General features: G+C 44.9%; 1 protein-coding gene across 1 annotated transcript; it reads left to right on the forward strand.

Annotated features, from left to right (window-relative positions):
• Positions 1 to 7876: 7876 nt before the first annotated feature.
• C5H15orf40 (chromosome 5 C15orf40 homolog) lies at positions 7877 to 40937 on the forward strand. Its single transcript, XM_077263638.1, has 4 exons — positions 7877 to 8287; positions 10319 to 10445; positions 12904 to 13031; positions 40537 to 40937. Exons 1-4 carry the CDS (start codon positions 8177 to 8179, stop codon positions 40630 to 40632), a joined length of 462 nt encoding a protein of 153 aa, XP_077119753.1. The 5' UTR covers positions 7877 to 8176; the 3' UTR covers positions 40633 to 40937.
• Positions 40938 to 72089: the final 31152 nt, after the last annotated feature.

Here is a 72089-nt window from a genome sequence, read left to right on the forward strand (position 1 = left end):
AACAATCCCCAACCCTGAGCAGCCGCCCGGCAAACAGACCCACGTGAATGACATTACCCGCCTTCACTGTGCAGGCCCCGACACCAGCATGCAGACCCACGCATGTAACATCACCCCCTTCTCCATGCGCACCCAGCCCTACTCAACTGACATCAATTATCCTTTTCACCATGGAGCCCCACGTGAGCAACATCACTCCCTTCACCACGCAGCCCCCAGCGACTGACATTATCTCCTTGCCCAAATAGCCAGCCCAGCATGCAGCCTCATGAAAGTGACAGTACCACCTTCCCAACGCAGGCCCAAGTAAGTAATGCTTCCCCTCACAGCTGCCCAGCATGCAACATTATCACCCTCCCTGTGCAACCCCACAATATCCTCCTCATCATCATCCTTCTCTGCACAGCTCCTCCTCATCCCCTTCTCCGCACAGCTCCTCCTCATCCCCTTCTCATCAACCACTTCTCTGCACAGCTCCTCATCATCCTTCTCCGCACATCTCCTCCTCTTCATCATACTTCTCCGCACAGCTCCTCCTCCTCTACTTCGCTGCACAGCTCCTCCTCATCCCCTTCTCATCGTCCACTTCTTTACACAGCTCCTCATCATCATCCTTCTCCGCACAGCTCCTCATCTTTCTCAGCACACCTCCTCATCATCCTTATCCGCACAGCTCCTCCTCATCATCCTTCTCCACATCTCCTCCTCCGCACAGCTCCTCCTCATTATCCTTCTCCACACAGCTCAACATTATCACTCTCCACACAGCTCATCATCCTCCGCACAGCTCCTCCTCCTCAGCCTTCTCCACACAGCTCCTCATCATCCCCCTCCACACAGCCCCTCATCATCCCCCTCCACAGCCCCTCATCATCATCATCCCCCTCCACACAGCCCCTCATCATCCCCCTCCACACAGCCCATCATCATCCCCCTCCACACAGCCCATCATCATCCCCCCTCCACACAGCCCCTCATCATCCCCCCTCCACACAGCCCCTCATCATCCCCCCTCCACACAGCCCCTCATCATCCCCCCTCCACACAGCCCCTCATCATCATCCCCCTCCACACAGCCCCTCATCATCATCCCCCCTCCACACAGCCCCTCATCATTATCCTCCCTCTACACAGCCCCTCATCATTATCCCCTCCACACAGCCCATCAACATCCTCCCCTCTACACAGCCCTCATCATCATTCCCCCTTCTCCACAGCCCCTCACCATCATCCCTTCTCCACAGCCCATCACCATCATCCCTTCTCCACAGCCCATCATCATCCCTGTCATGATTCTCAATGGCAGGGAATTTGTCAACATAACACGGGCAAAAACAGGACGAGCTCTAGGGTGATGGAACCTGAGCTGACCGCGATCCTGAACCTCAACACTCAACTAACAGTAGCCAGGGGACGTTCCTGGGGGGCCCCTAGACGTCTCGCGCCAGCCGGAGATCTAGCTTCCCCTATCAGAAGAATATCAGACCTCACTTGCCTCCAGAGAAATATTCCCACAGAGATAGCAGCCTCCCACATATAATGACGGTGAAATGAGAGGAAGGCACAAACGTAGTTATGAAAACAGATTCAGCAAAATGAGGCCCGCTTAAGCTAGATAGCAGAGGATACAAAAGGTGAACTGCGCGGTCAGCTGAAAAACCCTTCAAAATACCATCCTGAAATTACTTGAACTCATGTGCCAACTCATGGTACATGAGTGGTAATTTCAGCCCACTAGAGCAACCAGCAGCAGAGAATTACATATCTGCAAGCTGGACTAAAAAAACATGAAAGCAATCATGAAACAGGGAAATACAGACTTAGCTTGTCTTGAAGGCCTAGGAGCAGGTAACAGAGACACACACTGATACATTGATAGCCGGCAAGGGAATGACAGGAAAGCCAGGTTAAATAGGAAACACCCAGCCACTGATGGACAGGTGGAAACCAGAGACCGCAACCCACCAAAGTCACCCAGTACCAGTTGTAACCACCAGAGGGAGCCCAAAAACAGAATCCACAACAGTACCCCCCCCTTGAGGAGGGGTCACCGAACCCTCACGAGAACCCCCAGGGCGATCAGGATGAGCTCCATGGAAGGCGCGGACCAAATCAGTTGCATGAACATCAGAGGCGACCACCCAGGAATTATCCTCCTGACCATAACCCTTCCACTTAACCAAATACTGGAGTTTACGTCTGGAAACACGAGAATCCAAGATCTTCTCAACAACATACTCCAATTCTCCCTCCACCAGCACCGGAGCAGGAGGCTCAACCGAAGGAACAAAGGGCACCTCATACCTCTGCAATAACGACCGATGGAACACATTATGAATAGCAAACGATGCTGGGAGATCCAAACGAAAAGATACAGGGTTAAGAATCTCCAAGATCTTATAAGGACCGATGAACCGAGGCTTAAACTTGGGAGAAGAGACCTTCATAGGGACAAAACGAGAAGACAACCACACCAAGTCCCCAACACGAAGTCGGGGACCCACGCGGCGACGACGATTAGCAAACTGCTGAGCCTTCTCCTGAGACAACTTCAAATTGTCCACCACCTGATTCCAAATCTGATGTAACCTATCCACCACCACGTCCACTCCAGGACAATCCGAAGGCTCCACCTGACCAGAGGAAAAACGACGATGAAACCCCGAATTACAAAAGAAAGGAGAAACCAAAGTAGCAGAACTAGCCCGATTATTAAGGGCAAATTCGGCCAGTGGCAAAAAGGCAACCCAGTCATCTTGATCAGCAGAAACAAAACACCTTAAATAAGTTTCCAAGGTCTGATTAGTTCGCTCCGTCTGGCCATTCGTCTGAGGATGGAATGCAGACGAGAAAGACAAATTAATGCCCATCTTAGCACAAAACGTCCGCCAAAATCTAGACACAAACTGGGATCCCCTGTCCGAAACGATATTCTCCGGAATCCCATGCAAACGAACCACGTTCTGAAAAAACAAAGGGACCAACTCAGAGGAGGAAGGCAACTTAGGCAAGGGTACCAAATGAACCATCTTAGAAAAGCGGTCACACACAACCCAGATAACGGACATTTTCTGTGAGACAGGGAGATCTGAAATAAAATCCATGGAAATGTGCGTCCAAGGCCTCTTCGGGATAGGCAAGGATAACAACAACCCACTGGCCCGAGAACAGCAAGGCTTAGCCCGAGCACACACTTCACAAGACTGCACAAAGGTGCGCACATCCCTTGACAAGGAAGGCCACCAAAAAGACCTGGCCACCAAGTCTCTAGTACCAAATATTCCAGGATGACCAGCCAACACAGAAGAATGGACCTCGGAGATGACTCTACTGGTCCAATCATCCGGAACAAACAGTCTTTCTGGTGGACACCGATCAGGTTTATCCACCTGAAACTCCTGCAATGCACGTCGCAAGTCTGGGGAGACGGCGGACAATATTACCCCATCCCTAAGGATGCCAGTAGGCCCAGAGTCTCCAGGAGAGTCAGGCACAAAACTCCTGGAAAGAGCATCTGCCTTCACATTCTTTGAACCTGGCAAGTATGAAACCACAAAATTGAAACGAGAAAAAAAACAACGACCAACGAGCCTGTCTAGGATTCAAACGTCTGGCAGACTCAAGGTAAATCAGATTTTTGTGATCAGTCAAGACCACCACACGATGTCTAGCACCCTCAAGCCAATGACGCCACTCCTCAAATGCCCACTTCATGGCCAAAAGCTCCCGATTACCCACATCATAATTGCGGTCGGCGGGCGAGAATTTTCTAGAAAAGAACGCACATGGCTTCATCACCGAGCCATCGGAACTTCTCTGTGACGAAACCGCCCCCGCTCCAATCTCGGAAGCATCAACCTCAACTTGAAAAGGAAGTGAAACATCTGGTTGACATAACACAGGAGCAGAAGAAAACCGGCGCTTAAGTTCCTGAAAGGCCTCCACAGCCGCAGGAGACCAATTAGCAACATCAGCACCCTTTTTAGTCAAATCAGTCAAAGGTTTAACAACACTGGAAAAATTAGAAATGAACCGACGATAAAAATTAGCAAAACCCAAGAACTTCTGAAGACTCTTAACAGATGTAGGCTGTGTCCAGTCACAAATCGCCTGAACCTTGACGGGATCCATCTCAATAGTAGAAGGAGAAAAAATGTACCCCAAAAAAGAAATCTTCTGTACTCTGAAAAGACACTTTGAGCCCTTCACAAACAGAGAATTGGCCCGCAGGACTTGAAACACCTTCCTGACCTGTAGAACATGAGACTCCCAGTCATCAGAAAACACCAAAATATCATCCAAATACACAATCATAAACTTATCCAGATATTCACGGAAAATATTGTGCATAAAGGACTGAAAGACTGAAGGAGCATTAGAGAGTCCAAAAGGCATTACCAAATACTCAAAATGACCCTCAGGCGTATTAAATGCGGTTTTCCACTCATCACCCTGCTTTATCCGCACAAGATTATACGCACCGCGAAGATCTATCTTAGTGAACCACCTAGCCCCCTTAATGCGAGCAAACAAATCAGTCTATAATGGCAATGGATACTGATATTTGACTGTAATCTTATTCAGAAGGCGATAATCTATACAAGGCCTCAGGGAACCATCTTTTTTAGCCACGAAAAAAAAACCTGCTCCCAGAGGGGACGAAGATGGACGAATATGTCCCTTTTCCAAGGACTCCTTAATATAATTCCGCATAGCAGTATGCTCTGGCACTGACAGATTAAATAAACAACCCTTAGGGAACTTACTGCCAGGAATTAATTCTATAGCACAGTCACAATCCCTATGAGGAGGGAGCGAATTGAGCTTAGGCTCCTCAAAAACATCCCGATAGTCAGACAAAAACGCAGGGACCTCAGAAGGAGTAGATGAAGCAATTGAAATCAGAGGTGCATCATCATGAACCCCCTGACATCCCCAGCTTAACACAGACATTGTTTTCCAATCCAGGACTGGATTATGAGTTTGTAACCATGGCAGACCAAGCACTAGTACATCATGTAAATTATACAGTACAAGGAAGCGAATCACCTCCTGATGAACGGGAGTCATGCGCATGGTCACTTGTGTTCAGTACTGCGGTTTATTCATAGCCAATGGTGTAGAGTCAATTCCCTTCAAAGGAATAGGAACTTCCAGAGGCTCCAGACTAAAACCGCAGCGTTTGGCAAAAGACCAATCCATAAGACTCAGGGCAGCGCCCGAGTCCACATAGGCATCGACGGAAATGGATGACAGTGAACAAATCAGAGTTACAGACAAAATGAACTTAGACTGCAGAGTACTAACGGCAAAAGATTTATCAACCTTTTTTGTGCGTTTAGAGCATGCTGATATAACATGAGCTGAATCACCACAATAAAAACACAATCCATTTTTCCGCCTATAATTTTGCCGTTCACTTCTGGACTGAATTCTATCACATTGCATAGTCTCAGGTGCCTGTTCAGAAGACACCGCCAACTGGTGCACAGGTTTGCGCTCCCGTAAACGCCGATCAATCTGAATGGCCATAGTCATAGACTCATTCAGACCTGTAGGCGCAGGGAACCCCACCATAATATCCTTAATGGCCTCAGAAAGACCATCTCTGAAGTTTGCAGCCAGGGCGCACTCATTCCACTGAGTAAGCACCGACCATTTCCGAAATTTTTGACAATATACTTCCGCTTCATCATGCCCCTGAGAGAGGGCCAATAAAGCCTTTTCAGCCTGAATCTCCAGGTTAGGTTCCTCATAGAGCAATCCCAGTGCCAGAAAAAACGCATCCACACTGAGCAATGCAGGATCCCCTGGTGCCAATACAAATGCCCAATTCTGAGGGTCGCCCCGCAGGAAAGATATTACAATCTTGACCTGCTGAGCAGGGTCTCCAGAGGAGCGAGATTTCAAAGAAAGAAACAATTTGCAATTGTTCCTGAAATTCAGGAAGGTAGATCTATCTCCAGAAAAAAACTCTGGAATAGGAATTCTAGGTTCAGACATAGGAGTGTGAACAACAAAATCCTGTATATTTTGAACTTTTACAGCAAGATTATTCAGGCTGGAAGCCAAACTCTGGACATCCATGTTAAACAGCTAAGGTCAGAGCCATTCAAGGGTTAAGAGGAGGTAAGAAGCAGCTAGACAGCAATTAAGGGCTAGGCAGCAAAACTTGAGGGGGAAAAAAAAAAAAAAAAATTTCCCTTCAACACTTCTTTTTCTCCTGCTTCAGCCCAAACAATTAACACTTTGTGGGCCGGCTATACTGTCATGATTCCCAATGGCAGGGAATTTGTCAACATAACACGGGCAAAAACAGGACGAGCTCTAGGGTGATGGAACCTGAGCTGACCGCGATCCTGAACCTCAACACTCAACTAACAGTAGCCGGGGGACGTTCCTGGGGGGCCCCTAGACGTCTCGCGCCAGCCGGAGATCTAGCTTCCCCTATCAGAAGAATATCAGACCTCACTTGCCTCCAGAGAAATATTCCCACAGAGATAGCAGCCTCCCACATATAATGACGGTGAAATGAGAGGAAGGCACAAACGTAGTTATGAAAACAGATTCAGCAAAATGAGGCCCGCTTAAGCTAGATAGCAGAGGATACAAAAGGTGAACTGCGCGGTCAGCTTAAAAACCCTTCAAAATACCATCCTGAAATTACTTGAACTCATGTGCCAACTCATGGTACATGAGTGGTAATTTCAGCCCACTAGAGCAACCAGCAGCAGAGAATTACATATCTGCAAGCTGGACTAAAAAAACATGAAAGCAATCATGAAACAGGGAAATACAGACTTAGCTTGTCTTGAAGGCCTAGGAGCAGGTAACAGAGACACACACTGATACATTGATAGCCGGCAAGGGAATGACAGGAAAGCCAGGTTAAATAGGAAACACCCAGCCACTGATGGACAGGTGGAAACCAGAGACCGCAACCCACCAAAGTCACCCAGTACCAGTTGTAACCACCAGAGGGAGCCCAAAAACAGAATCCACAACACATCCCCCCTTCTCCACAGCCCCTCAACATCATCTTCTCCACTGCCCCTCATCATCCCTTCTCCACTGCCCCTCATCATCCCTTCTCCACTGCCCCCATCATCCCTTCTTCACTGCCTCTCATCATCATCCCTTCTCCACTGCCCCTCATCAACATAATCCCTTCTCCACAGCCCCTCATCATCATCCCTTCTTCACAGCCCTCATCATCATCCCCTTTTCCACAGCCCATCATCAACCCCGTCACCACAGCCCTTCATCATCATCCCCTGCCAGCCTTCTCCACAGCCCCTCATCATCATCCCCCCTTCTCCGTACAGCCCATCATTTCCCACCATACACGTGGGCTGTGTTATACACTACGTGGGCTGTGTTATACACTGTGTGTGTAAGCTGTTATATACTACGTGAGCTGTGTTATATGCTACGTGGGCTGTTATAAACTACGTTGCTGTGTTATATTCTATGTGGGCTGTTATAGACTCAGTGGGCTGTGCTATATACTACGTGGCTGTGCTATATACTCCGTGGGCTGTTATATACTACGTGGCTGTGCTATATACTATGTGGCTGTGCTATATACTACGTGGCTGTGCTATATACTACGTGGCTGTGCTATATACTACATGGCCGGCAGCGAACAATCAGCGACAGGCGCAGTCCGGCCGCGAATTGTCGCGGGATTTGAACCACGCTTCGGTAATTGGTCGCGGCCGGCCGAATCCTGTGTATTCAATGTATTATTCTAAAATCTTCATAAATAAACTACATACATATTCTAGAATACCCGATGCGTTAGAATGGGGCTACCATCTAGTATATTAATATCATCCAAGCTTCTTTGCCCCAAAAACATATCCTCAGACCGCTCACACTAGTCCTGTGGCCTCGTTCGTTCCCATCTCCACACAGCTTCTTGGTGCGGCTCCTCGGTTCTCAGGATCTCCTGCACACATCTCACCACATCTCCAGCAGCCTCAGCATAGCACAACGTAACGCCGCTATTCTGGTGGAGTAGTGAGCACGTGTCCGCACTCGCCCTGGAGGGAAGGAAGCCCCGCCCCTTCATGTGACATCAGCCCCTCACAGAGCAACTGCAAGCTAGACTCTACCCTCTGAGTAAGGAGGGACAGCGCCCCCCAGTGTTCGGGTCCGGGACTCGAGCCGATCCATGCTGTTACTGGTGCGCTCACTGCGCTGCACGGCTCTCGGTGTGACCGCTCCTCTCAGAGCCGCGGCTGCCCCAGCTCACACCATGCCGCCCAGGAAGGAAAGCAAAGAGGTGACTCTGCGGCCGGGCCTGCTCCGGGAACAGCGGCTACTAGAGCCCCGCTCCTCCCCGACTCAGGCCGCGCGTCTATGTGTTCCTTATTATTTATATAGGAGGGAATATTGTGTAATAAAGGGGAACCTCTATGAGAGAGCCTGCCCCTCTGTACGAGGCTGGGCCCCTCAGAGAGTCACCCCCTCTGTAAGAGACTGGACCCCTCTATGAGTCGAGAGAGTGAGCCCCTCTATGAGAGAGTCAGCCCCCTCCTGTAAGAGACTGGACCCCTCTATGAGAGAGTCAGCCCCCTCCTGTAAGAGACTGGACCCCTCTATGAGAGAGTCAGCCCCCTCCTGTAAGAGACTGGACCCCTCTATGAGAGAGTCTGCTCCCTCTGTAGGAGACTGGGCCCCTCTGTAGGAGACTGGGCCCCTCTATGAGAGAGTCAGCCCCCTCCTGTAAGAGACTGGACCCCTCTATGAGAGAGTCTGCCCCCTCGGTAGGAGACTGGGCCCCTCTATGAGAGTCAGCCCCCTCGGTAGCAGACTGGTCCCCTCTATGAGAGAGTCAGCCCCTCTATCGCTTATATATATATATCGCTTATATGCAGTCATGTGAGCGCATGCTCACACCAAGAATACTGGGGCATTGTGACGGCACCCCGCACTCCTTCACAACTCAGCAAGATGTGGTCATTTAGTCATTGCAGACTTTTGTCCCAAGTCCAGACAATCCCTTTAAACAGTAAAAGACCGCACTTTTATGACACAGGCGGAATCTGTGCTGTCATTTTTGTTCCACAGCCCCCGTGATTTGTCAAGTTTAATCTATGATTTGGACTAAAACAGACATTCAGTCTGCAAAAAATGAGGCCATGAGAGCAGCCCCATAAGACGATAATGGATACAGGTTCTGTTTTTGAAAAACATGGATGTCTGCAAGTCATATTTTACCATATGTGAGAAAATGAGTACTAAAGGGGTTGTCCACTTCTTAGAGTCCATTTATGTGTTCGTGCTCCGGGGCGGCCTGTGAGGGGTCTTCATGTGGTGCTCTGCTTAGGGATTCACCAGTATGGCTTCTGACAGATCACTAATCTCTCAGTGACCTGCCCACTAGTTTACATAATGAATATTATATATATTGTGAAAAAAAAATCACCTGCAGCAGTCAGGCATCGGCGGGGCCCCTGTTCTGCAGCCTGATCGCACGAGTACTGTGCATTTAAATTGTTTTATTTGATATAAGTAAATTCATTAAAAAAATGCCTTCTCCAAGATGGCGCCACAGGCACCTGCGCAGTAGCAGCTATCGGCAATTACAAATAATGAAGTTGATCTGAGTTGGCCATTTATATTCACAGCTATTTTATATCCCTCATCTGTTATAATCGTCCTAAAATAAAGCCTTTCTATTCCCCATAATGAAGATGCCCAGTGGCTCTGTATATGCTGATTACATGCTGCAGTCATTGTGATTGGCGGACAGATTGGAGCTGGGATTTAACCTCACATTCAGCATGGTGCTGCTTTTGCAGAACATTAATATTTATCAAGCAGTTCACAGTTTGTAATGATTCAGTGGAAATCTGCTATGACCAGCTGCGTTACAATCATGCCCCGATCTGGCCGCCACGTGGAACCCCAACCTTTTACACACCCCAGATCAGTTTTGGGAATATTTCTATCCTATCATTTGTCATACATATACATTTGAATAATATTGGTCAGATGTGAGTGTGTCAAGGCTCCCTCGTCTCTCCTGTGTTTAGAGAGCGGGATTATTTTGATCATTTAGGGGGGGTTAGAGATATTGGGGTGCATGTTTGTGCGTCCTACAGTTCATTATTGATCAGCTGAATAAGGCTAAGTGAATTTTATGACTTGCAATTACTGGTAAAGTGTTGGAGACATATAGGGGCGCTCTATGATGAACAATTAGCATATAAGGGGCCCATACACTGTTCTTACATGTCGGCCCTCTGGTTATTTTCTATTGTATCTGTAAGACTGAAGTTCCTCACACTGATGTAATTGTACCTTACAGAGAAAAGGTCAGAAGAAGGAATCGGCACAGATCGGCCATCCTACTGGTCCAGTGGTAGTAGACAAAAGTGGCTTTGTTTTAATATTTGTACATGCCAAACCAGGCTCTAAACTAAATGCTGTAACAGGTAATACCTTACGTTTCTGATACTTGATAATGCTTTCTGGATTAGGCCACAGTTGTTGGCATACATGGTAGCGTGGCTTTAGTAAAACTGGAAACTTACTAATTACCAAAATGATTCTAAGTTATTCAGTGTTCTAGGGATGTGGTGCTTGGTTGTAGCTTGGACACGTCTTTGCTGATGGAAGTCACCTGTGTAAAGAATCACTATAAAGCACGTTTGTCGCCAGATTTCACTAGATCCAATAGTGTAATTACTTTGAAAATCCTTTCCTTTATGAAAGTTTTCATGAAATTAGCCTTTTATGTTGCTTCTGTGTTACACAGTGGATTTTCAAGGCAGAAAATACCCTAAGGCTAAGTGCAGAATTGGCGCAGAAATTTCCACGGCAATTCAGCAACTCCTGCGGCGGGTATATCGCATGCGGAATTGGCATGCGTATTCCCGCTAAACACTAGTGTTGTGCAAGAGTTTTTAACTTGCAGAATGCTAGCGTTTTCCTAGCGATCTGTAGCCACATGCAGAAAGTAAGCGGATCAATGCATTCCTATGTGTGCGGAATCCCCGTGATTCCGCACAAGGAATGAACATGCTGCGTTTTTTTTTTCGTTTTTTTTCCGGAATGCGATTCCGCCGCGGAAAAAAACGCAACATGTGCACAAAAATTGCAGATTGCATTCTAATAAAGGGATGCTTAATGTATGCGTTTTTTTCGCGTTTTTATAGCGAAAAAACACGAAAAATCCTGAACGTGTGCACACAGCTTAAGAGTATATGCAAACAACATCTTTTTCATGTGGATTCCACCTGGAATTCATCTGAAAAAGTGTTGCAGAACCCCCACAGTAATAGAACTCAATGCACAATTATGTAAAAATGTGCTCGTCTAGTTTTGTCACTACCTTTTTTTTTTTTTTTTTTTTTTATACGCCTCCGTTATAGGTCACAGCAAAAGACTAAAATGGTTAAAAAAAAAAGTAAATGTAATGCTCATTTGCTAAATTAGCAACTGGACAAATGTATGACCTTATATTCTCAAGGGGAAGAAAAAAAACACAAGAATTTGAAAATCCACGGAAATGTCAAGTAAAACCTCAACATCCTTCCCTAGAAAACCGAAGATTTTGAAGCAACAGAAGCAGAGTACTGATTAATAACGTAATGATTTAGTGATGAGCGAGTATACTCGTTACTCGAGTTTCTCTGAGCATGCTCGGGTGGCCTCCGAGTATTTTGGCATGCTCGGAGATTTAGTTTTCGTCGCCTCAGCTGCATGATTTGCGACTGCTAGACAGCTTAAATACATGTGGGGATTCCCTAACAAACAGGCAATCCCCACATGTATTCAAGCTGTCTAGCAGCCGCAAATCATGCAGCTGCGTCGACACAAACTAAATCTCCGAGCATGCCAAAATACTCGGAGGCCACCCAAGCATGCTCAGAGAAACTCGAGTAATGAGCATACTCGCTCATCACTAGTAATGATATGTACCAGACTAAGCACATACAGAGACCTTCTATCCTGGCAATCACAGATCCTTCATTATTTAACACGTCCTCCCATCCACATTGATTGAAAAACCCTGATCATTTACTATTAACTGCTTCAGAGTTTGGAAAGCATTATGTCATTAAAAGAAGTAGCATGCATATTCCTGGTACTTGGACCATACATGTCAGATGAGTGGTGAAATGAGCCAAAGTCACAGAAAGCCAGGTGAGAGTAGGTGCACATTTTGGAAGAGTTTTTCTTTTAGATCAGAGAATTAAATTATTTGCATGCATTCTTGCACCATTTTTGTTATTTTTGTCGTTGTCTTGTTAAAACCAACTTACTGGTGAGGGCTGTCTCTAGCACCAGCACACAACTAGGTGTAATTGTCCTAATAAAACACCTATGTCCGGTTTAAGATGCTTTTATGTTTTCATAATTTTGGTGAGTTTTCCCCAATTTGTTTTTTTTAAGGTTGGGAGACTCATCAATAAATATTATAAGCCATAATCTTATGTAGAACTAGAAACTTCAGGCTAATATTTCCTATCACCCTATTCTAAAAGGGGTGTTCTCAGGTTTGAAAGTTATCTCATATGCAACGGTATAGGGTATAAGTTTCCAGTCGCTGGAGTCTGACTCCTGTGGCCCCCGACTATCCTGAGAACGGAGGCTCTGAATAACTGTGGCTGAATGGAGCGTACTGCTGCGCTCTTCACTCATAATGAGAGCACTGGAGATTGCCGAGCTCAGCTGATCTTTGGCATTCCCATTAGGATGAATGAAGCCCTTCTATTCTCAAGATTCCTGGGGCTCCCGACGGTCGGACCCACAGCGATCGGAAAGTTATCCCCTATCCACAACTTTCAAAGTTGAGAATACCAATTGAATACGTCATCCTCATTTGCATTCACAGATAAAATCTGCATACTTTGTTAATTCATTGACCATGTTATATCTGTACTATAGATGTGACAACAGAGGCTGTTGGAGTTGCTATTGCGGCTCCTCCATCTGATGGAGAAGCAAATGCTGAATTATGCCGCTATCTGTCAAAGGTCCTGGAAATAAAGAAAAGTGAAGTAAATTTGGATAAGGTAAGTGTTTTGTATTTTTGTTAACCCTTTACCAATATGAGTCATACAGTTATGTTATATGCTGGCTTTCTAAAGCGGGCACAGAAACTGAGCCCACGTCTTTGTCGGTAGATGATAGCTGTGATATCATTTAACAGCTGTTAACCTGTTAAGTGCCATTGTCATATCTGACACTGGCATTTAAAACACACTGTAAATTCTATGCACCTACTGGCGCCCCCTTGACGCCATTGTGGGACGCCGATGGGTTGCCATGATGGCCGAGGTCTGCTGAAGAACCTGTCGGCTGAAGAGCCTGCCATGAATGGTACTCTTCTGACTGCCACCTTCTTGCTGCTTATAGGAGACTGATTTTTTTTTTATACATACATCGCTGTATATGTTACAAGTGATTGGATGATTGCAGGTTAAAGTCACCTTAGGAGAATAACAAATGCAGTGACACATGGGGGCAACATTTGTGTTAAAAATCTGAAAAAAATAATTTGTGTATATATATATATATATATATATATATATATATATATATATATATATATATATATATATATATATATATATATATATATATATATATATAATATATATATTGTAGCGTTTCACCCACTACGGGTCTTGGGGATACTCACTTGGCAGCAGGATAAACACTTCAGGCACGATATCTCACACATATCAGTCCATATGGTTTATTCAAACTCCGCATAAACCAGACAGGGTACAGTCCATTTCATTACAGCCATGAAACATTAGACAGTTCACGTAGCAGATAGGCTTCTCTGCTGTATATTATAATCCCGTTGTCCGGGGTTACCTCTCAGAAGTTCCACTCCTTTGACTGACTTCAGGTCAGTCCCAGGTCCTCAATACAGACCGTCCAGGTCTACGGTCTCCAGGTGCTTCCAGGACGACTCCACTCCCAGGAGTCTCCAACACCAAATGTCCGTGCTATGTCCAGCACGCAGGCTCTCCATCCTGGAATGGTCTCTGTGTGCTTCCAGGACTTCTCCACTTGGAACCGTCCAACACAGAGGCCATTCTGCAGTGTCCTACCAGGACACACGGAAGTGTGTCCACCCTGATAGACACTCACACACTCACTCAATCTCTCTCACCATGTGCTACACACACCTCCTTTACATAGGTGTAACCACACCCAGGTACCTGTCACATGGCTAGTCAGGTGAGCGTGACATCACCACAGGTCCTTACACACAAAACCATCTTACGTGTTCAGACACGCCTCTTTGGCTGGGCTGGGTTTGTAGGTGACTGAACCCACCCATCTCTCCAATCACCTGGAAGCCTTCCCAATGTAAACAAACCCCTCAGCAGTAGATCTGCTTGAGCAAAACTTACCCAGGCTTCCATCACAGGGCCACCCACCTCTGCGATACATACCATCCATCATTCACATGACCAGTCGCTATGCTACAATATATACACTCACCGGCCACTTTATTAGGTACACCATGCTAGTAACGGGTTGGACCCCCTTTTGCCTTCAGAACTGCCTCAATTCTTCGTGGCATAGATTCAACAAGGTGCTGGAAGCATTCCTCAGAGATTTTGGTCCATATTGACATGATGGCATCACACAGTTGCCACAGATTTGTCGGCTGCACATCCCAAAGATGCTCTATACAAGGCAGGATGGATCCATGCTTTCATGTTGTTTACGCCAAATTCTGACCCTACCATCCGAATGTCGCAGCAGAAATCGAGACTCATCAGACCAAGCAACGTTTTTCCAATCTTCTACTGTCCAATTTCGATGAGCTTGTACAAATTGTAGCCTCAGTTTCCTGTTCTTAGCTGAAAGGAGTGGTACCCGGTGTGGTCTTCTGCTGCTGTAGCCCATCTGCCTCAAAGTTCGACGCACTGTGCGTTCAGAGATGCTCTTAGGCCTACCTTGGTTGTAACGGGTGGCGATTTGAGTCACTGTTGCCTTTCTATCAGCTCGAACCAGTCTGCCCATTCTCCTCTGACCTCTGGCATCAACAAGGCATTTCCGCCCACAGAACTGCCGCTCACTGGATTTTTTTTCTTTTTCGGACCATTCTCTGTAAACCCTAGAGATGGTTGTGCGTGAAAATCCCAGTAGATCAGCAGTTTCTGAAATACTCAGACCAGCCCTTCTGGCACCAACAACCATGCCACGTTCAAAGGCACTCAAATCACCTTTCTTCCCCATACTGATGCTCGGTTTGAACTGCAGGAGATTGTCTTGACCATGTCTACATGCCTAAATGCACTGAGTTGCCGCCATGTGATTGGCTGATTAGAAATTAAGTGTTAACAAGAAGTTGGACAGGTGTACCTAATAAATTGGCTGGTGAGTGTATATTATATATATATATATATATATATATATATATATATATATATATATATATATATATATATATATATACACACAGATACAGCTCTGGCAAAAATGAAGAGCCCACTGTAAAATGTTCAGTTTGTCTGATTTTTCTCTTTATAGGTATATTTTTGAGTAAAATGTAAATTGTTTTTTATTCTATAAACTACTGACAACATGTCTCCGAAGTTCCAAGCAATAAATGTTGTATTTATTTTCTGAAAATGAGAAATGGTCAAAATAACAAAAAAATTCATTGCTTGCAGACCTCAAGTAATGCAAAAAAAATAAGTTCATAATCATTTATAAACAACAATACTAATGTTTTACTTCAGGAAGAGTTCAGAAATCAATATTTTATTGAATAACCATGATTTTTAGTCACAGCTTTCATACGTCTTGGCATGCTTTCCACCAGTCTTTCACACTGCTTTTGGGTGACCTTATGCCACTCCTGGTACAAAAATTAAAGCAGTTCTTCTTTGTTTGATGGCTTGTGACTATCCATTTTCCTCTTGATTACATTCCAGAGGTTTTCAATGGCGTTCAGGTCTGGACGTTCAGGAAGGAAATGGAGGCGGCGCACGGAGGCCCTGAGTGATGGCTGGGAGGCGTTTGTGTCAGGGGGGAAAAGACGTGCCCCCTGACTAATTCAGGAATGAGGGGCACATTAAAAGCGATTATTTCAGCGTTTGCAGGGACTCGAGCTAAAAGAGCCACCTTGACAGAATGCATCATTAGTTCTGCACAAGGTGGCTCTTTTAGTTAAAAACGCTGGGGGGGGGGGGGGGGGGTGGTGACAGGTTCCCTTTAAGCAGGGCAGAAGTATAGCTGACAAGGATGCAAGCCTCCCTCGGCTATAAAAAGCCCTCCCCTGTTCAAAGGGAGGCCACAGCATTAACTGACAGTAACCCCTCTCAACGGGGGGGGGGGCACTTGACCCCCAGGCCTCCCCGGATGTTTGCCATGAAATGCTCCAACCAGATGGTCAGCATGCACCAAGTGAGCAAGAACCCACGAGCGATCCTCCGACCCACACCCTTTCCAGTGGCACCAGATACTTCAAAGAGCGGCACTCCAGCCAAGAATCCACAATGTGCCCAACCTCATATTCCCTGTGACCTTCCACCAACACCGAAGGGGTGCCGACCCAGAATCTTCCTTGACTGACCCCAATGGTGAGGCTGGAAGCCAAACCTTCTCCCCAACCTGAAACATGTGACCCGGAGTTCTCTTTCTATCAGCGAACAACTTATACTTCCCTTGAGCCCTGGAAATATTACGCCGTACCTCAGCCCACAGATCCCTTAACCGCTGAACAGATCCCTCCGCCCCGGGACAACCGGAATCCAATCGTGAGAGTTCCCCAAAATGAGGATTAAAGCCATAATTGGCCAGAAATTGGGACATACTAGTAGACTGAGATAGCCGGTTGTTAAAGGCGAATTCAGCCAAAGGTAGAGCGTCGTACCAGTCATCTTGCCTAACAGAGGTTAAACACCTAAGAATCTGTTCCAAGGATTGATTGGTGCGTTCTGTCTGCCCATTACTCTCCGGGTGATATGCGGAAGAGAAAGACAAAGAAATACCCAGTTTCTTACAGAAAGCCCTCCAAAATGTAGCCACAAACTGCACACATCTGTCAGACACAATATTCAGGGTGTACCCCATGCAAATGGACCACATGCTGAACAATCGGGACAAAGTCTCAGCTGAGGGTAAAGGAACAAAATGAGCTTGCTTAGAAAACCTGTCCACCACCACCCATATCACAGTATTACCCCTGGATAGAAGGAGATTGGTAATGAAGTCCATGGACAGATGAGTCCATGGCCTCTCAGAAACCGGTAAAGGCACCAACTCCTCAGCCGGCCGGCTATGAGAGCTTTTGAAAGGTGCACAAACCCCACATGCAGATAAAAAAAATTTGACATCATAACCCAATGAGGCCCACCAAAAAACCCTTGCCACCGCCTCCCACGTGGCTGCGATCCCAGGATGGGCACTTAATCTAGACTCATGAAATTCCTGAAGGAGCTTATCCCGAAATTGGTCCGGGACAAAAAATGTATCTCTTGCTTTGGAAGCAGGGGCCAAAGACTGAGCCCCCCACAATCTCTCGTTCCAATTCAGACGAGATCCCCGCTACCACCACCCCGGGGCGAAGAATGGAGGATTTCGGCTCGGGGGGAGACACAGGCTCAAAACATCGGGACAAGGCATCGGCTTTAACGTTCTTAGAACCATGACGAAAAGTAATAGAAAACTGAAACTGGAAAAAAAAAGCGACCAACGAGCTTGTCTAGGGGTCAATCTTTTCGCCAACTCAATATATGCCAAATTTTTATGATATGTAATCACAGTGATCGGGTGAGCCTCCCCTTCCAAAAAGTGCCTCCATTATTCGAATGCCAACTTGACCGCAAGAAGTTCTCTATTGCCCACATCATAATTTCTCTCGACGGAAGAGAACTTCTTGGAAAAGAAGGCACATGGCTTGAGATTAGTCAAAGTGGCAGGTCCCTGGGACAACACTTCTCCCACCCCCACCTCAGAAGCATCCACCTCCACAATAAAAGGTTTGGACGAATCTGGTTGTACCAAAAACGGAACGGACATGAAACATTTTTTTAGTGCCAAAAAAGACTCCTTGGCGGCCCCTGACCAATCTTTTACATCTGCCGCCTTTCGGGTAAGATCAGTAAGGGGTTTAATCACCTGCGAAAACCTCCTAATAAATTTACGATAATAGTTGGCGAATCCCAGGAAGCGCTGGAGCCCCTTAAGGTCTCGGGGTTGAATCCAATCAGCGATTGCCTGCACCTTCCTGGGATCCATATGAAACCCCTCAGAGGACACAATCAGACCCAAAAAAGACGGTTCTTGTACAAAAAATGAACATTTCTCTTTTTCTGAGTCTTTGGAAAGCAGTTCGTAGATGCTGCAAATGAGTCTGACTGTCCAGGGAAAACACCAAAATATCATCCAAATAAATAACGACAAAACGTCCTATAAGGTCAGCAAATACCACTTTAATGAAATTCTGAAAAATAGCGGGAGTATTAGTAAGTCCAAATGGCATGACCAGGTTTTTAAAAAGTCCCTCTGATGTGAGGAATGCCGTTTTCCACTAGTCCCCCTCACGAACCCTTATCAGATTATAAGCCCCCCGGAGGTCTAATTTGGAGAACCATTTGGCCTCAGATAATTGGTTATGTAAGTCTGGGATGAGGGGATGAGGGTATGTGTTTCTCACCGCCATCTTGTTGAGTTCCCGAAAGTCGAGGCAAGGATGCAAACCGCCATCTATTTTTTTTTTTTTATACGAAAAAACCCGCAGCCACAGGAGAGACAGAAGGCCGTATATGCCCCTTGCGAAGACTTTCAGCAATATACTCCTTCATGGCCAAACCCTCAGGACTGGACAAATTGAATAGACAGGCTTTAGGTAGCTTAGCCCCTAGGGACTAACTCAATGGCACAATCAAAGAGTCTATGTGGCGGTAAAACCTCAGCCTCACTTTTGGAGAACACGTCTTCGAAGTCCTTCATGTACTCCGGAATACCCTCCAGACCAACAGACGACACAGAGAAAGATTTCACAGGTTCAGATAATTCAGATTCACAACCATGGTTACAACAATTAGGGCCCCACTGAACAATCTCCCCCGTCACCCAATTAATAATAGGGTTATGGCGTTGCAACCAAGGCATTCCCAACACCAACCCAGCAGGCAAATTCCCCAAGACAAAACAACTTCTCTTCAACATGATCAGAGCCTACTTTGAAGGAAAAGACCTCTGCGACATAATGAATTCCTTGTTGAGTAAGGGGAGAGCAGTCAATGGCCACCACTTTCATCGGAGTATAACTGTCCCTATCTTGCATTGGGAAATCAAGTGAGGACTGACCAAAGTGATGGACGAACCGCAGTCCACAAAAGCTGTAGAAAAATAAGGACAACCTCCACCAACAGTTGCACTGGAAGCAAAACTTTAGCAAATGAGGAAAAGTGTACCTGAGGATCTGGATGGCTTCCTTGTCCACCACCCAAACCTACTCGTTTCCCGCCGTCTTGAATGGTGAAGGGCAATCCCTGTTCCAGTGTCCCGACTTTCCACAATAGAAGCACAACTGCTTCTCATGACGACGTCTTCTCTCTTTCTCTTTCAAAGTGAGGGCGCCCATCTCCATAGCCTCAGTAGGCACGGCTTCGTCTTCATTGGAGAACAGTGATGTTTCCAGTAGCATAACACCTCTTGCCCATAACCTGCGATCCATATGAACCACTTGGGTCATGGCATCTTCCAAGGAATCAGGTGGGGGATGAAGTGCCAGGGCATCCTTCAGACTTTCGGACAGGCCTCTATGGAACAAGCCCAGGAGAATGGCATCATCCCACGAAACCTCCGCAGCCCAACGTCTGAATTCAGAGCAAAACCACTCAGCCTAGTGCTTCCCCTGACAAACACTCATAACCATATCCTCAGCCAGACGCACTCTAGAGGACGATTCGGACCGCCTCCAGATACAATATCTGGTATTTGTGGCCAATTTTTAAAACGCTTTATTGAGGTAATAAATGAATCAAAAACTAAAAGAGCCACCTTGTTAGACTGCAGCATTACTGCTGCACAAGGTGACTCTTTTAGTTTATAACGGCTGGGGGGGGGGGGGGTGACAGTGGCCCTTTAATGATGGCCCTATAAGATGCTTCATATTAAAATATGCCCCATATTAAAATATGCCCCATATAATGCTGCTGCGATTAAAAAAAAAAAAAAAAAAAAAAGATATACTTACCTCTCGTCGCTGCCTGCTGCTCCTCAGCGTCACCGGCTCTCTGCAGTGACTGTTGAGGCAGAGGGCGCCCACTAACTACGTCATCGCGCCCTCTGACCTGAACGTCACAGCCAGAGGACCCAGAAGACACAGCGCGGCGGTGGAACGGGGACAGGTGAATATCGCATGGCTCACCCTCCCCCAGTCCTACTCACCTTCCTGGCGCGGCATATCAGTCCCTGCATCTCGGGCGCCGGCATCTCTCTTCCTGTCTTCCTTCCTGTGCTGAGCAGTCAGTGATACCGCAAATTAAAGTAATGAATATGCGCTCCATGCCTATGGGAGTGGAGACGCGTGCATATTCATTACTTTAATGAGTGGTACCACGTGACCGCTCAGCACAGCTGGCACCCGAGATGCAGGGACTGATTGATATGCAGCGATGACACGAGGGTGAGTGTGATGTCTACTGCTCCCCCTACCCCGCCGGCAATGACTCGTGTATAAGCCAAGAGGGGAGGTTTCAGCACAAAAAAAAGTGCTGAAAATCTCTGCTTATACATATATATACACCGTATATACTCGAGTATAAGCCGACCCGAGTATAAGCCGACCCCCTAATTTTGCCACAAAAAACTGGGAAAACTTAATGACTCGAGTATTAAGCCTAGGGTGGAAAGTGCAGCAGCTACCGGTAAATGTCAAAGGTAAAAATAGATACCAATAAAAGTAAAATTATTTGAGACATCAGTAGGTTAAGTGTTTTTGAATATCCATATTGAATCAGGAGCCCCTTATAATGCTCCATAAAGTTTATGATGGCCCCATAAGATGCTCCATATCAAAATATGCCCCATATAATCCTGCATAAATGTTAATAATGACCCCATAAGATGCTCCATAGACACATTTGCCCAATATAATGCTGCACAAATGTTGATTATGGCCCCATAAGATGCTCCATAAAGATATTTGCCCCATATAGTGCTGCACAAACCTTGATTATGGCCCCATAAGATGCTCCATACAGACACTTGCCCCATTTGCTGTTGCTGCGATAAAAAAAAAAAAATCACATACTCACCTCTCGTCGCTCAGGCCCCCGACACTTTCAATATTCACCTGACTTCTTCAGCATCTTCTGCACTGACGTTCAGGCAGAGGGCGCGCTCTAACCACGTCACCGCACCCTCTGACCTGAGCGTCACTGCAGAAGACGCTGAAGACGGAGCGGCGCCGGAACGAGGAGCAGGTGAATATCGCGCAGCGCTCCCCTCCCCTCCCCGTTATACTCACCTGCTCCTGGTGCAGTGCAGGTCCTGCTTCCCCGGTGCCGGCAGCTTCTTCCTGTACTGAGCGGTCACCGTTACCGCTCATTACAGTAATGAATATGTGGCTCCACCCCTATGGGAGGTGGAGCCGCATATTCATTACTGTAATGAGCGGTACCATGTGACCGCTCAGTACAGGGAGAAGCTGGGGAGCCAGGGACCTGCAGGGACCATGCCAGGAGCAGGTGAGTAAAAGTAGACAGCCCCCGCTCCCCCTCCCCTGCCGACCCCTGGGTATGACTCGAGTATAAGCCGAGAGGGGGACTTTCCGCCCCAAAAATTGGGCTGAAAATCTCGGCTTATCCTCGAGTATACAGTATATAATATACACTGCTCAAAAAAATAAAAGGAACACTTAAACAACAGAATATAACTCCAAGTACATCAAACTTCTGTGAAATCAAACTGTTCACTTAGGAAGCAACACTGTTGACAAACAATTGTTTGACAATCAATTGCATGTGCTGTTGTGCAAATGGAATAGACAACAGATGGAAATTATTGTCAATTATCAAGACACACTCAATAAAGGAGTGGTTCTATAGGTGGGGTCCACAGATCACATCTCAGTACCAATGCTTTCTGGCTGATGTTTTGGTCACTTTTGAATGTTGGTTGTGCATTCACACACGTAGCATGAGACAGACTCTACACCCCACACAAGTGGCTCAGGTAGTGCAGCTCATCCAGGATGGCACATCAATGCGAGCTGTAGCAAGAAGGTTTGCTGTGTCTCTCAGCGTAGTGTCCAGAGGCTGGAGGCGCTACCATTAGACAGGCCAGTACACCAGGAGATGTGGAGGGGGCCGTAGGAGGGCAACAACCCAGCAGCAGGACCGCTACCTCAGCCTTTGTGCAAGTAGGAACAGGAGGAGCTCTGCCAGAGCCCTGCAAAGTGACCTCCAGCAGGCCACAAATGTGCATGTGTGTGCACAAACGGTTAGAAACCGACTCCATGAGGATGGTCTGAGTGCTCAACGCCCACAGATGGGGGTTGTTCTCACAGCCCAACACCATGCAGGACGCTTGGCATTTGCTACAGAACACCAGGACTGGCATATTTGCCACTGGCGCCCTGTGCTCTTCACAGATGAAAGCAGGCCCACACTGAGCACATGTGACAGGCGTGACAGAGTCTGGAGACGCCGTGGAGAGCGATCTGCCTGCAACATCCTTCAGCATGACCGGTTTGGCAGTGGGTCAGTAATGGTGTGGGGTGGTATTAAATTGGAGGGCCACACAGCCCTCCATGTGCTCGCCAGAGGTAGCCAGACTGCCATTAGGTACCGAGGTGAGATCCTCAGACCCCTTGTGAGACCATATGCTGGTGCGGTTGGCCCTGGGTTCCTCCTAATGCAGGACAGTGTCAGACCTCATGTGGCTGGAGTGTGTCAGCAGTTCCTGCAAGATGAAGACATTGGAGCTATGGACTGGCCTGCCCGTTCCCCAGACCTGAATCCGATTGAACACATCTGGGACATCATATCTCGCACCATCCACCGTCACGTTGCACCAAAGACTGTCCAGGAGTTGGCGGATGCTTTAGTCCAGGTCTGGGAGGAGATCCCTCAGGAGACCATCCACCGCCTCATCAGGAGCATGCCCAGGCGTTGTAGGGAGGTCATACAGGCACGTGGAGGCCACACACACTACTGAGCATCATTTTCTTGTCTTGAGGCATTTCCACTGAAGTTGGATCAGCCTGTAACTTCATTTTCCACTTTGATTTTGAGCATCATTCCAACTCCAGACCTCCGTGGGATATTAGTTGTGATTTACGTTGATAATTTTTAGGTTTTATTGTTCTCAACACATTCCACTATGTAATGAATAAAGATTTACAACTGGAATATTTCATTCAGTGATATCTAGGATGTGAGATTTTAGTGTTCCCTTTTTTTGAGCAGTGTATATACAGGTGCTTCTCACTAAATTAAGATATTATCAAAAAGTAATTTATTCAATTCTTCAATACAAAAGGTGAAACTCATATATAGAGTCATTACAAACAGAGTGATGCATTTCAAGTGTTTATTTCTGTTAATGTTGATGGTTTTGGCTTACAGCCAGTGAAAACCCAAAAGTCATTATCTCAGTAAATTAGAATAATTAGCAAAAAACACTTACAAAGGCTTCCTAAATGTTTAAAAAGGTCCTTTAGTCTGTTTCAGTAGGCTCCACAATCATGGGGAAGACTGTTGACGTGACATATGTCCAGAAGGCAGTCACTGACACACTCCACAAGGAGGGTAAGCCACAAAAGGTCATTGCTAAAGAAGCTGGCTGTTCAGAGTGCTGTATCCAAGCATATTAATGGGAAGTTGAGTGGAAGGAAAAAGTGCGGTAGGAAAAGGTGCTCAAGCAACCGGGATAACCACAGCCTTGAAAGGATTGTTAAGGAAAGGCCATTCAAAAATTGGATGGAGATTCACAAAGAGTGGACTGCTGCTGGAGTCATTGCTTCAAGAGCCACCACACACACCATAAACACTGTATAAAAGTGTCTAATATTGCACTATATTTATTATCCAAAATGAGCCACTGTGATGTTTGTTGCATCTAATCTTGGCCAATTACACGTGTAATTGCAAGTCCATATTAATAAATGTGCTCTATTGCGTTTTATTTTGAGTTGCTGGCGATGATGCTCAGAGCCTGTTAGTGCAGGACAATGAATGTGTTGCTTAGTTCATTATGTAATGTGACTTTATTCGCTATCTGTGAAAATTATAAATCTGATTGTTGCCTGTTCCACTGTCTTTTATAGTATTCTTGTGCCAACTGTTCTCCCAGAAGATTGCGATATATACAGTACAGACCAAACGTTTGGACACACCTTCTCATTTAAATATTTTTCTGTATTTTCATGACTATGAAAATTGTACATGCACACTGAAGGCATCAAAACTATGAATTAACACCTGGGCTGTGGAGTCGGTAAGCCACAGTTGCGACTCCGACTCCTGGATTTTATCAGGTTCCGACTCCGGCTCCGACTCCGACTCCTTCATAAATGGCCAATTCGTAACAATAAATTTACTGTTGTAAAATATTAACATTGTGCTTATTCAGTTTCTCACCATCATATAAGTAATCAGACCACTTAGAGCAAAAACTATATTTATTAGAATATAGCAAATAACTTTTATAAACTTTTCTAAACTCTTGTAAGTAAATATGCAATAAACACTGTTATGCAGTTAATAAGAAATCTATAAATTTGTTCTCAGAAAAAGTATTGCCTCTGTCAGATCCTCCTTCATGGATGCCCTCAAATCTGATCTAATTATTTTGAGAGCAGAGAACAACCTCTCTACACTAACTTGGGTTGGTGGCAAAGCAGTAACCACTCGGGCAACATCTCTGACAATGTCAAGATACAGATGAATCGCTTGTTGCACTGTTATTTTTGATGAACGGTCAAATTTCTCAATTTCTTTTAGTGCACATGAAAAATTCTGCTGAAATGTACTGGCTGTGTTCTTTGATGGGGATGACTCTTCTATGCGGGAACGCTTTGCACGGTCCTTGTGATCCAAATATTTTTCAAAATTAAATTCTTCATCAGTTGATGAGGGTGAAGATATGGCAGGACGATCAAATTCTTCTTGTTCCTCCTGACTGTTCTGCAACCCTTTCATCCTTACTGCTATTTCAAACAGAGCTTCTTTTCCTTTAGTTAGCTGTTGATCATCTAGAAGAATCCGATGCATTGGGTCTACATAAACAGCTGCCAAAAGAATGTTATTTTTTAATAGTAGCTCCTCTCTCCATTTCATTGATGTAGCAATGCCACTTGCAATTAACCCTCCTCTTTGGGACAGGCGAAACATCAGGTTCTTCCACTCCTTTAAAAAAATACCTGGAGTTAAGTCCTCTGCTTGTAATTTTTTAGTCACTGTAAATGGGTGCTCTAGCAATTTTTCCAGCTCAGTCACCTGATTCCACTGACTTTCATTTAGCGTCAGTTGAGGGTTAGCCATGTCTACAAGAAAGGTTTTCAGTTCAACCAAGCGCTGAATCATTAAGTAAGTACTGCCCCATCGTGTGGCTTGATCAATAATTGCCCCTTTTCCAGCACGTCTCTTCAAAATTGAGTCAACTTTAGGGGTTCTGGCAACAGTAGCCAATTTTCTCACCTTGCCAATCAGTGCAGCAGCATGTCCTTCTTGCAGACTGTCTCTTATAGCCAGCTGTAGCGTATGCACAACACAGCGCATGTGATGAATGAAAGAACGTATTGACACAGTTTCAACAAGATCATCTAAACTATCATGTTGCTGTTCATCTGAAGCAACTTCAGTTTGCTCCTCAGTTACAATACTGTGTTCCTCTATTTCAAACATTTCTGTGTCTGTGGACCCAGAATGTTCTTCTAGCTGCTGGTCACCATCATTACTCTCATTCATTAGCTTAATAGTACTTATCATATTTGAATCATTGTCAGTTACGACAGAAAGAACTTGCTCTTTTTAAGTTCATAGTCTTGCAGAACCTTTTCCACCAAGACCTGGAGAAACTGTTATGATCCCAATGGCAGAGGATCTCTGATATTCCGGCAAGATAGAAAAAATATAAATACTGCTCTAGGGAGGTGGAAACTGGGCTAACCGCATACCCGATCCTGACACAAACAACCAAAAGTAGCCGGTGAACGCGCCTACGTTGGTTCCAGACGTCTCGAGCCAGCCGGAGAACTGACTACCCCCAGAGGGAAAAAATAAGACCTCGCTTGCCTCCAGAGAAATTGAACCCCAAAGATATAGAAAGCCCCCAACAAATAATAACGGCGAGGCAAGAGGAAAACACAAACGTAGAGATGAACTAGATTCAGCAAAGTGAGGCCCAATAGTCTAGATAGCAGAAAATAGATAGTGGACTATGCGGTTAGCAGAAAACCCTACAAAACATCCACGCTGAACATTCAAGAACCCCCACACCGACTGACGGTGTGGAGGGAGAATATCAGCCCCCTAGAGCTTCCAGCGAGTCAAATGTAAAGCAAGCTGGACAAAAACACTGAATAATGCAAACGATCCAAATTGTACAAAACGGACTTAGCTTTTCTTGCATGAGGCAGACTGAAAGGAATCCGGAGGAGACCAAATAGGTCTGGATACAACGATGCCAGGCAAGAGACTGAGTCCAGAGGAGACTCAAATAGGAAACACCCGCTGCTTAACGACACAGCTGGAGCTCAGGCCTGCAACAAGACATACCTAACACAATACCGTTAGTGACCACCAGAGGGAGCCCAGAAACACAGTTCACAACAGTACCCCCCCCTTGAGGAGGGGTCACCGAACCCTCACCAAGACCCCCAGGGCGATCAGGATGAGCAGCGTCAAAGGCATGAACCAAATCAGCCGCATGAACATCAGAGGCGACAACCCAGGAATTATCCTCCTGACCATAGCCTTTCCACTTAACTAAATACTGGAGTTTCCGTCTAGAGATACGAGAATCCAGAATCTTCTCCACCACGTACTCCAACTCGCCCTCAACCAAAACCGGGGCAGGAGGCTCAACAGCAGGAACCATAGGCACCACGTACCGCCGCAACAAGGACCTATGGAACTGGTCTGGCCATTAGTCTGAGGATGAAAAGCCGACGAAAAAGACAAATCAATACCCATCTTGGCACAAAAGGATCGCCAGAATCTGGACACAAACTGGGATCCTCTGTCAGATACAATATTCTCAGGGATGCCATGCAAACGAACCACATTCTGAAAGAACAAAGGAACCAAATCAGAGGAGGAAGGCAACTTAGGCAAGGGCACCAAATGGACCATTTTAGAAAAACGATCGCACACCACCCAGATGACAGACATCTTCCGAGACACCGGAAGATCCGAAATGAAATCCATGGAAATGTGCGTCCAAGGCCTCTTTGGGATAGGCAAGGGCAAAAGCAACCCGCTGGCACGAGAACAGCAAGGCTTAGCCCGAGCACAAATCCCACAGGACTGCACAAAAGAACGCACATCCCGCGACAAGGAAGGCCACCAAAAGGACCTGGCCACCAAATCTCTGGTACCAAAAATCCCAGGATGTCCCGCCAACACCGAAGAATGAACCTCAGAAATAACTCTGTTGGTCCATCCATCAGGGACAAACAATCTCTCTGGTGGACAACGATCGGGCCTATCAGCCTGAAATTTTTGCAGCCCTCGTCGCAAATCTGGGGAAATGGCAGACAAAATTACCCCCTCTCTGAGAATACCAGCCGGCTCAGAGACTCCCGGAGAATCAGGCACAAAACTCCTAGAAAGTGCATCAGCCTTCACGTTCTTCGAACCAGGCAGGTACGAGACCACAAAGTCAAAACGGGAGAAAAACAACGACCAACGGGCCTGTCTAGGATTCAGGCGCTTGGCAGACTCGAGGTAAATCAGATTTTTATGATCAGTCAAGACCACCACACGATGTCTAGCTCCCTCGAGCCAATGTCGCCACTCCTCAAATGCCCACTTCATGGCCAACAACTCCCGATTACCAACATCGTAGTTCCGCTCAGCAGGCGAAAATTTCCTTGAAAAGAAGGCGCATGGCTTCATCACGGAGCCATCAGAACTTTTTTGCGACAAAACAGCCCCTGCACCAATTTCAGAAGCATCAACTTCAACCTGGAAGGGAAGAGAGACATCCGGCTGGCACAAGACTGGCGCTGAAGTAAACCGATGCTTCAGCTCCCGAAAGGCCTCCACGGCCACAGGAGACCGATTCGCAACATCAGAACCCTTCTTGGTCATATCCGTCAAAGGTTTAACCACGCTGGAGAAATTAGCGATAAAACGACGGTAAAAATTAGCAAAGCCCAAGAATTTCTGCAGGCTCTTAACAGACGTGGGCTGAGTCCAGTCATGAATGGCACGGACCTTAACTGGGTCCATCTCCACAGTAGAAGGGGAAAAAATAAAACCCAAAAAAGAAACCTTCTGTACCCCAAAGATACATTTTGAGCCCTTCACAAATAGAGCATTCTCCCGCAAAACCTGAAACACCATCCTGACCTGGTTCACATGGGACTCCCAATCATCAGAAAAAACCAAAATATCCAGATAAATAATCATAAATTTATCCAGATATTTCCGGAAGATGTCATGCATGAAGGACTGAAACACAGAAGGAGCATTAGATAATCCGAAAGGCATCACCAGGTACTCAAAATGACCCTCAGGCGTATTAAATGCCGTTTTCCATTCATCTCCCTGCTTTATGCGCACAAGGTTATACGCACCACGAAGATCTATCTTGGTGAACCAACTGGATCCCTTAATCCGAGCAAACAAATCAGACAACAATGGCAAAGGATGCTGAAATTAACAGTGATCTTATTCAGAAGACGATAATCAATACAAGGTCTCAGAGACCCGTCTTTCTTGCCCACAAAAAAGAATCCCGCACCAAGAGGGGACGAGGATGGGCGAATATGTCCCTTCTCCAAAGACTCCTTTATATAACTCCGCATCGCGGCATGCTCTGGCACAGATAAATTAAAGAGTCGTCCCTTAGGAAACTTACTACCAGGAATCAAATCTATAGCACAATCACAGTCCCTATGAGGAGGAAGGGCACTGGACCTGGCCTCATTAAATACATCCTGAAAGTCTGACAAAAACTCAGGGATCTCAGAAGGAGTAGAAGAAGCAATAGACACCAATGGAGAATCGCCATGAATCCCCTGACACCCCCAACTAGACAGTCATAGCTTTCCAATCTAAAATTGGATTATGGGCCTGTAACCATGGCAGACCCAAAACGACAACATCATGCATTTTATGCAGTACCAAAAAACGAATCACCTCCTGATGTACAGGAGTCATGCACATGGTCACCTGCGTCCAATACTGAGGTTTATTCTCTGCCAATGGCGTAGAATCAATTCCTCTAAGAGGAATAGGATTTTCCAAAGGCTCCAGGACAAAACCGCAGCGCTTGGCAAACGACAAATCCATCAGACTTAAAGCAGCACCAGAATCCACAAAAGCCATAACTGAGTAAGAAGATAATGAACAAATTAAAGTCACAGACAAAATAAACTTAGGCTGAAAAGTACCAATGGCGACAGGATTAACTTTTTTCTTTAAACGTTTAGAGCATGCTGAGATAACATGTGTTGAATCACCACAGTAGAAACACAACCCATTTTGACGTCTATGATTTTGTCGCTCGGCTCTGGTCAGAATTCTGTCACCTCCAGAGAAATTGAACCCCAAAGATATAGAAAGCCCCCAACAAATAATAACGGCGAGGCAAGAGGAAAACACAAACGTAGAGATGAACTAGATTCAGCAAAGTGAGGCCCAATAGTCTAGATAGCAGAAAATAGATAGTGGACTATGCGGTTAGCAGAAAACCCTACAAAACATCCACGCTGAACATTCAAGAACCCCCACACCGACTGACGGTGTGGAGGGAGAATATCAGCCCCCTAGAGCTTCCAGTGAGTCAAAAATCAAATGTAAAGCAAGCTGGACAAAAACACTGAATAATGCAAACGATCCAAATTGTACAAAACAGACTTAGCTTTTCTTGCATGAGGCAGACTGAAAGGAATCCGGAGGACACCAAATAGGTCTGGATACAACGATGCCAGGCAAGAGACTGAGTCCAGAGGAGACTCAAATAGGAAACACCCGCTGCTTAACGACACAGCTGGAGCTCAGGCCTGCAACAAGACATACCTAACACAATACCGTTAGTGACCACCAGAGGGAGCCCAGAAACACAGTTCACAACAAGAAACTCACTGGTGTGATGAGCTTTGGTGTCTTTTACTGCCAATGTCTTGGTAACTATTTCATTTTTGTCCCAAACAAATCGGACATTGATGGCAAAATAGTTCACTCTGTGACGTGTGCTGGCATCCATTTTAAGAAACAGAAAGCGTCCCTTGAGAGTTTTTTTAAGTTCTTCCTGTTGTTTAAAAGCTACTTCGATTACTAATTTTCTAATACTCTCTCTCTCCAGAGAAACACCAAGCTTGCGGGCCATTTCCCCTTTCAGACACACAAAAGCTGGTCATGAAAATAATGAAATAGGCACACTATCCTTTACAACAAGCTCTATGATCTGTTTTTTAAATGTATCTACTGTCATTGTCACAGTAACTTTGTCACTGACAAAATATCTTGCAACTGATGGCTGCAAAGTTCTCTGCTCCTTTGTTTGGAAGAGCTGGGCACTGGTTCATTGGTTTGGATGCAGTCTTTCTCATCCACTGCTTTCAGTACTTCTGGATGAAAGCGCTGTAAATGTCTCTTTAGATTAGAATCTCTGGTAGGAGCATTTTTATCTTTGTCTGAATATGCACTGATCTTGGCTTCACAGCATTTGTTTTCGTCTGGATCATTTGTCATACACTGACAGACATAATGTTTTCTATCTTGAGTGATGGTGAAATGTTCACATACAGCTGATTTAATGTGCCGCTTCTTTGACATTCTCAGGTTTTTAATTCTGCATTCACAATCCAAATGACAATTGTTTTTCCTAAAAACAATTGTACAAAATTATTGCCAGGTCGTACAACTGATATAGTGGTCAGTAATACTGTTATTCCTCATGTACTCACAGTTAACTGATGCAAAGTTTGTTGAAAGGATAATACTTCTTACAGTCTTCCTCTTCTGAGTAGCAGCTGTGAGATGCTTGGAAGACGCACACCTAGTAAACATCTAGTCTAGAGGAGGAGCTTTACTACTAAGAATTTGCAACACATTTTCACTTTCAGTTTCATACATTGTAAGTAGGGGGGTTGGGGCAGCATGAGGTTAACCAAGTATCAGATTAGATAAGGGCAGTGGAGAACAGTGACACACAAGAAGTAAGAAATGTCTCTATCTCCAGCAGAACTGCTTATCACTGTTGTTCATAGTTTGATAGAACATATATATTTGAGTAACATTTATAAAATTCATATGAAAGTTAAATTATGAAGTATTAATACGTTTTTTATAAAGCTGGAGTCGGAGTCGGTACATTTCTACATTTCTGTCATTGGGAATGTGAATGCAGAATTAAAAACCTGAGAATGTCAAAGAAGCATCACATTAAATCAGCTGTATTTGAATATTTCACCATCACTCAAGATAGAAAACATTATGTCTGTCAGTGTATGACAAATGATCCAGACGAAAACAAATGCTGTGAAGCCAAGATCAGTGCATATTCAGGCAAAGATAAAAATGCTCCTACCAGAGCTTCTAATCTAGACATTTACAGCGCTTTCATCCAGAAGTACTGAAAGCAGTGGATGAGAAAGACTGCATCCAAACCAATGAACCAGTGCCCAGCTCTTCCAGCCAAACAAAGGAGCAGAGAACTTTGCAGCCATCAGTTGCAAGATATTTTGTCAGTGACAAAGTTACTGTGACAATGACAGTAGATACATTTAAAAAACACCAAAAATGAAAAAGGGAAAAAAAAAGGACCTGTTGAAGTGCATTAAGCACGAAACAGCTGTCGTCCGAGTGTTCACCACCCTCCCTGCAGCACATTAAGTTATGTCCGAATAAAGACTTGGAATAAAGACTTGGATTTACTACCGGTGAGTGCGCTTCATCTTTTTTCTTTTTTGGATAACATTTAAAAAACAGATCATAGAGCTTGTTGTAAAGGATAGTGTGCCTATTTCATTATTTTCACGACCATCTTTTATGTGTCTGAATGGGGAAATAGCCCGCAAGCTTGGTGTTTCTCTGGAGAGAGAGAGTATTAGAAAATTAGTAATCGAAGAAGCTTTTAAACAAAAGGAAGAACTTTAAAAAACTCTCAAGGGACGCTTTCTGTTTCTTAAAATGGATGCCTGCACACGTCACAGAGTGAACTATTTTGCCATCAATGACCGATTTGTTTGTGACAAAAATAAAATAGTTACCAAGACATTGGCAGTAAAAGACACCAAAGCTCATCACACCAGTGAGTTTCTCCAGGTCTTGGTGGAAAAGGTTCTGCAAGACTATGAACTTAAAAAAGAGCAAGTTCTTTCTGTCGTAACTGACAATGATTCAAATATGATAAGTACTATTAAGCTAATGAATGAGAGTAATGATGGTGACCAGCAGCTAGAAGAACATTCTGGGTCCACAGACACAGAAATGTTTGAAATAGAGGAACACAGTATTGTAACTGAGGAGCAAACTGAAGTTGCTTCAGATGAACAGCAACATGATAGTTTAGATGATCTTGTTGAAACTGTGTCAATACGTTCTTTCATTCATCACATGCGCTGTGTTGTGCATACGCTACAGCTGGCTATAAGAGACAGTCTGCAAGAAGGACATGCTGCTGCACTGATTGGCAAGGTGAGAAAATTGGCTACTGTTGCCAGAACCCCTAAAGTTGACTCAATTTTGAAGAGACGTGCTGGAAAAGGGGCAATTATTGATCTAGCCACACGATGGGGCAGTACTTACTTAATGATTCAGCGCTTGGTTGAACTGAAAACCTTTCTTGTAGACATGGCTAACCCTCAACTGACGCTAAATGAAAGTCAGTGGAATCAGGTGACTGAGCTGGAAAAATTGCTAGAGCACCCATTTACAGTGACTAAAAAATTACAAGCAGAGGACTTAACTCCAGGTATTTTTTTAAAGGAGTGGAAGAACCTGATGTTTCGCCTGTCCCAAAGAGGAGGGTTAATTGCAAGTGGCATTACTACATCAATGAAACGGAGAGAGGAGCTACTATTAAAAAATAACATTCTTTTGGCAGCTGTTTATGTAGACCCAATGCATCGGATTCTTCTAGATGATCAACAGCTAACTAAAGGAAAAGAAGCTCTGTTTGAAATAGCAGTAAGGATGAAATGGTTGCAGAACAGTCAGGAGGAACAAGAAGAATTTGGTCGTCCTGCCATATCTTCACCCTCATCAACTGATGAAGAATTTAATTTTGAAAAATATTTGGATCACAAGGACCGTGCAAAGCGTTCCCGCATAGAAGAAGAGTCATCCCCATCAAAGAACACAGCCAGTACATTTCAGCAGAATTTTTCATGTGCACTAAAAGAAATTGAGAAATTTGACCGTTCATCAAAAATAACAGTGCAACAAGCGATTCCTCTGTATCCGGACATTGTCAGAGATGTTGCCCGAGTGGTTACTGCTTTGCCACCAACCCAAGTTAGTGTAGAGAGGTTGTTCTCTGCTCTCAAAATAATTAGATCAGATTTGAGGGCATCCATGAAGGAGGATCTGACAGAGGCAATACTTTTTCTGAGAACAAATTTATAGATTTCTTCTTATTAACTGCATAACAGTGTTTATTGCATATTTACTTACAAGAGTTTAGAAAAGTTTATAAAAGTTATTTGCTATATACTAATTTGTATTCTAATAAATATAGTTTTTGCTCTAAGTGGTCTGATTACTTATATGATGGTGAGAAACTGAATAAGCATGATGTTAATATTTTACAACAGTAAATTTATTGTTAAGAATTGGCCATTTATGAAGGAGTCGGAGCCGGAGTTGGAACCTGATAAAATCCAGGAGTTGGAGTCGCAACTGTTATGACCCCAGTGGACAGGGTCTCAGAGGAACGTGTAAGTCTGCAAGATACAAAAATCCAGCTCATAGGGCTGTGGTAACTGGGTTGACCAAATAGCTACTCCTAACGCCAACACTAGAAGTAGCCGGGGATCATGCCTACGGTGATCGCTAGATGACTCGCGCCAGCCGGAGAATCTAACTACCCCTAGGAGAAGAAAACAAAGACCTCTCTTGCCTCCAGAGAAAGGGACCCCAAAGCAAGATACAAGCCCCCCACAAATAATAACGGTGAGGTAAGAGGAAATGACAAACACAGAAATGAACCAGGTTCAGCAAAGAGAGGCCAGCTTACTAATAGCAGAATATAGCAAGATAACTTATCTGGTCAACCAAAACCCTATAAAAATCCACGCTGGAGATTCAAGAACCCCCGAACCGTCTAACGGTCCGGGGGGAGAACACCAGCCCCCTAGAGCTTCAAGCAAAGGTCAGGATACAGATAGGAACAAGCTGGACAAAAATACAAAACAAAAGCAAAAAGCAAAGAAGCAGACTTAGCTTGAAAAACAGGAACCAGGATCAGAGGACAAGAGCACAACAGATTAGCTCTGATTTCAACGATGCCAGGCATTGAACTGAAGGTCCAGGGAGCTTATATAGCAACGCCCCTGAACTAACGGCCCAGGTGAGGATATAGAAAAAGACAGACGCTCCAGAGTCAAATCACTAATGACCACTAGAGGGAGCAAAAAGCAAAATCACAACAGTACCCCCCCCCTTAGTGAGGGGTCACCGAACCCTCACCACGACCACCAGGGCGATCAGGATGAGCGGCGTGAAAGGCACGAACTAAATCGGCCGCATGAACATCAGAGGCGACCACCCAGGAATTATCTTCCTGACCATAGCCCTTCCACTTGACCAGGTACTGAAGCCTCCGCCTGGAGAGACGAGAATCCAAGATCTTCTCCACCACGTACTCCAACTCGCCCTCAACCAACACCGGAGCAGGAGGCTCAGCAGAAGGAACCACAGGCACAACGTACCGCCGCAACAAGGACCTATGAAACACGTTGTGGATAGCAAACGACACAGGAAGATCCAGGCGAAAGGATACAGGATTAAGAATTTCCAATATCTTGTAAGGACCAATAAAACGAGGTTTAAATTTGGGAGAGGAAACCTTCATAGGAACAAAGCGGGAAGAAAGCCACACCAAATCCCCAACACGTAGTCGGGGACCCACACCGCGGCGGCGGTTGGCAAAGCGCTGAGCCCTCTCCTGTGACAACTTCAAGTTGTCCACCACAAGATTCCAGATCCGCTGCAACCTATCCACCACAGAATCCACCCCAGGGCAGTCAGAAGGTTCCACATGACCCGAAGAAAAACGAGGGTGGAAACCAGAGTTGCAGAAAAACGGCGAAACCAAGGTGGCGGAACTAGCCCGATTATTAAGGGCAAACTCAGCTAACGGGAAGAAGGTCACCCAATCGTCCTGATCAGCAGAGACAAAACACCTCAAATAAGCCTCCAAAGTCTGATTAGTTCGCTCCGTCTGTCCATTAGTCTGAGGATGGAAAGCAGACGAAAACGACAAGTCAATGCCCATCCTACTACAAAAGGATCGCCAGAATCTGGAAACGAACTGGGATCCTCTGTCTGACACAATATTCTCAGGGATGCCGTGCAAACGAACCACGTTCTGGAAAAACACAGGAACCAGATCGGAAGAGGAAGGCAGCTTAGGCAAAGGAACCAAATGGACCATCTTGGAGAAGCGATCACATATCACCCAGATAACAGACATGCCCTGAGACACCGGAAGATCAGAAATGAAATCCATGGAGATATGTGTCCAAGGTCTCTTAGGGACAGGCAAGGGCAAGAGCAACCCGCTGGCACGAGAACAGCAAGGCTTAGCTCGAGCACAAGTCCCACAGGACTGTACAAATGACCGCACATCCCTAGACAAGGAAGGCCACCAAAAGGATCTGGCCACCAGATCTCTGGTGCCAAAAATTCCTGGGTGACCTGCCAACACCGAGGAATGAACCTCGGAAATGACTCTGCTGGTCCACTTATCAGGCACAAACAGTCTGTCAGGTGGACAAGAATCAGGCCTATCAGCCTGAAATCTCTGCAACACACGTCGCAGATCTGGAGAAATAGCTGACAAGATAATACCATCCTTAAGAATACCAACAGGTTCAGCGACTCCAGGAGCATCAGGCACAAAGCTCCTGGAAAGAGCATCGGCCTTCACATTCTTTGAACCTGGTAAATACGAGACAACAAAGTCAAAACGTGAGAAAAACAATGACCAGCGGGCCTGTCTAGGATTCAGGCGTTTAGCAGACTCGAGATACATCAGATTTTTGTGATCAGTCAAGACCACCACACGATGCTTAGCACCCTCGAGCCAATGACGCCACTCCTCAAATGCCCATTTCATGGCCAACAACTCCCGATTGCCCACATCATAATTTCGCTCCGCAGGCGAAAACTTCCTAGAGAAAAAGGCGCAAGGTCTCATAACAGAGCAACCAGGGCCTCTCTGCGACAAAACGGCCCCTGCTCCAATCTCTGAAGCATCCACCTCAACTTGAAAGGGAAGCGAGACATCAGGCTGGCACAAAACAGGCGCCGAAGTAAACCGACGTTTCAACTCCTGGAAAGCCTCCACGGCAGCAGGAGCCCAATTAACCACATCGGAGCCCTTCTTGGTCATATCCGTCAAAGGTTTCACAATGCTAGAAAAGTTAGCGATAAAACGACGGTAGAAGTTAGCGAAACCCAAGAACTTCTGAAGACTCTTAACTGACGAGGGCTGAGTCCAATCAAGAATAGCTCGGACCTTGACTGGGTCCATCTCCACAGCAGAAGGGGAAAAAATGAACCCCAAAAAGGGAACCTTCTGTACACCAAAAAGACACTTTGAGCCCTTGACAAACAAAGAATTTTCACGCAAAATTTTAAAGACCATCCTGACCTGCTCCACATGCGAGTCCCAATTATCAGAAAAAAACAGAATATCATCCAGATAAACGATCAGAAATTTATCCAGATAGTTCCGGAAAATGTCATGCATAAAGGACTGAAAAACTGAAGGGGCATTAGAGAGCCCAAAAGGCATCACCAAGTACTCAAAATGACCTTCGGGCGTATTGAATGCGGTTTTCCATTCATCCCCTTGCTTAATGCGCACAAGGTTGTACGCACCACGAAGGTCTATCTTGGTAAACCACTTGGCACCTTTAATCCGGGCAAACAAGTCAGACAACAGCGGCAAAGGATACTGAAATTTGACAGTGATCTTATTTAAAAGCCGATAGTCAATACAAGGCCTCAAAGATCCGTCCTTTTTAGCCTCAAAAAAGAATCCTGCACCAAGAGGGGAAGAAGACGGACGGATGTGTCCTTTCTCCAGTGACTCCTTGATATATGAACGCGTAGCGGTATGTTCAGGTATCGACAGATTAAACAGTCTTCCCTTAGGAAATTTACTGCCTGGAATCAAATCTATTGCACAGTCACATTCCCTATGAGGAGGCAATGCACTGGACCTGGACTCGCTAAAGACATCCTGATAATCAGACAAGTACTCCGGAACTTCTGAAGGCGTAGAAGAAGCAATAGACACAGGCAGGGAATCCTCATGAATACCACGACAGCCCCAACTAGACACTGACATAGCCTTCCAGTCAAGGACTGGATTATGGGTCTGTAACCATGGCAGCCCCAAAACAACCAAATCATGCATTTTATGTAGAACGAGAAAACGTATCACCTCGCGGTGTTCAGGAGTCATGCACATGGTAACCTGTGTCCAATACTGCGGCTTATTTTCTGCCAATGGCGTAGCATCAATACCCCTAAGAGGGATAGGATTTTCTAATGGTTCAAGAATAAAACCACAGCGCTTAGCAAATGAGAGATCCATAAGACTCAGGGCAGCACCTGAATCTACAAACGCCATGACGGGATAAGGCTACGTTCACATTTGCGGTCAGCGCCGCAGCGTCGGGCGCCGCAGCGGCGCCGCATGCGTCATGCGCCCCTATATTTAACATGGGGGCGCATGGACATGCGTTGTGCTGCGTTTTGCGCCGCATGGCCGCAAGCGTTGGACGCAAGAAACGCTTCAAGTTGCATTTTTTTTGCGTCCAACTTTCGGCCAAAAAGGACGCATGCGGCGCAAAACGCAGCGTTTTAGCGTGCGTTTTGCCGCGTTTTTGTTTGCGTTGTGCGCTGCGGCGCCGACGCTGCGGCGCACAACGCAAATGTGAACGTAGCCTAAGATGACAGTGAGCAAATCAAAGTTACAGACAGAATAAACTTAGGATGCAAATTACCAACGGTGACAGGACTAACAACCTTAGATATACGTTTAGAGCATGCTGAGATAACGTGTAGAATCACCACAGTAGTAGCACAAGCCATTCCGGCGTCTATGAATTTTCCTCTCATTTCTAGTCAGGATTCTATCACATTGCATCAAATCAGGTGTCCGTTCAGACAACACCATGAGGGAATTTGCGGTTTTTCTATCACATTGCATCACATCAGGTGTCTGTTCAGACAACAACATGAGGGAATTTGCGGTTTTGCGCTCCCGCAACCGCCGGTCAATTTGAATAGCCAGGGACATGGTATCATTCAGACCTGTGGGAATGGGAAAACCCACCATAACATTCTTAATGGCCTCAGAAAGGCCATTTCTAAAATTAGCGGCCAGTGCACACTCGTTCCAATGTGTCAGCACGGACCATTTCCGAAATTTTTGGCAATACACCTCAGCCTCGTCCTGGCCCTGAGACATAGCCAGCAAGGCTTTCTCTGCCTGAATCTCAAGATTGGGTTCCTCATAAAGTAAACCGAGCGCCAGAAAAAACGCATCAATATCAGCCAATGCCGGATCTCCTGGCGCCAACGAAAAAGCCCAATCCTGAGGGTCACCCCGTAAGAATGAAATAACAATTTTTACTTGTTGAGCAGAGTCTCCAGACGAACAAGGTTTCAGGGACAAAAATAATTTACAATTATTCCTGAAATTCCTAAACTTAAATCGGTCTCCTGAAAACAGTTCAGGAATCGGAATCTTGGGTTCAGACCTAGGATTTCTGGTAACATAATCTTGTATACCCTGCACACGAGCGGCAAGCTGGTCCACACTTGTAATCAAGGTCTGGACATTCATGTCTGCAGCAAGCTTAAGCCACTCTGAGGTAAAGGGGAAAAGAAAAAAAAAAAAAATGAGAGAGGGAAAAAAAACCTCAAAATTTTCTTTCTTATAATCCCACTTCTGCAATGCATTAAACATTTAATACTGGCCTGGCATACTGTTATGACCCCAGTGGACAGGGTCTCAGAGGAACGTGTAAGTCTGCAAGATACAAAAATCCAGCTCATAGGGCTGTGGTAACTGGGTTGACCAAATAGCTACTCCTAACGCCAACACTAGAAGTAGCCGGGGATCATGCCTACGGTGATCGCTAGATGACTCGCGCCAGCCGGAGAATCTAACTACCCCTAGGAGAAGAAAACAAAGACCTCTCTTGCCTCCAGAGAAAGGGACCCCAAAGCAAGATACAAGCCCCCCACAAATAATAACGGTGAGGTAAGAGGAAATGACAAACACAGAAATGAACCAGGTTCAGCAAAGAGAGGCCAGCTTACTAATAGCAGAATATAGCAAGATAACTTATCTGGTCAACCAAAACCCTATAAAAATCCACGCTGGAGATTCAAGAACCCCCGAACCGTCTAACGGTCCGGGGGGAGAACACCAGCCCCCTAGAGCTTCCAGCAAAGGTCAGGATACAGATAGGAACAAGCTGGACAAAAATACCAAACAAAACAAAAGCAAAAAGCAAAGAAGCAGACTTAGCTTGAAAAACAGGAACCAGGATCAGAGGACAAGAGCACAACAGATTAGCTCTGATTTCAACGATGCCAGGCATTGAACTGAAGGTCCAGGGAGCTTATATAGCAACGCCCCTGAACTAACGGCCCAGGTGAGGATATAGAAAAAGACAGACGCTCCAGAGTCAAATCACTAATGACCACTAGAGGGAGCAAAAAGCAAAATCACAACACGCAACTGTGGCTTACCGACTCCACAGCCCTGGTTGGAAGACCATTCCCGGTTACTACCTCTTGAAGCTCATCAAGAGAATGCCAAGAGTGTGCAAAGCAGTCATCAAAGCAAAAGGTGGCTACTTTGAAGAACCTAGAATATAAGACATATTTTCAGTTGTTTCACACTTTTTTGTTAAGTATATAATTCCACATGTGTTAATTCATAGTTTTGATGCCTTCAGTGTGCATGTACAATTTTCATAGTCATGAAAATGCAGAAAAATCTTTAAATGAGAAGTTGTGTCCTAACTTTTGGTCTGTACTGTGTATATATTATATATACTGTATATATACATACACACACACACTTTACTTCACATGAAATGCCGATGCTACTTTGTTAATATTAAGCAGTTTTTTTTATCTGTGTATATATATATCATTACAGGGTGGCAAAAGTCGGGAGAAAGTAGTGAAGATCTCAGCCGCTATTTCACCAGAAGTTGTTTTAGAAAAACTAAAGAGTGAAGCAGCCAAAAGTTGAGTTAGATTTTCTTTCCGATGGATTCTGGATTTGCTGTATTGTTTTTCATCCGTTACAGAAAATATTTTTTTTTTATATGACAATGCAAAATAATTTTTTTTTTTTAATAAACAGAACTTCAGAAAATCATGTACTGTGCACCACCCAAAGGGAAAAAAATAATGTGCTGGTGAAGGATGTCAAGAGTCAATATCATCCTATGATAAGTGCATGGTGTGTCCAAATGAAAAGATTATGGGTAGAATTACAAAGTTCTTGTAATTATTTACCTCTAATTAAAAATTCTCTCTATCTAAAAAAGTTAAGGAGATTTTGAATTCTATTGTTTATTGTTCGGTGCCTAGCTTACCAGCCACCAATATATACTATACGCAGAAGCCAGTTTCCTACACAAGAAGCGCAACATTTACAAGCTTTTTACCGAAACATGGCTGACACCCTCTGATACAGCCTCCCCTGCTGCGCTATGTTACAGCGGCCTCCACTTCACCCACACTCCTCGTCCTGGCAACAGACATGGTGGAGGAGTGGGCCTTCTCTCTTCTTCCAACTGTACCTTTAACCCAATCCCACCTCCACCCTCCCTTATTCTCCCCTCTTTTGAAGTCCACTCTGTCCACATCTACACTCCCTCCAGCCTCCAAATGGCCGTCATATACCAACCTCTGCCTTTATTGACCAATTCTCCACCTGGCTCCTTCACTTTCTTTCTGCTGACATTCCCACCATCATCATGGGTGACTTCAACATCCCCAATGACACCCACCAGTCAGCAGCCTCCAAACTCCTGTCCCTTACTTCATCTTTTGGACTTACTCAGTGGTCCTCCTCAGCCACCCGCACAGATGGGCACACATTAGACCTGGTCTTCTCCCGTTTCTGCTCCCTATCTAACTTCACCACCTCCCCTCTCCCTCTATCTGACCACTATCTACTCACTTTCTCAGCACTGTCCTCCACACCTGTCACCCATGTCCAACATGCACACCCCCGCAGAAACCTCGCACTTCTAGACCCTCGCACACTCTCTGACTCTATTCAGTCACTGTAGAACAACAAATGGCGGTTTGTAGAAGGAGCGCTAGCGGCCGTCCCAATGAGGAGGAAATAAGTGCGCAGGTCCCCGCAGCTCCAGCCGGATACCCCACAACGGGGGAGAAAAAACTTACAACAGGAACAGAATAGCCGGTCTCAGGAGCGCAAAAGGAGAACACAGACACCAGTTAGGGTAAAACCATCTATTCAGTCACTGTCCTCCATAGCCTCACTCCACGACACAGACACTGCCACTAGTTTCTACAATGCCACTCTGGCATCAGCCATCGACTCGGTCGCCCTTGTCATGCATAGCAGAGTGCGACGAATCAATAGAAAACCCTGGCACAATAACATCACTAAAAAGCTTCGGGCAAGTATCCAGAATTGCAGAACAGCGTTGGAAGAAAACGCATTCGCAAGATGATTTCACTGCACTCAAACAAGCAACACTCGCATTTAAATCAGCTCTCACCTCTGCTAAACAGGCCTACGTTACATCCCTTGTATCTTCCTTATCCCACAACCCCAAACAGTTCTTCAAAACTTTTATCTCCCTCCTCCGCCCTCCACTGCCCCCTCCGACTTCCTTAATCTTTGCTGAAGACTTTGCCACGCACTTCAAAAATAAGATAGACCAAACAAGGCAAGTCTTAGTTGTCCGACTACCACAACCCCTTTGTATGCCAGACCAATGCCCTAACCCCATAACTTCCCTCTCCAAAATCACTGAAGGACAGCTTGCTCATCTTATCTCCAAATCATACCTCACCACTTGTGCACTTGACCCCATCCCACCTCCTCCCCATCCTCACCACTACACTAATCCCATCCCTAACCCATCTCTTCAATCTATCACTAACTTCTGGTACCTTCACCTCTGCTTTCAAACATGCCACAATCACACCAATCCTCAAAAAGCCTTCCCTTGACCCGAGCGCTATGTCCAGCTACCGCCCCATATCTTTGCTCCCATTTGCTTCCAAACTACTTGAGCAGCACGTCCACGCTGAACTTACCTCCCACCTTGCATCTAACTCTCTCTTCGACAACCTACAATCTGGCTTCCGTCCCCACCATTCCACTGAGACTGCCCTGACCAAACTTACGAACGACTTACAGCCAAAACTAACAGACAATTCTCTATACTCCTCGTTCTAGACCTGTCCTCTGCCTTCGACACAGTTGCCCTATCCTGGATCTCCTCATACCTCACCAACCGCACATTTAGCGTTTCCTACTCCCATACTACCTCTTCATCTTGCCCCCTCTCTGTTGGTGTCCCTCAAGGCTCTGTCCTAGGACCTCTTCTCTTCTCAATCTATACCCTTGGCCTGGGACAACTCATAAAGACATAAGACTTCCAGTACCATCTATATGCCGATGGCACTCAGATCAACCTCTCTGGCCCAGGTGTCACCTCTCTGCTCTCCAGAATCCCAGAGTGTCTTATCAGCCATATCCTCCTTCTTCTCCTCTCGCTTCCTCAAACTCAATGTAGACAAAACTGAACTAATTATCTTTCCTCCATCTCACACACCTTCCCTACCTGATCTATTTATCACAATAAATTAATTCATACTTTCCCTCGCCCCGGTAATCCCTTACCTCGGTGTAACCCTTGACTCTTCCCTGTCCTTTAAACCGCACATCCAAGCTCTCGCCACCTCCTGTCGCCTCCAAAGCAAAAATATTTCCAGAATCCGTCCTTTCCTCAACCCTCACTCTACCAAAATGCTTGTGCATGCCCTAATCATCTCCCGCCTCGACTACTGCAACATCCTCCTCTGTGGCCTACCTTCTAACACTCGCACCCCCCAGTCCGTCCTTAACTCTGCTGCCCAACTAATTAATCTCTCTCCTCACTACACTCCTACTTCCCCTCTTTGCAAATCCTTTCATTGGCTCCCAATTACCCAGAGTATCCAGTTTAAACTACTAACACTGACCTACAAAGCCATCCATAACCTTTCTCCTCCGTATATTTCAGAACTAACCTCTCAAAATCTTCCCTCACATAATCTCCGGTCCTCCCAAGACCTCCTTCTCTCCTCCACGCTTATTTGCTCTTCTCCCAATCGCCTCCAAGACTTCTCCCGAATATCCCCCATCATCTGGAATTCTGTGCCCCAACACGTCCAGTTATCCACCACATTTGGATCCTTCAAACGGAACCTGAAAACCCATTTCTTCAGGAAAGCTTACAGCCTGTAATGACCACATGGCCACCTCAACACCATCGGAGCTACCGCAACCCCCGACCTACTGTCTCCTTCCCCATAATCCTGTAGAATGTAAGCCCACAAGGGCAGGGTCCTCTCCCCTCTGTATCAGTCTGTCAGTGTTAGTTTTGCTTACTGTAAGTAATATTTGTATTTTGATGTAACCGCGTCTCATGTACAGCACCATGGAATCAGTGGTGCTATATAAATAAATAATAATACTATAGAGCTTTAAATCTTTAATTTGAAGCTTGCAGAATCCTTTAGTGCCTCCGCACTTCTTCGATACTGCAAAGGCAAAGCTGCCACTGCCTGCACCAGAAGAGAGTGCACAGTTGGGGCCAGTAGCGTGACAATAATGCTGGGCTGTACTGTCAATCATTCCGCACAGCTCTTGAGAAGTGTTTTCCTGGGGGGCGTGGCCTGACGTTTGATGGCGCAGGTCGCATAACGCGGGAGCTCCGTACCCAGGACTTTCTAAGCGGCACACAGAAGGCACCTTCTCTCCTTCAATCCCCCACACCGCCTTCTTACCGGTCGGTGAGTTCATGGGGAAATCTAAGTCCGGCGCTGGGGACCCGTCTAGACGCATAGTGGACTTCTTTGCGGCCTCTCCGCCGCAGTCCCAGAGATCCAAGATGGCGCCGCTGTCTCCCAGATCTGCCCGGGCTGCACGCCGAGGTTCTCATTCCTCTGCCTCAAGCGCTGCAGCGGCTGACCTCCCTGATTCCCCGGTCACAGCGTCGCTCCTCAGAGAGATGCTGGGAGATCTCCGGGCCTCCCTGCAGGAAGACATGCGCTCCATGATGGCGGAGCTCAGGGGGGAGGTGGAGGAGCTGGGGAGCCGTACCGACCATTAAGAAAATAAAATGTCTGAACTGGTGTCCTCCCACAATGAGCTATGGGAAGCTCATGACAATCTGCAATTGCTTGCTACAAAGACTCATGCTAAAACTCTAGATCTAGAGGACAGATCTAGACGGAATAATGTCAAGCTTAGAGGCATCGCTGAAACAGTTGGGACTGAAGATCTTAAAGCTTTCCTACAAGATTTTATTCTTACTGTCCTCCCTCTCTATACTAAAGAAGGCATTATAATAGACCGCATACATCGGATCCCCAAGCCCTCAGGACTAGATCCCTCGGTCCCCAGAGACGTTCTTGCTCGTATTCACTTCTTTGTCATGAAGGATGAATTCTTACAAGCCCTAAGAGCAAATCCATCGTTGCCTGAACACTTTGCAGCCATTTCTGTTTTCCCGGACCTATCGCCTGGAACTCTAGCCCTACGCAGGGAGTTTCTCCCTTACACCACAATTCTTAGAGAAAAAGGTATATTATACCGCTGGGGATTCCCCACCAAGCTCTGCATTCGCAAAGATGGTTCGATCACCACGTGTCTAACTCCGTCGCAAGCAGCCAAGACTCTGTCGCAATGGGGCTTCGATCCTCCTGATCCTCCCTCTGCATCCTCCAAGCGTGAAGGTCCTATTCCCCGAAGACGCCGTATTATTCCTGACTGGAAGGTCGCCTGATGTGCTAACTCTCTGCATCTCCTGGTTGGGAAATTTTTTTTTTCCTTTTCCCGCACAATTTTAGTACTTTTTATTCTTCTTCCCTTTTTTCTCTTGTTGCTAACTTTTGCTGAGGTTGGTCCCTGGTGGCCCCTTCTCAGCTTATTGCCCCACAGGTGATCTGTTTGTTGTATTCACCTTGGACTCAGGAATTCCCTGAATGGTCCTTTGCTGTAAAGTCTTAATATGGTTTGTCTGGTTCTCCTTTTCCCCCTCCTTCCCTCCTCCCTCCCTTCAACCCAGATCGCTTCCACAAAATAGACTAAGTTGCTGCATACTCTGCTACTGTGCACAGGCTTACATCTACAATTTTATAACTGTTTACTATGAGTGTGTCATTATATTCTATTAATGTCAATGGCCTTAATTCTCCCGGTAAGAGATCACTTGTCTGGCGTCAGCTTGCTAAGTCTAAACAGGACATTATATGTTTACAGGAAACCCACCTGCTAGAACGAGATAATGTCAGAATGTATTCAAACCTGTATCCGCACCAATTTTTTGCAAACGGGAATTCCAAAAAAGCTGGGGTGGCCATTTTTTTTAGCAAGGCTAATTCTTTTCAACTAATTAGCTCTGTGGTTGACCCTGCGGGCAGATATATTATAGTTTTGTGCTTGATCAACAATGCTCCCTACACCATTGCCTCTGTGTATGGACCAAATGTTGGTCAGGCCAAATTTTTGAGCGCCTGTTTTTCAGAGCTAAGTAACTGTCAGCATGGTTATAAAATAGTCGCTGGAGATTTTAATATTCCAATATCCAAAAGTCTGGACTGCTCGTCGCATTCTGTGTCTTGGGGTGAGGCAGCCCACTTAATTAACTCCTGCAATCTCCATGATATTTGGAGATATCTCCACTGCAATGAGAGAGACTACACGTTTTGGTCACCTCGTCACGCTTCTTATAGCAGAATTGACTATATTTTAGTAGACGACGTAGCTCTCCCCCACTGTATTGCTGCGTCTATAGGCAATATCACCTGGTCTGACCATGCTCCAGTGTCAGTTACTCTTAAAGATCCTCTTGCAATTAGACCCCCTTCACACTGGCGCCTTAATGTCCACCTCCTGTCTGAGCAAGCGAATTCCTCACAAATCGAGCATTCACTACGGGAGTTTTTTACCTTTAATGACTCTACAGATGTGCGCGAGGACTCCCTTTGGTTTGCACACAAGGCGGTAGTGCGTGGCCTTTTTATTAAGATGGCTGCAACAGCTAAACGTAAATATAATTCCAATCTCCATTCTGCCTTGGCTGAAGTGACCCAACTGGAGGCCCGCCACAAAGCTCAACCCTCTGCTCAACTATTTTCTAACCTTTCCACTGCACGCCTTCACCTCCGACAGCTTCTCCTGCACAGAGTGGGAAACTCGCTAAGGAAATCCAGGGCTAAATTTTATTCTATGGGGGATAGAGCTGGTACTTTACTTGCTAAACGTGTGGAAAAAAAAGCTCAATCTAAAATTGCCTATCTTCTTAAACCGGATGGTGCCCGTATTTATAACCCTATTCACATTGCGGAAGAATTTGCTTCATACTATACCTCCCTGTATAATCTCGATTCTGACCAGGATACCCCTCAGCCCTGCCAGGCCTCAATAGCTGCCTTTTTAAGTAAAGCAAACCTTCCTGCGGTTAATTCGGAACAATTATCCGTTCTTAATGCTCCTATTGAGGATTCTGAAATTTCACAAATAATTAGAGAGGCCAAAAAGATGGCTTTTCCTTTTCTTACTATTCTCAGTTTCTCACTATCCTATCTCCTTATCTATTACGCTTATTTAATTACTGGCGCTCAACAGGCTCTATCATGAAAGCAGGACTGGAAGCATGTATATTGACTCTGCCCAAACCTGGGAAGCCTATGACCTCCCCTGGTAATTTTCGTCCTATCGCCCTTCTAAACTGTGATATTAAAATTTATGCTAAGGTCTGGGCTAATAGATTGATGTCAGTCCTCCCGTCCTTGATTCATGCAGATCAGGTTGGCTTTGTTCCAGGTAGGCAGACTAGGGATGGCACGAGACGTCTCATTGACCTACTGGATGTTGTGGAGAGAGGGAGGCTTCCCTGTGTGTTCCTATCTCTTGATGCGGAAAAGGCGTTCGACAGAGTGCACTGGGGCTATATTGCTGCTACTCTACATAAATTCGGTATTGTTGGTCAGATTTTCTCAGCCATTATGGCCCTATACTCCAACCCATGTGCCTCTGTCCGTTCTGCTGGTTTGAAATCCCGCGTCTTCTCTATTTCTAACGGGACCCGGCAGGGTTGCCCCCTCTCTCCCATCATCTTTGCTCTTGTCATGGAGCCCCTGGCTGCTGCGGTGAGGCAATGCTCGGACATTAAAGGTGTTTTGGTGGGTAATCATGAACACAAAGTTGGCCTCTACGCAGACGATGTGGTACTGACCTGTTCTGCCCCCCTTGGTTCATTGGCTGCAATATCTTCCATTCTTTCTCAATTTGCCGAAGCCTCCTATTATAAGCTTAATTTAACCAAATCTACAATCTTCCCCCTGTTCATTTCTCCCTCCCTTCAACTCCAAATTCAAGCTAAGTATCCTTTTATTTGGTCCCCCCTTGGTTTTACATATTTGGGCATACAAATTACCCATTTAAAAAGCATAGTTCGAGTTAATTGTGACTCAATCCTTCTCGAAATTAAAAAAGAATTAGACCGCCTTTCTAGCTCTCACCTCTCATGGATGGCTAGAATTCAAACATCTAAAATGTTAATCCTACCGAAACTTATATATCTTTTTAGCTGTCTCCCTTTTTCCATCCCCTCTAAAAATCTCTCAGCTTTTCAATCAACTATTGATCGTTTTATTTGGCATAATAAGCCCCACAGAATAAAACGTTTAATAATGTCGCTCCCGTACTCCAAAGGAGGTTTAGGAGTTCCTAGAATTCAATTATACCACAAGGCTGCCCTTATAGAACCCCTTAAGATTTGGTGGGAGGGGAACTCTTCTCTCCAATGGTTTATTATTGAATAGCAATTTGCCCCTAGGGGCTCCCTCAGATTACTACTAGAGCTCTGTCTGCTCCATTCGCCCAGTTGGCTCCCCTCTCTTAAAACAATCGTTTCTGCCTCTAAAATTTGGGCAAGTCTGTGCCCTACGCCATTCCATTCTTATTTGATTATGTTTCTATTCAGGCATTGGAAGGGGGTGTGGAGGGCCTGTCTCTCTCCGCTTGGGGGGATTGCGGGATACACCGGATCAATGACCTTTATGATGGGTCTGGCCTGAGGTCTTTTACAGACCTTACTGCTCGGTATAATCTGCCTCCCAAGGCCTTTTTTCAATATTTTCAGATCCGTAGTTTCCTGAAGCGTCAAAATTTGTTTGGTGTGCCCGCGTCCCCCCTGGGGGAGGAAACTCCGGTCCAGAGGTTCTTTAGACCCAATACTTGGATCTCGCATGGTATTTCAATACTCTATAAAGCGCTTCTTTCCCATGATTTCTCAGATAGATTCTCCTTTATGTCCACCTGGGAAACTGCTCTCTCGTTTGAAGCCTCCTTTGAAGATTGGAGTTCGGCTATGCAACACCCCTCTAAATTTTCTTCGTGTCTCGGGCATCTTGAACAATCCAAAAAAATCCAACTCCCGTGGTACCTCACCCCTACCAAATTAGCCAAATTTTATCCTACAACTTCCCCTCTGTGCTGGAAAAATTGCAACCTTAATGGTTCGCTTGCTCATGTGTGGTGCAGTTGTCCCCATATACAACTGTTTTGGCGTCAGGTTGAAGTCATTCTTTCGGAGGTAATCCGAATTCCTATTATTCTAACGGGTCCTTTAGCAGTTTTAGGTATATCACTGATAGAATTCCCATCGTACTTACAACCCATTATATCTAACATTCTTGTTGCTGCTAGACTATGCATTGCAAGGCACTGGAGATCCCCAACTGTCCCCTCAAGATCTGAATTGATTGCTAAGATTAATCTCCACTTTAGCTATGAATCAATCACTGCTGATTGTCTCTCAAAGAAAAATAAGGTTCTTACATGGTGGGACCCCTGGATCTCTTCGCCCTTTATCTCATCTCCGGATCACCCTTCACCTCCCGTTTCTTGTTAACTGTGATGTTAATTGAGAATGTATAAGTTCTTTAATATTTTTGTTTTAAATTCTTGTATGTATGATCTCTTGCTCGGCTGTGATCTCCATGTAGCGATCTCTATTCCCCCCTGCCCCCCCCCCTTACCGCCCTCCCCTTTACCCTATTTTTGTATTTTGTATTTTATCTTGTCATACAATAAAAATTTGAATGGTTAAAAAAAAAAAAAGAGAAGTGTTTTCCCACGAACAAAGATGTATTAATTTTTAATGAATAGGTCTTGGAATAAAAATAATTTCCATAATTGGATGTGTTAATAAAAAATAAAGTGTTCTTGTGCAGAGACAATTTTATAAATGTGCCCCTGCTGTATACTGTGTAATGGCTGTGTCTGACCGTGCAGGAAAATGGTCTGTTCATACTGCAGCTCCTGGGCAGGGGGGAAGCAAATGAGAATACAGATATTTCAGCATGGGATAGTAGCTGATTCTTTTTGTGAGGAAAAATATTCCCTGCCTGTGCTGTAATGTCTGTATACTCTTGTATAATAGCACAACTGCGGTACACCTTAAATAAAGTGCTCAAGTAGGGACCCAAGACTTAATAGTATATTAGATAAACTTGGCACTTTAGAAATCTATATCTGTAAGTGAGAAAATAAGAAAAAGAAAACCATATCACACCGCTTTAAGAAATGGAAGAAGGGACACCGGGTCCAGTAGTGTATCATCTGTGAGAGACCACATAAAACAGATGGTAAGAATGAAAAACTAAAACATAAGGTACTGTAAGTAACCGCTAGAGCTGAAAGGCAGCGAGCTTCTAGCATATCAAGATTCCTAAGTGCTGGGTGTGTGACAGCGGCGTGAACGTGCTATCCACCGCTGGTTCCTTTGTGCACCAGTTGTCTTAAGGAGCAATACCACTAAAAGAACAGGTGGTGAGATTAGCCGCATGTCTAGGCCAATCAGAAGTTTGGCGTATAGCCGGAAGTGACATTGTGTGTGACGCGGTAAGGTCCTGTTCTGCGGTAAGGAGCATATAGTGAAGGAGAACTTACAGGAGCAGTCGATCACATGTGCGGCTTGCATGTCAGCCGTCAGGAAGTTGTGTTCCAACAAAAATTATGTGGAACTCTGCATGGTAACTATGGTAATGTGAATACTGTAGACAAAAGTGTTGTGAGTTAATGCAATGATGAAGGAGACACTTATGGGAGAATAGTAATGCCCAAAGTGGATGTGAAGGTCTATGTCTGGCTCTGGAAGAGCGGAGAAAAACATTGTATTAGACAAACAGTATCATACGAAAGGACACCTAAGGAAAAGAAGAATGTTAAATTAGATAAAAAGATTTTTAAACAGACATGCGAGACCATGTTAAATATTGTCAGAAATTCTATAAACAGATCATAGCATGGATAATCGTTCACATAAAAGCTTGAAGGTCATATTCCCTATTTAAGCCTTTTGAGCCAGGGAGTTTAATTCGTGGATCCAAAAGGCTTCCCTATATTTTAGTAGACGGATGCGGTCACCTCCTCGTCTAGGAGGAGGAATATGTTCAATGATTTGAAATGTAAATTGAGTGACGTTATATCCTGCTGTTACAAAGTGATGTGGTAGGAGTAATAGAAGGTTTTTACATATAATCGTTGATTTGTGTTTGGATATACCGTCCTTAATCAGTTGTGTAGTCTTTTCCAATGTACAGAAGGAATCACAAGTTGTGTAATCTCTGATGGTATATTTTTTTCCTGTATATGGATGATGTAATAGGTTACCTCGTAATACATTACTACATTACATAGTAGTAGTTAAATTGCTTGAAAAAAGACCCTAGGTCCATCAAGTTCAACCTTTCTCCACCAATTGTACGTTTCAGAAGTAATTTAACTATAGACCGCAATGTTACGTGTATTGAGGAAATCATCCAACCCTTTTTTAAAAGCTGTCATAGTGTCTGCCATTACTACCTCTTGTGGTCGGGCATTCCACATTCTGATTATTCTAACTGTAAAGAACATTTTCCTATTTAACTGTTGGAATTGCCTTTCATCCACCCGTAATGAGTGCCCCCTGGTCCTTAATATGGTCTTTGGAAGGAATAAGTTATGCACCAGTCGAAACGTGTCGACTGGGTCATGTCGACCATGTATATTTTCTTTTGTATGCACTATAATTTCTTTTGAAAAAGAAAAGGAAAATCCAGTCCTGTTGAGCCAGACTCCAATTTTTTTCTATTTTCCTTGATGTGAGGCCAGGGCGAGGCCGGTGGATGAGTATAGAGCAACTGGGTGAGCTGGAATCAAGTTTCTATAATTGTTATAATTTTAAGGGTAGGTTCATTATAACATTGAGAGATAGAATATCAATAATAAAATCTAGAAAATCACATAGTATACATTTATTTGAATTTTGCAGTGAGAAATAAGTATTTAATCCCTCTGTCAAACAAGACTTAATACTTGGTGGCAAAACCCTTGTTGGCAAGCACAGCAGTCAGACGCTTTTTGTAGTTGATGAGGTTTGCGTACGTCAGGAGGAATTTTGGTCCACTCCTCTTTGCAGATCATCTCTAAATCATTAAGATTTTGAGGCTGTCGCTTGGCAACTCGGAGCTTCAACTCTTTCCATAAGGTTTCTATGGGATTAAGGTCTGGAGACTCGCTAGGCCACTCCATGACCTTAATATGTTTCTTTTTGAGCCACTCCTTTGTTGCCTTGGCTGTATGTTTTGGGTCATTATCTTGCTGGAAGACCCATCCTTGTACCATTTTTAATGTCCTGGTGGAGGGAAGGAGGTTATCACTCAAGATTTTACGGTACATGGCTCCATCCATTCACCCATTGATGCAGTGCAGTAGTCCTGTGCCCTCAGCAGAGAAATACCCCCAAAACATAATGTTCCCACCTCCATGCTTGACAGTGGGGACGGTGTTCGTTGGGTCATAGGCAGCCTTTCTCTTCCTCCAAACATAGCGAGTTGAGTTAATGCCAAAGACCTCAATTTTTGTCTCACCTGACCCCAGCACTTTCTCCCAATCACTCACAGAATCATCCAGGTGTTCATTGGCAAACTTCAGACAGGGCTGCACATGTGCCTTCTTGAGCAGGAGGACCTTGCGGGCACTGCAGGATTTTAAACGTTTACGGCGTAATGTGTTACCAATGGTTTTCTTGGTGACTGTGGTCCCAGCCGCCTTGAGATCATTAACAAGTCCCCCCGTGTACTTTTAGGCTGATCTCTCACCTTCTTCATGATCAAGGATACCCCACGAGGTAAGATTTTGTATAGTGACCCAGATCGATGTCGATTGACAGTCATTTTGTATTTCTTCCATTTTCTTACTATTGCACCAACAGTTGTCTCCTTCACACCCAGCATCTTACTTATGGTTTTGTAGCCCATTCCAGCTTTGTGCAGGTCTGTAATCTTGTCCCTGACATCCTTATAAAGCTCTTTGGTCTAGCCCATGTTGTAGAGGTTAGAGTCTGATTAAGCGAATCTGTGGACAAGAGTCTTTTATAAAGGTGACTATGTAAGACAGCTGTCTTTAATGCAGGTAACGAGTTGATTAGGAACGTCTAACTGGTCAGTAGGAACCAGAACTAATGGTTTGTAGAGGATCAAATACTTATTTCTCACTGCAAAATGAAAATAAATGTATATAATTTATACAATGTGATTTTCTGTATTTTATTTTTGATTTTCTATCTCTCAATGTTAAAATTAACCTACCCATAACCCCTTAATGATCGCCAATATGTCTTTTAACTGACTTGAGATATGAGAATAGCATCCTCATACATGTAACAATCCAGCAGCTGTCGGCTGTACACTATAGCTTACAACTTGCTGCCACGATCAGCATTAGCACCGTCCATATCTGTTTAAAGGGAATCTGTCACCTCATTTTGGCCCTATAAGCTGCGGCCACCGGCATCAGGGGCTTATCTACAGCATTCTGTAATGCTGTAGATAAGCCCCCCGATGTAATTTGAAAGATAAGAAAAACAAGTTAGATTATACTCACCCAGGGGCGGTCCGGTGCGTTCTGGGTCCGATGGGCGTCGCAAGTCCTCCCATCTTCATGCGATGACGTCCTCTTCCTTGATTCTGTCGCGACTCCTGCGCAGGTGTAATTCTCTGCCCTATTGAGGGCAGAGCAAGTACTGCAGTGCGCAGGCGCCGGGAAAGGTCAGAGAGGCCCAGCGCCTGCGCACTGCAGTACTTTACGCTGCCCTCAACAGGGCAAATCAGTACGCCTGCACAGGAGCCGCAACAGAAGCAAGGAGGATGACGACATCGTATGAAGATGGGAGGTGCCGGACCCGGACCTGCGACGGCTATCGGACCCGCATCGGGACCGAACCTGGGTGAGTATAATCTAACTTGTTTTTCTTATCTTTCAGGTCACATGGGGGGGGGGCTTATCTACAGCATTACAGAATGCTGTAGATAAGCCCCTGATGGTGGTGGCCGCAGTTTATAGGGCCAAAAGGAAGTGACAGATTCCCTTTAACCCCTTAGATGCTGCTGTCAATAATAACTATATCATATAAATGTTTAAAAGAGTGTGGCTTCTCCCTCTTTATCCCTATCGGCACCCTGAGATCATGATTGTGTGGTCCTGATGTTTGCCATGGCAATTCACGAGCAAATAGCGGCCTTAGAGACTCCGGGATACAGCGGCCTGCTCAAAAGTCAGTGACATTTAGGTGGTAAAAATACACTTTTTCATTCCTGTCATGTTAGTTTGCATTAATTTTTGAAAATCACCGGAAGGGTTAATAAACTGTGATGGCAAATTTTATTATGTCGAGGGGTGATGTTTTTAAAATTGTATCACTTTTGGGGGACCCCTAAAGTCACTTCAAACCTGGATAGGTCCCTAAAAAATTATTTTGTAAATTTCCATGAAAAAATAAAAAATTACTGCTACATTTTTAAACCTCCTAAAATGCTAATAAATAAAATAACATTATATAAATGGTGCTGATGTAAAGCAGACATGTGGGAAATGTTATTTATTAATGTTTTGCTATTGTATGACTATCTGAATTAAAGGGATAATCATTAAAAGTTTGAAAATTGCTAATTTTTTTACATTTTTGTCAAGTTTCTGATATTTTTTATAAACACAAAACATATCGACCTAAATGTACCATTGTCATAAAGTATAATGTGTCACGAAAATAAACAATCTCAAAATCACTGGAATTTGTCGAAGCGTTCTAGAGTTATTACCACATAAATTGACACTGGTCAGATTTTTTAAATTTTGCTCTGTCACCAAGGGGTTAAAATTAGACTGTTCATGTATTTTTCAGTGGGCAAACTTACAAAATCAGCAAGGGATCAAATACTTATTTCCCTCACTGTAAATGAGACTTTGCCAGTCAAAGGCCGAGTCCCAGTCCTATCCACTCCAGGCCCAGCAGACATATGCCAATGGTCAAGCAGTGAAAATCAGCAAGGAGGCGATGATGAAGGAGGCACACATGCGACTGCAGAGGGACGGCGCAAGTGAGCAGGGCCATGACTTCCAGTTTTGACATATGGTACCGATGTGGCGGGGGTCATGACAACAGGTTGGGAGGGGGTCGGTTGGTGCGTGGGATTTAGCGCGCTTTAATAGACTTCGTCAAAGAGAGACTTGCGGCCTAGCGGGAAAACTCTGTGTTCCCCGCTAGGGCCAGAACTCCAGAGAACGATAGAACCTACAACATACCACCTTCATGAAGATAACTTTAGTATTGCATAGTGAAGAACTTCTGTTGTTAATTTACTCGTAACAGTATCTGTTTTATAGTTTGATTTGCCTTTTTACTATTGCCAACTGTTTAGAATTGCTGTACAGTGGGTACCGAACGTATTCATACCCCTTTAAATTTTTCACTGTTTAATTGCAGCCATTTGGTAAATTCATAAAAGGTCATTTTTTTCCCATTAATGTACACTCTACACTCCATCTTGACTAAAAAAAAAAACAGAAATGTAGTAATTTTTGCAAATTTATTAAAGAAAAACTGAAATATCACATGGTCATAAGTATTCAGACCCTTTGCTCAGTATTGAGTAGAAGCACCCTTTTGAGCTAGCACAGCCATGAGTCTTCTTGGGAATGATTCAACAAGTTTTTCACACCTGGATTTGGGGATCCTCTGCATTTCTTCCTTGCAGAGCCTCTCAAGTTCAGTCAGGTATGAAGGTGAGCGTTGGTGGGCAGCCATTAACAGGTCTTTCCTGAGATGCTCAATTGTATTTAGGTTAGTGCTCTGGTTGGGCCAGTCAAGAATGGTCACAGAGTTGTTCTGAAGCCACTCTTTTGTTATTTTAGCTGTGTGCTTAGGGTCATTGTTTTGTTGGAAGGTGAACCTTTGGCCAAGTCTGAGATCCAGAGCACTCTGGAAGAGGTTTTCATCCAGAATATCTCTGTACTTGGCCGCATTCATGTTTCCTTCAATGGTAACCAGATGTCCTGTCCCTGCAGCTGAAAAACACCCCCATAGCATGATGCTGCCACCACGTTTCACTGTTGGGATTGTATTGGGCAGGTGATGAGTAGTGCCTGGTTTTCTCTACACATACCGCTTAGAATTATCACCAAAAAGGTCTATCTTCGTCTCATCAGACCAGAGAATCTTATTTCTCATAGTCTGGGAGTCCTTCATGTGTTTTCTAGTAAACTATGCGAGCTTTCATATGTCTTGAACAGAGGAGAGGCTTCCGTCGGGCCACTCTGCCATAAAGGCCCGACTGGTAGAGGGCTGCAGTGATAGTTGACTTGGTGGAACTTTCTCTCATCTCCCTACTGCATCTCTAGAGCTCAGCCACCGTGATCTTCGGATTCTTCATTACATCTCTCACCAAGGCTCTTCTCCCAGTTTCACTGGGACAGCCAGGTCTAGGAAGACTTCTGGTAGTCCCAAACTTCTTCCATTTAAGGATTATGGAGGCCACTGTGCTCTTAAGAACCTTGCTCTTAAGCATGTGACTTAAATATAAGTGTCTGAGCAAAGGGTCTGAATAATTATGACCATGTGATATTTCAGTTTTTCTTTATTAAATTTGCAAAAATTTCTACATTTGTTTTTTTCAGTCAAGATGGGGTGCAGAGTGTATGTTAATGGGAAAAAATGAACTTTTTTTAATTTACTAAATGGCTGCAATGAAACAGAGTGAAAAAATTTAAAGGGGTCTGAATACTTTCCGTACCCACTGTATGTTACTATTGTATGTAAACAAAATTATATCATTCACTGACTGTTCCCGCCCTGCATTATCTGTGCGCTGCATCCAGGTCACCTACATTATAGGTCTATGGATGAATATCCTTTGAATTTTTTTCTGGCTTTGCACTGTGTGCAGATCCTTTAGGGTATGTGCGCACTTTGAGTATTTGCTTGCAGAAATTTCTGCAAGGTTTCTGCATCTCTTGACAGAAAAAATGCTGCCGCAAAAACATGTGTATTGGGTGTGTTTTTGCCGCAATTTTGTATTCGTTTCTTGTATGCATTTTTGTACAGTAATTAATTTTTTATAAGCTAAATAAATATATTGAAAAAAATGTTTTGTAACGTAATTTCTTGGTTCAACACCTTTTTCATTCTGATGCAGTAGCAACAGGATAATGGGATTAGGGCTTGGTGTCAGCAGCTGTCCCTGACACTGAGCCCTAGGTTAAGAAATGAAGAGATGTCAACCTAACACCCTCATTACTAAGACGGTAAGTAAACACACACATACACACACACATTGTAACCAACTTTTGTAGGAGGAGCGTTAACAGAATGAACCTACATAAGCCTTTTTTTTTTTTTTTTTTAAATGGTGTGGGCTCTATCGCAATTTTCATAACCAGCAGAGGGAAAGACGATGGCTGATAATATTCTGGGAAGGAGCCAATAGCGATAAAGGTTCCCAGGCTAATATCAGCTCACAGCTGTTTGCTTAGCCTTTATTGGCTAGTTTACAGGGCCCCAGAAAAAACTGACGTAGGGTCCCCCCTATAAAAATCTAACCATCAAAAGCTAGGCAGACAAGCTGAAGGCTGATATTAATAGCCTATGAAGGGGCCATGGATATTGCCCTCCCGCCAGACTAAAAACAGCTCTTAGCCAGCCCAGAAATGGCGCATCTGTAAGATGCTCCAAATCTGGCGCTTAGCCTTTCTCTTCCCACTTGCCCTGTAGCGGTGGCAAGTGGGGTAATGGTTGGGGGGGTTGATGTCACATTTTTATTGGCAGCTGACATCAAGCCCAGAGGTTAGTAATGGAGAGGTGTTTGTAAGACTCCCCCATTACTAACCACAGTCGAATTGTGTAAAAAAAAGTAACACAATGACTGAATAAAGTCCTTTATTTAAAATAATGAAACAGACTCCTTTATTGAATATAAATTAAACCATACTCACGTCATAGCCGATTCCACTGAAGCCAATGTCTACTGTAAATGAAATAAAATAATAATATTCATCACCTGTCCACCAAGAAGATAATCCATAATGTCCCATGACGATCCTGATGACTTTGAGAGTGTCATCGCTCCCGCAGTGTGTAGTGCTGAGCTGCAGTGAGAGAGTTCACCAGAGTTCATCAGCTGATCAGATCAGGTGATCTCCTTTTACGGCACCACCGCTGCGTGAAACGCTTCTCAATTACTAATCCTATAGTTATATTGTAAATGTAGCCAGAATAAAGTTCTTTCTATGAAATAAAAAGAAAACACTTTTAAATTTGTATTTAAAAATAACAGTTATAGCCACCTAACACCCATTCCATAGAAGCCCTCGTCTCCTGTAATAAAACACAAAAAAAACCATATCCCTCTACCTGTCCGACGTTCTGTCCCACGCAGTAATCCGTGTCTGCGATAAATAGCTTTCAACCTGGGCAGTGCAAAAAGGCTCCCAACCTGGCTAAAAACCACTGGATGAGCTGCTGCAAGCGCAGTGTCAGTGGTGACATCATCAAGGTTAGTGCAGGTCACTGAGGCTATGTTCTCAGCCAGGCCCCTGAACTGCAGTGACCTCACTGATAGCACCGTGAGAAAATGTCTCATGGTGCAGCGTTGAGCTCAGCGAGTTCTCCATGAACTGCGGTGAACCTCACTGCTGCACTGTGAGCCGTTTTCTCACAATGCCATTGGTGATCTGATTGAGGTCACCGCATTTCACCGTGAGGCCCAGTCTCACTGCAGGAAGTCATTCACCCCAGCTCTTCAGCGTGAGCAGTCACTTCCGGCCACCACTCATGCTGATGTGCAAATGTCGCACAGAAAGATTACGGTGTGGGACACTGGATTCTTTCAACTTCGGACAGGTGAGGGATATTGTTATTTTTTATTCTTGTTTGTGTTCAGGGGACAATGGCTTCAGGAGAATAGATGTTAGGCCAGGGTCACACTAGCGTATTGCATCCGATGCGAGAGCATCGGATGCGATATGCTAATGACCTTCGGCTCCTGCTCTGCTGCGAAAGTGAGCCGAGTGTCATGCGTCTGTGCTCCGAGCCTCTTGCACAGAGCGGATCGGAGCACAGCTGCGGAGGAGGTGGAGAAACTAATTTCTCCATCTCCTCCATTGCCGGGGTCAGCGTTTAACACACATCACTCGGATGATATCCGAGTGGTGTGCGCTGTCTCACTCGCACCCATAGGCTTATATGGGTGCGAGTGAGCCGAGAGTCGGCCGAGTGTCTGTGACAATCGCAGCATGGTGCGATTGTCTTGGATCGAGGAAAACGGCAGACAAAAAATCGGCTGCTGGGAGCTGCCCCATACTTTAACATTGGTCCGAGTGCAATTCGATTTTTTATTGCATTGCACTCGTCCGTTTAAGTCGCCAGTGTGACCCTGGCCTTAAGGTGAGTATAATGTGATTTTTTATTTTATTCTTAATTTTAATTTTACACTTGAGTAGAACTCTACATTGTACCCTGCTTGTGCTGATCGCAGGCAAAGCAGGGGACAATGATGTGAGCTGTTTTCAGCACCCGGCGCCTGAGAACAGCGCAAACAGAGCCAGCTTTTCTCAGTTGCCAATGCATGTGATACTGATGAAGCACACTATTGCCACACGTATCAAATGTGCGTACACGGATATCTCTGTTAGTGTTTTTTCCAGTACCAGAAATATCAGGACGTGTGAAAGAGCCCTAATACAAGGTGTATCAGAGTCCCTCTTCCATCAAATTTTGGGCAGTTCTTGCTTCCTTCATAAATTACACTCAAATTTCCAATGTCTTAATAAAAATTTCAATTTTGATTTAAATTTTTTTAAATTCCTTTTTAAATGATTCCTCACATACAAGTCATTATGCAGGAAGGAATGTTTCTTTAACATTATGTCCTGTAAATTACAATTTCCTTTCGATTTTTAATGTTTTATGGTCAGTCCTTGAAGCTGATTACAAGTGTGACACCATTGTTCTCAGGAGTGATCTGGAACTCAGATATGCTTCCAGGGGTCTTCCTCACACTATGCTCCTTCAATTCAGTGCTTTTTTCAATCCATTTCAACATTTGCACTGCTCTCCAGACGTCCTTGTAGGGTGTGTCGGAAAAATGCTTGGATTTCCCATTGACTCCCATTATCCTCATTACTTGAAACGAGCATGTATTAGGAATTGCTTGGTTACAGTAATGAGCATCCGAGCATTTTAGTGCTCACTCATCCTTGGTCACTAAGGGGTTATATGAATACTAGCTATACCAAATTTTCAAATCTGACAGGTAACTTTATGTGGAATAACTCTTTAATGTTTCAACATATTCCAGTGTTTTTTTTTTTCGTGACACATTATACTTTATGCTAGAGAAGCACTCCTCTCGTCAAAATTGTATCTTAATATATTGAAATCATATTATATAGCACTGTGTAGTTCCATTTGCCTTCTTACCCAGTTATGTCTTGATTTCCATTACATTACATGATTAAAATCTGACTAGATGAATCCTTCTAAGCTAAAACTAGTTGGTCAATTTTATATACACAAGTCATCACTCGCTACAAAAGTCCCTGGCAGTGGAGAGGAGCAGAGCAGCTGGGTCAGGAGTTGAGGAGGGGAATGATAAATGCAGGGAAAAAGAGACTTCCTGTTTTTACATAGAGTAGAGAAAAGAGAACAATTACCAGGCCAGAAAGGCAAAGTGAGTAATTCTAAGTACACAGTGCTGTATAAAATGATGCTTGCCATACATTAACCGCTTTCTGCCAGCTGATGGAACAGTTCGTCAGCTGGCAGTATCCCCTGCTTTGAGGTGGGCTCCGGCGGTGAGCCCACCTCAAAGCCAGGACATGTCAGCTGTTTTCAACAGCTGACATGTGCACACAATGGGCACGAGCGGAATCGCGATCCGCCCGCGCCCATTAGCTAGTTAAATGCCGCTGTCAAACTCAGACAGCGGCATTTAACAAGCGCTCCCGCTAGCACCGCTGACCCCTGTCACGTGATCGTGGGTCATCGGTGCGTTGCCATCACAACCAGAGGTCTCCTTGAGACCTCTATGGTTGTTGATGGCAGATTGCTATGAGTGCCACCCTGTGGTCAGCACTCATAGCAAGCCTGTAATTCTGCTGCAGAGGTGATCTGTGCATCACCTCTATGTACCAGAGGCGATCGAGTAGTGCATGCTTCTAGCCTCCCATGGAGACTATTAAAGCATGCTAAAATAAAAAAAAGTGTTTAAAAATATATATAAAAAAATAAATAAAAGTTCAAATCACCCCCCTTTTGACCCAATGAAAATATAATATATATATATATATCAAACCTACACACATTTGGTTTCGCCATGTTCAGAATCGCATGCAACATTGCATTAAAATGCAATAGCGGGCGATCAAAAGAACGTATCTGCACCAAAATGGTATAATTAAAAACGTCAGCTCGGCACACAAAAAAACGGTAATTAGTTCTTACCGGTAATTGTATTTCCAGGAATCCACCTGACAGCACCATTGGAGGACGTCCTTCTTACCCTCAGTGGGACAGGAACAACAAGCGGTTAAAAGGACCCTCCCCACTCCACCCACCAGTGATTTTCTAAGTACCACATCTGGATGGATGCAAAAAGAGAGTTTATTAACAGTTATACACCAATGTTACATCACATTCGTCAATAGTATAAACTTGCAGTGGGAGGGAACTAGTAGTGCTGTCAGGTGGATTCCTGGAAATACAATTACCGGTAAGAACTAATTACCGTTTTCCAGTTCACCATCCTGACAGCACCATTGGAGGAATACCAAAGGATGTTTAACTTAGGGTGGGACTACTGCATGTAAAACTTTTCTACCAAAAGCTAACTGATCTGATACGACATCTAATTTATAGTGTCTAGCAAAGGTAGAAAGACTGGACCAAGTCGCCGCCCTACAGATTTGCTCAGCTGAGGCTCCCCCCTTCTCCGCCCATGATGTAGAGATAGCTCGTGTTGAATGGGCCCTAAGAGTATCCGGGGGATCTTTCCCTTGGTCTGTATATGCTAGGCTTATCATGGTTTTAATCCACCTAGCGATGGTTGATTTTGCTGCTTTACAACCCCTATTTGGACCACCATACTGTACGAACAAGTTAGTGTCCTGTCTCCAACTTTCTGTCGCCCCCAGGTATTTTAAAACAGTCTCCCTAACATCAAGGTTATGGTAGACCCCTTCTTTTGCATTTCTAGGGTGTTGGCAGAATGAAGGAAGAATTATCTCCTGATTTATATTGGTTGAGGACACTACCTTGGGGAGGAAAGCTGGGTTAAGTTTTAAGACTATCCTGTCGTCAAAAATTTGAAGATATGGGTTCTGGGTGGAAAGAGCCTGCATCTCCCCCAGACTTTTAGCTGACGTGATGGCAATCAGGAAGGCAGTTTTAAAGGAGAGACTGGCTATGCTCATATCTTCTGATAACAAGTACGGGGTTTTACACAGAGTGTTAAGGACCAGGTTTAAGTCCCAAGAAGGAGTTGATTTTCTCACAAGTGGCCTCATTCTCTGTGTGGCCCTGGAAAATCTTGCTATCCAGGGATGGGACGCTAGTGATGTATCAAAAAAGACACTAAGCACTGCTATCTGTACTTTTAGAGTACTAGGCCGAAGGCCCTTGTCAAATCCGAGTTGCAGGAAGTCGAGGACTCTGGGAATGTCTTGTTTTGAAATATCCACAGAAACTCCTCCCAGAAAGGAACAATACCGCTTCCATATTTTGTTGTAAATCGTCGAAGTCACCGGTTTTCTGCTTGCCTGGAGTGTGGTAATGACATCTTCTAACAGGCCTCTGGATCTTAAGGTTTGCCGTTCAGGATCCAAGCAGATAGGTGAAGAGAGTCTGGGTTCTTGTGGAACACCGGCCCTTGTAGAAGAAGGTCCTGCCTGTTCGGTAATAAGACTGGTTTCTCTGTAGACATTCTGGACAGTAGAGAAAACCAGCTCCTTTTTGGCCAAAAAGGAACCACCAGGATTACGGTTGCTCCCTCGTTTCGTATCTTCCTGAGTGTCTTTGGTATCAGGGGAAGAGGCGGGAATGCGTACAGGAGACCTTCTCCCCAAAACTGAGACAAGGCGTCTGCTGCAGTGGCTCCATCTAAAGGATTGAGCGAGAAAAATGCTCTGGTCTTTGTGTTTGACCTGGTGGCAAAAAGGTCCACCTAAGGTGTTCCCCATTTCTGGCACAGACTGCTGAATACTTCTGGGTTCAGTTCCCATTCTCCGGGATGTACAGACGTTCTGCTCAAGAAATCTGCTATTTGATTCTTGGTGCCTTCCAGGTGAACTGCCGAGATGGATTTGACCGATTTCTCCGCCCATCTGAAAATCTGGTCTGCTAAGTGTTGCAGTGGTGGATGCTTCGGACCTCCCTGGTGTCTCAGAAATGCCACTGTTGTGACATTGTCGGACAGTATCCTTACGTGTCTGTCCCTGACCTGTGACTGGGTCTGGTACAGCACCTTCCAGATCGCATACAGCTCCCTGAAATTTGATGATCTTGCGGCAATCTGAGGAGTCCATTCTCCCTGATAGTATGTTCTTCCTATATGACCGCCCCATCCATATTGACTGGCGTCTGTGGTAACCGTAACACAGGGATCGAGTATCCATGGAACTCCCTCTCTCAGGTTTTCCGGTGTGGTCCACCAGGTTAGGGATCTCTTTACTGATGGAGACACAATCATCTTCCTGTCTAGGGAACTCTGTTTCCTGTTCCAAGATCCTAAGACTTCTCTCTGTAACTCTCGCGAGTGGAATTGGCTCCATTTCACACAGGGTATGCATGCTGTCATGAAGCCGAGTATCCTCATTGCCTCTCTTATGGAGGGGGTACTTCTTCTGAATTGATGAACGTGCCTGATCAAGGCCTCTTGTCTGTCTTCTGGTAAGAAAGATGTTCTTAGATTGGAATCTAATATCACCCCCAAAAATTTTATTCTGGAATCTGGGACTAGGCAGGATTTCTTCCAGTTCACAATCCACCCCAGATCCTGCAGGATGGAAAGAGTGAAGCTGCAGCCTAGTCTGAGGAGCTTCTCTGATCTCGCCATTATCAGAAAGTCGTCCAGATATGGTACTATGGTCACATTCTGGTTTCTTAGATAGGCCACAACTTCTGACATCAGTTTGGTAAATATCCTGGGCGCCGAAGCAAGCCTGAAGGGGAGACATTTGAACTGGAAGTGATGTAATATCCCCTTGTTCATTAGGGCAAATCTCAGGAATTTTTGGTAGGAAGCATGTATCGGGACATGATAGTATGCATTGCTTAGGTCTAAGGTGCACATCACCATGTCCTTGTCTATAAGAGGCGTTGTGGAATTTATAGATTCCATCCTGAATCTTTTGTACCGGACCCATCTGTTTAGTGGTTTTAAATTTATGATCGTCCGGGAGTCCCCCGACGGTTTCTTTATTGAAAACAAATGGGAATAATGGCCTTTGCCTCTTTCTGAGATAGGAACTGGAATAATCGTCTCTAACTCCAACAACTCCTGGATGTTTGTCCACATAGAGGAGTCTGAGAGCGGACAGGGTCGGGTTACCACAAATCTTTCTGGGGGATTGCTGGAGAACTCTAGTTTGTATCCCTGAGCAATCACCTGCAGAATCCACAGATTTTGGAATATTTTCTGCCAACCCCCTAGAAATCTTTGTAACCGACCACCCACCCTGATGTCATTTGTTTGGCTTTGATGTACCTGCACTTGGGAAGATGGAGTCTCTACCCTTTCCACCCTTGGGATAAGACCACCTCCCAATCTTCCCTTTCCCCCTGTAGTCTGTCCTCTGACTAGGTCGGGATCTACGAAAGGGCTGGTACTTTTTTGTATTTTCCTCAGGGAACCCCTTCTTCTTATCTGAGGCTTTTTCTAAGATGTCATCTAGAATAGGCCCAAATACTTTATTCCCTGAGAATGGGATTCTGCACAATTTATTTTTTGACTGGATATCCCCTGACCAGGTTTTTAGCCAGATGGCTCTTCTGGCCACGTTAGACAAGGATTCGCTTCTGGCTGCGAAGCGTACTGATTCAGCAGAAGCGTCTGCCATAAAGCCTGTTGCAAGTTTAAGCAACGGCAGGGATTTGAGAATAACATCTCTGGAAGTCTTGGCTTTGAGATGTTCCTCCAAATCGTCAATCCATAGATGCATTGACCTGGCCACAGATGTTGCAGCTATATTGGCCCGTATTATTGCTGCGGAGGACTCCCAAGTTCTCCTGAGCAGACTATCTGCTTTGCGATCCATAGGATCTTTTAATGCGGAGGAGTCCTCAAATGGGATTGAGGTCTTCTTCGCCACTTTTGCTAGCGGAACATCAATCTTGGGGACTTCATCCCACACTTTAATGTCCTCTGGATTATAGGGCAAACGGAGTCTAAAATCCTTGCGTACCACTAGCCTCTTCTCTGCTTCTTGCCATTCTTCCAGGATCATGGAACGGATGTGGTTGTTAACGGGAAAAACCTTTGTGACCTGGGCATGTAATCCGCCAAACATCTCGTCTGTAACTGCATAGTGTTACGTACAGCATAAAGAAGCTCATCTGTGTCTGCCGCAGAGAAGAGATATCTTTTTCCCCTGCCCAATGTGTCTCTTTCTTCCTGGTCAGAATCTTCCGAAACCTCTCCCTCGGAAGAGGGGCTAGACTCCCTCGGCCTCTTCCGTGAGGCTTGCGGTTCTGACTGAGTTGCCTGGGGAAGATTCAAGCTTGAGATGGAAGCCTGAACCTCCTGCCGAATCATTGTCCTCATACTGGATAGTAACGCAGTCTGTTCATCATCCACAATCTTGGATGTGCACGATTTGCATAATGGCTTCCGCCAATTTTCTGGAAACTTAGTGGCACATATTGGGCATTTATTTTTCCCAGATTTTTTCCTTTCGGATATGGGAATGGGAGGCTCTGCCTAGGATAAATAGAGATACACATGGAATACGTAGGTAGGGAAGCAGGGGGAGGGGTGAGCCTTATGGTATGGCTTTAACATAGCCCACTCACGTGCCCCTGAAGCTGGTCAGTCCCCTCAGGCCTGGCAGTCTCCTCCATAGTAAGGACAATCTTAGCTGTGTAGCCGAGTGCTCCTTTATCAGGATGGCCGGCGGCATACTGACCCCCTTAGTGAGTTTATATAGGATTTACCTGGTTGATCCTGCCCTCCTTATCGCCGCTGCGGTGACCGCACTGTACCCCTCACCGAGGCCGGCGCTGCTGCCGGCGCCATTCTCCCACGCTGGCCGCGACCGGAAGTGATGCGGCCGCTGGACCTGGAAGTGGCCGCTTGGAAGCAGTCGCTGGAGAAGCTGCGGCCGCATGCTGGAGCTGGTCGCGTCGCTGAGCGGCCATTGCCCTGACTCCCCGGCAAGCAGGCACCCGGACCGAGAGCCCCCCACACTGGGGAGGCTGAGGGACCTCCCATCGAAGGTATCAGCCGCAGATTTCTTGCGGCAGGGAAGGGAAAGGCTGGGCCCCCCGATCCCCCCATCTGCACAGCACCGTCGGAGGATATCGCTTGCCGTTCCTATCCGCAGTGGGACAGGAAAAACACTGGTGGGTGGAGTGGGGAGGGTCCTTTTAACCACTTGTTGTTCCTGTCCCACTGAGGGTAAGGAGGACGTCCTCCCAATGGTGCGGTCAGGTGGTGAACTGGAAATAAGCCCTCAGCCAACCCCAGATCATGGAAAATGGAGACGCTACCGTTATCGGAAAATTGCGCAATTTTTTTTTTTTTTTTTTTTTTTTTAAGCAAATTTTGGAATTTTTTTCTGCCACTTAGATAAAAGAGAACCTAGACATGTTTGGTGTCTATGAACTCGTAATGACCTGGAAAATCATAATGGCAGGTCAGTTTTAGCATTTAGTGAACCTAGCAAAAAAGCAAAACAAAAGACAAGTGTGGGATTGCAGGTCTATTTGTTTTACGAAAATACCAGAAATGTGACACTTTCTGAAAATGTTATACGGTAACTTTGAAACTTTCATTATCCCTTTAATCCAAGTCGTCGTACCAGTCTAAATAGTTTATAAATGCCATTTACCCGATGCCTGCCTTACATCAGCACCATCTGTAAAATGTTCTTTTATTTTGTTACGATGTTAGGTTTAAAATTGTAGCAGTAATTTTTCATGGAAATATTCAGTTTTTATTGGAAACCCCCCAAAAGTGATATATTAAAAACTGAAAAACTGCTGTCAGGAATTAATGCAAAATGGCATGACAAGAATGGAAAATGTTATTTGTACCACCTAAATGTAGCTCGTAACTTCTTAACAGGTCACTATAGGCAGAAGACTAAGGCCATTACATGGCTGTGAATTGCCATGGCAAACATCAGGACCACACAATCATGCTCTTGGGGTTAAAGAGGGAGGCCCCACACGGTTAACCATCTAGATGCTGTAGTCACTTGATAAGTAGCATCTAAGGGGTTAAAACAACCATGGTCAGCGCCAACACCGATTGTGACTGATGCAGCAGGGTGTTCGCTAAGTGTACTGCTGACAGGTGCTACATTTTCACCCATCGGGGGAAGCTATTCACTTATTTCTCATTTTAGTTTTAAATCATATTAAAAAAAAATAATAATTTTTGTTGATAGGTCCTCTTTAACCCCTTCATGACCTTGGGATTTTACATTTTTCCGTGTTCGTTTTTCACTCCCCTCCTTCCCAGAGCCATAACTTTTTTATTTTTCCGTCAATTTGGCCATGTGAGGGCTTATTTTTTGCGGGACGAGTTGTACTTTTGAACGACATCATTGGTTTTACCATGTCGTGTACTAGATAACGGGAAAAAAATTCCAAGTGCGGTGAAATTGCAAAAAAAGTGCAATCCCACACTTGTTTTTTGTTTGGCTTTTTTGCTAGGTTCACTAAATGCTAAAACTGACCTGCCATTATGATTCTCCAGGTCAGTACGAGTTCATAGACACCTAACTTGACTAGGTTATTTTTTATGTAAGTGGTGAAAAAAAATTCCAAACTTTGCTAAAAAAAAAAAAAAGAAAATAAAAAAAGAAAATTGCGCCATTTTCCGATACTCGTAGCGTCTCCATTTTTCATGATCTGGGGTCGGTTGGGGGCTTATTTTTTGCGTGCCGAGCTGGCGTTTTTAATGATACCATTTTGGTGCAGATACGTTCTTTTGATCGCCTGTTATTGCATTTTAATGCAAAATGTCTTGGCGACCAAAAAAAAAACGTAATTCTGGCTTTTCAAATTTTTTTCTCATTACGCCGCTTAGCGATCAGGTTAATGCTTTTTTTTTTTTCATTGATCGGGCGATTCTGAATGCGGCGATACCAAATATGTGTAGGTTTATTTTTTTATTGATTTATTTTGAATGGGGCGAAAGGGGGGTGATTTAAACTTTTATTTTTTTCACTTTTTTTTTGCCATGCTTCAATAGCCTCCATGGGAGGCTAGAAGCTGGCACAACACGATCGGCTCTGCTACATAGCAGCGATCTGATGTTCGCTGCTATGTAGCAGAAATACAGGTGTGCTGTGAGCGCCGACCACAGGGTGGCGCTCACAGCTGCCGGGGATCAGTAACCATAGATGTCTCAAGGACCTTTATGGTTACTATTCAGAAGCATCGCCGACCTCCGATCATGTGACGGGGGTCGGCTATGTGCTCATTTCCAGCCGCCAGCGCCGGTTGAATGCCGCTGTCTGCGTTTGACAGCGGCATTTAACTAGTTAATAGGGGCGGGTGAATCGCGATTTCACCCGCCGCTATTGCGGGCACATGTCAGCTGTTCAAAACAGCTGACATGTCCCGGCTTTGATGCGGGCTCACCGCCGGAGCCCTGCATCAAAGCAGGGGATCTGACCTCGGACGTACTATCCCGTCCGAGGTCAGAAAGGGGTTAACCTAAATTGCTTTAAAGTCTTGAATTATGCGAGTTGCAGCATAATACCACTCGCTGCACCACTGTGAATATGAATTTACTATAGTAGCAAAACTCTTTAGTTCCAGCTTGTATTTTTAGCAGTGGTTTTGCAGTGATTAGGAGTTACGGTAACACAGACCTGTCTATATTAATAGATCTAGTGTACATACAATGCTTCATTGAAAGTAGATATGAATCTGTTCTTTGCTAGTGAAGCCACTTCCATGTGGAGAATGTATGCCAGGCTACCTACGTGTATATTATAAGACGTCCGTCCCCAAATTTCATGAAATATGGTATTGTAGTGCACATAACCCCAATAGCTTAGTCTTCAGAGAGTTCGCCTTCCCCCACTCATGGTCCCTAATACTGTTACTCACTCTTGCTCTATTCTCAGTGCTGTGGGCATTATATTGTAGAAGATATATTGTCACTACAAAGAAAAGTCATAGTTACTCACCGTTAACGGTGTTTCTCGGAGCCCATGACAGCACTACGGAGAGAGGGGATCCGCCCTTCAGGGACAGGAAACCTACAGATAAAAGGGCGGTACCTCTCCCTCGCATCAGTTGGTTTACAGAGCATCAGAGGACCTCCAGGTTAGTTGCAACAGAGAGAACATTATTTTATAACATTTCTTAATAGAGGAACCCCGTGCCTAAACCTATAGTATATACATCATATAAATTATATAAATTATATTAAAAAGGTGCTCACCGCACTCGTGATGGGAGGGAATAAGCAGGTGCTGTCATGGGCTCCGAGAAACACCGTTAACGGTGAGTAACTATGACTTTCTCGGTCTCCCATGACAGCACTACGGAGAGAATTGCAGAGATTAAGCTTAGGGAGGGACCACCGCCTCAAGGACCCTTCGTCCGAAGGTTAAGTCAGATACAGAGGCTAGATTTAGTCTATAGTGCCTAAAAAAGGTTGATGGTGATGACCAGGTGGCCGCCTTACAGATTTGTTCTATTGATACCTCTGACCTCTCAGCCCATGAGGTAGCTACTGCTCTTGTGGAATGCGCTTTTATACCATCCGGGATTGTATTCCCCGAGGATGAATATGCCAAGGCTATTGCCTCCTTAATCCATCTGGCTAAAGTCCCCTTGGATGCCCGGAATCCTTTTCTGGGACCCTGAAAACAGACAAACAAAGAGCCTTCCTTCCTATACTCCCTGGTGGAATCTAGGTATTGGACTAGGCATCTTCTAACGTCTAGATTATGGAAGTTTAGTTCTTTCTCGTTTTTCGGGTTTGGACAGAAAGATGGCAGGGATACTTCTTGTGACCTATGAAATTTTGATGCCATTTTTGGCAAATAGGCTGGGTCGGGTCTAAGAGTGACTCTATCATCCAAGATCTTAGTGAAAGGTGGATTAGAGGAGAGGGCTTGAATGTCACTTATTCTGCGCGCAGATGTTAATGCTACTAAGAGAATAGTTTTGAGTGATAATGTTTTTATGGGAATCGTTTGTATAGGTTCAAATGGAGGGCCTGTTAATGCTGAAAGGACTAAATTTAGGTCCCATGAGGGTATCTTTTGAATAACTAAGGGTTTTGATCTTGTAACCGCCTTGATAAATCTTATTATCCAAGGGTTAGCTGCAATGTTTTGGTTATATAGAGCTCCTAAAGCTGCTATTTGTACCTTAAGAGTACTGACTGCCAACCCCTGCTCCAGACCTTTTTGTAGGAACTCAAGGATTTTAGGGATTGAAGGCCCGTCCTGTATCTTTACCTTGGAGACAGATAGGAATTTCCTCCATGTTTTCCCATATATTTTAGTAGTGATGGGTTTTCTACTTTTTAACAGTGTAGCCACTAAGTTATCCGAGAAACCCCTTTCTCTTACTAGTCCCCGTTCAAAAACCAGGCTGTCAAATGGAGGTTCGACTCCTGTGGGTGGAAGATTGGACCTTGATGTAGAAGGTCTGGCATATCCGGTAGAACCCACGGGTCTGATATCGATAGTATTCTTAGCCAGGAAAACCATGCCCTTTTTGGCCAGAATGGGGCAATCAGGATCATTTTTGTTTTGTCCTCTCTGACTTTCCGAATGACTGCCGGAATCAGAATGGTTGGCGGAAAAGCGTATGCCAGTTTGTGTGTCCATGGAATCAGAAAAGCATCCAGAGCCTGGGGATTCCCTTCTGGGCTTAGAGAACAAAATTTGCCTACTTTTTTGTTTTTGCAATTGGCGAACAGGTCTATTGTTGGTGTCCCCCACATTTTTGTGATCTGATTGTAGATGGATTGGTTTAGGGACCACTCGCCTTGTTTCAACTGAGTCCGGCTCAGGTAATCTGCCCTTTCGTTGTTTGAACCCTGGATGTGTAGTGCCGAGAGGGATAGTAAGTTTTCTTCCGACAGTTTGATAATTTTGGCTGAAGAACTCATCAGTGAACGAGACCTTGTTCCCCCCTGGTGGTTTATATAGGCTACAGTAACTTTGTTGTCTGAAAGAATACGGACATGGTGTCCCTGAATGTCGGCTAGGAAAAATAGAAGAGCATGATATACCGCCCAAAGTTCTTTTTGGTTTGAGGATGCTAATAGTTTTTGATCTGACCAATTTCCCTGAGCTACTTTGTCCCCCAGGTGGGCCCCCCCACCCTCTGGGGCTCGCATCGGTTGTTATTATCCGAGAGATATTTGGAACCCAATGGACTCCCTTTGACAGGTTTTGGTCTTTTCCCCACCAAAGAAGGGAATGAATAACTGATGAATCTAGGATGAGCCGGCTTTCTAATTTGTTTTTTAGTAACAATTGCCATTCCAGGATGTGCCACTGAAGCTCTCTTGTGTGAAATTGTGCGAAGGGTATCGCTGGTAGGCATGAGGACAGAGAGCCCAGAAGCGACATTGCTCTCCTTAGAGTCATTGAGGGATTGTGTAACGTTCGCGCTATCATGGACAATATGTTGTCTTTTTTGGGACCCGGAAGTTGGCATTCTTGGACCCGAGAGTCTAATGTCAGTCCTAGGAACTCTTGTACTTGACAGGGTTCCAATTTCGATTTTTTTACATTTATAAGCCATCCCAAGTCCGTCAGGATGGTCATCACTTGGTCTCTCTTTTCCCTGCAACTTTGTGCTGAGTTGCTTGCGATAAGAAAGTCGTCCAGGTAAGGGATTATTAGTATATCTTGTTCCCTCACGTGGG

This window comes from Ranitomeya variabilis, chromosome 5 (assembly GCF_051348905.1).
Source record: "Ranitomeya variabilis isolate aRanVar5 chromosome 5, aRanVar5.hap1, whole genome shotgun sequence".
Classification (NCBI taxonomy): Eukaryota; Metazoa; Chordata; class Amphibia; order Anura; family Dendrobatidae; genus Ranitomeya; species Ranitomeya variabilis.

Bases quoted from the DNA above. Each gene is read 5' to 3' on its own strand.
- C5H15orf40 (XM_077263638.1), top strand. From the start codon at position 8,177: ATGCTGTTACTGGTGCGCTCACTGCGCTGCACGGCTCTCGGTGTGACC. The intron at 8,288-10,318 runs GTGACTCTGCGG...TGTACCTTACAG, and splicing joins CCAGGAAGGAAAGCAAAGAG to AGAAAAGGTCAGAAGAAGGA. The intron at 13,032-40,536 runs GTAAGTGTTTTG...ATATCATTACAG, and splicing joins GTGAAGTAAATTTGGATAAG to GGTGGCAAAAGTCGGGAGAA.